Source organism: Moschus berezovskii, chromosome 27, assembly GCF_049115385.1.
Source record: "Moschus berezovskii isolate FMDL1 chromosome 27, NW_MosBer_1.0, whole genome shotgun sequence".
Lineage (NCBI taxonomy): Eukaryota > Metazoa > Chordata > Mammalia > Artiodactyla > Moschidae > Moschus > Moschus berezovskii.
This window is the reverse complement of record NC_142486.1, coordinates 41,520,361-41,589,896: the sequence shown is the minus strand read 5'-3', so window position 1 is coordinate 41,589,896 and position 69,536 is coordinate 41,520,361. Positions and strand designations below refer to the sequence as shown.

The 69,536-nt window shown below is 55.3% G+C and overlaps 1 protein-coding gene and 2 long non-coding RNA genes across 6 annotated transcripts; 2 read left to right on the top strand and 1 right to left on the bottom strand.

Annotated features, from left to right (window-relative positions):
• Nucleotides 1–15,779: 15,779 nt before the first annotated feature.
• Nucleotides 15,780–67,532, bottom strand: LMF1 (lipase maturation factor 1). Of its 4 annotated transcripts, none has more exons than XM_088833175.1 (11): nucleotides 67,340–67,532; nucleotides 61,225–61,534; nucleotides 57,578–57,588; nucleotides 40,426–40,574; nucleotides 30,453–30,518; nucleotides 27,973–28,140; nucleotides 17,975–18,158; nucleotides 17,377–17,533; nucleotides 17,047–17,230; nucleotides 16,310–16,422; nucleotides 15,780–16,004 (listed from the first exon to the last, which is right to left on the bottom strand). In XM_088833175.1, the coding sequence occupies exons 1-11, from the start codon at nucleotides 67,530–67,532 to the stop codon at nucleotides 15,830–15,832; spliced, it is 1,710 nt and encodes a 569-aa protein (XP_088689301.1). In that variant the 3' UTR covers nucleotides 15,780–15,829. The 4 variants fall into 4 exon arrangements, with proteins under 4 accessions (XP_088689301.1, XP_055265066.2, XP_055265064.2 ...); XM_055409091.2 differs by having other exon boundaries at nucleotides 17,377–17,530; XM_055409089.2 differs by lacking the exons at nucleotides 57,578–57,588; nucleotides 67,340–67,532 and having other exon boundaries at nucleotides 61,225–61,532.
• On the top strand, nucleotides 42,719–44,554 carry LOC148773711 (uncharacterized). The gene is made up of 3 exons (XR_016036630.1): nucleotides 42,719–43,110; nucleotides 44,067–44,177; nucleotides 44,284–44,554. It is a non-coding gene; the product is annotated as an uncharacterized LOC148773711 (long non-coding RNA).
• LOC129545213 (uncharacterized) lies at nucleotides 46,026–46,674 on the top strand. Its single transcript, XR_008683680.2, has 2 exons — nucleotides 46,026–46,150; nucleotides 46,408–46,674. It is a non-coding gene; the product is annotated as an uncharacterized LOC129545213 (long non-coding RNA).
• Nucleotides 67,533–69,536: the final 2,004 nt, after the last annotated feature.

Sequence of the window (69,536 nt, the reverse complement as noted above, 5' to 3'; positions counted from 1 at the left end):
TAGGTGGTTACTGTTTATTGTGAATAGATACTGAATTTTGTCTGATGTTTTTTCTGCCTCTATTGATAAGAGTTGTGTGGTTTCTCTTATTTGGTCTTTTAATTGATTTTTGAGTTTTGAAGCAGCTTTGCATTCCTCGGCGGAGCCCACTTGATTGGTGGCTTGTTTTCTATGTTGTGAGGGGTGATGGTCTCTGATTTTATTTGTCCTTATTTAATTTGGTTTGGATAAAGCTGACCTGGAAAGTGTTCCTTCCTTTTCTACTTTCTGGAAGAAATGGGGTAGGACTGTTGTTATTTCTTCCTTAAACGTTTGAAGAATCCGCCTGCAATGCAGGAGACCCAGGTTTGATTCCTGGGTGAAGAAGATCCCCTGGAGAAAGGAATGACAACCCACTCCAGTATTCTTGCCTGGAGAGTTCTATGGACAGAGGAGCCTGGTGGGCTACAGTCCATGGGGTCGCAGAGAGTTGGGCACAACTGACCAATTAAACCACCACCACTAGAATTCACCAGTAAAACCACTTGGGCCTGGGCATTTCTCTTTTGTAGTTATAACTACAGATTCAATGTCCTCACAGTTACAGGACTATTCAGTACCTGTTACATTTGAGTAGGTTTGGTTGTTTGTGGTTTGGGGGGATTTGGTTCATTTCATCTAAATTATCAAAGGAGAGCTGTTCCTGCGTCTGACTTGGGTGTGTCCAGTAAGGCCGGGGCCAAGTGTTTGCCCCCAGTGCTGACCAGAGAAGTCAGAGGAAGCCCGGGGAGGGAGTGCCCCCATCATACCTGCACTTGGGTCGGATGGTGGCTGTGCTGGTGTCCTGGGACTTCTAAGTCAGATCCCCACAACCAGGACAGCGGAAATCAGGTGACATCTCCCATGTGCCATCTTCTCTTGGGGTGAGGACCCTGGGCCCAGCCTTGTCTCATCTTAGCTCATTGCACCGGAAAGCCCCTATTCCAAGGTTATGTTCTGAGGTTCTGCGTAGATGTAAATTTTGGGAGACACTATTCAACTCAACATTCAAAACACTAAGATCTTGGCATCTGGTCCCATCACTTCATAGCAAATAGATGGAGAAAAAGTGGCAACAGTGACAGATTTTATTTTCTTGGGCTCCAAAATCACTGTGGATGGTGACTGCAGCTGTGAAATTAAAAGATGCTACTCCTTGGAAGGAAAGCTATGACAAAACTAGACAACGTATTAAAAAGCAGAGGCATCACTTTGCCGGCAAAGGTCCATGTAGTTGAAGGGGGTGACAGAGGATGAGATGGTTAGATGGCATCTCTGACTCAATGGAGATGGTGAAGGACAGGGAAGCCGGGCGTGCTGCAGTCCATGGGGTTGCAAAGTCGGGCATGACTTAGCAACTGAACAAACTCAACCTGCTACTGCCGACCTGTAGGCCCTCCCTGGTGGAGTTGATCCCCCTTGGGACTGAGGAGCAGGGAACCCCAGGCCTGGGGATGCCTGTCCTGAGACCCGCAGTGAGGGACACGTTGGGGTGGACCCGCGACGGTCTCTTGGGTGGACCTGTGCGCTAAAGCCCCGGGGCTGTGGTTGGCAAGGGGCATACTCGTGGTACTGAGTTGGAAGCAGCTGGGGGAGGACGGGACCGCTGGGTCTGGGTAGTTGTCTGGGGGTGTTGGCTGGGCCTGGTCCCCCAGGACAGCGCATGAGCTCTAAACGTGCCGTCCATTCCACTGGATGTGATGGTAAAAGGCCTCGGGGGCTGCGGTGCCCGGTGGAGATGGACAGACGGGATGGAGGGATGGCCTGGCTGGCCGCTTGCTGGGCGCCAGCCCCTGCAGCTGCACGCAGCCTCAATGGACTGAGGGGCTTTGATGGGGACACAGTTGGCCCCTGATAACTCGCTAATGGCGCTTCATATTTTTCGTCTAGAAGAATTGTGTGAGTGTGAAGACTGCAGGGAGATGGAGGCCACTTGATGAAGAGCCTTGAGCCCACCCCTTAAAGGAACAAGGCGCGTTTCTCCCAAGGCCCTGACAGCTGGCTCCTCCAGCTCCAGCCCAGCGTATTGAGATGCAAATACGTGCCTGGCGGGAGCGCAGCTGCTGGCTGGCACCGAGGCCCTCGCCCCAGGTGCAGCCCCTCCGAGCCAGCACCAGCCGGGGCTGCCACGCGGACGACCCTTCCAGGACAAAAGGAATCGTGGCCCCGCGCAGGAGGAGAGGCAGGTGAGAGGCATTCACTGGTTCTGCCAGCTCCGTGTCACCGCTTGCCTGACTTTCAGCCCCAAAGCGAGGTGTCCCTGAAGGTAGATGAGGGAGGCTTTGTGAACCTGCTCTGGTCCTCAGGGCTCAGGGGAGAGGGAGGAAGGGCTATCTGGGGCTTTTGAGTCTCGCAACAGGTTTACAAACTCAGGGAACAAAGCCCTTCGACACTGGGCAACCAACAAAGGGAAAATGTGTCGGTCAGAACACAAGAGAGGTGCTCAGGAACCCTACCCAGAGTCAAGCAGGCACACACGGTCTGGGAAAAGACAAAGACCCAGCTCCAGACCCTTACAATAAATGTAGCCTAAAGGGCCTGGCACTATGACGAAAACAGATTTTTCTGTAGGAAACATTTTAATTGTGGATTGGAACACGTGTGGAAGTTCACAAAACGGGAGCTCAGAAAATGTTCACAAACAGAACGTGGGTGTCACTGCCTCAGGAGGTGCCCCCCCAGTGTTATCTGTATTGGCCTGCGCACCCACGGGGGTTGAGTCGTACGTGAAATCATGCGGCAGAATTCGAGTGCAGGCAGCTGTCCCATCGTGTGGGTGCAGGGCCCGTGTCTGTTTCTGCACTCCTGAGAGGCGTCTGGGCCCTTAGGGATCCATCAGTGCTGCTGTGCCGTCTTGTGCACGCCTGTAGTGCACAGGGACGTCTGTCTGCACTTCTGTTGTGATGCCTCAGACATGGCACTGCTGGGTCCTGGTGTGTGCAGTGTCCGCTTTAGTGGATGCCACCAATCTCCAAGGGGGACCAATGTGGCTGCTGCTCTGTGGCTTCACCAACACCTGGCATTGAAAGTCTTATTTATTTTAGCCTGCTGTAGTGATGTTTCAGGGTTTCTTACTTGACTGAGGGATAAGTGGTGGCATGCTGGAGCTGGCTTGACCGCCACACGAGACTGACCATGCTCACTGCTTCCAGGCTCTGTGCTGGGTGATCTGGTGAGAGTATTTAATCATGGAAATTAAAAAATACTACAAATCAGGGCTTTATCCACAGAGTCAGTCATAATTTACATAAAACAAAATGCACCTATGTTAAGTGTACAGCTTGATGGTTTCTGAGAAACCTTGAAGTACCTACCCTGCAATTAAGACAGAACATTTCCAACTCTTGTAAATACTCCCTCGTTCCACTTCCCAGTCAGCCTCTCCCCAGCCTGCCCCCTGGGGTTAACCCCTGATCTGTTCTCTGTCCCTGTAGTTGAGATATTTTTCTCTTCCTATATCCCTGTATAAAGGGACGACAGAGGATGAGATGGTTGGATAGCATCACTGACTCGATGGACATGAGTTTGAGGAAGCTTTGTGAGTTGGTGATGGACAGGGAAGCCTGACGTGCTGCAGTCCATGGGGTCACAGTCGGACATGACTGAGCAACTGAACTGATAGCAACTGAACTGATACATGGAATTGTACAATATGTATTCCTTTGTGTATTCCAATGTGTATTAGCGCAGCATGTTTTCGAGGTTTGCTAAGTTTGTAGCAATAATTTGATCTGTTTATTGCTAAGAATTATTTGTTGTGTGTTTATAACACTATGGGTTCATCCACTTGCCTACTGATGGGCTCCTGGGCTGCTTCCCGCTCTGTGGTTATTATGAGTAAGTCTGCTAAGGACCTGCTTACAGGTCTCTGTTTTCATACCTAGGAGAGGAATGACTGGGTCATATGATAGTACATGTTTAATGTTTTTTCAAAATGCCAAACTGTTTTTCATGTGGTTGTACATTTTTGTATTGTTTCCTCTTCCTCTATTTTATGAAAGTTTGTGTAGGATGATATTTTTTTCATTAAATGCTGGATAGAACATACTAATCAGGCTGTCTTGGTCTGAAGTTTTGTGAGAAGATTTTAAATTAAGAATTCAATTTTTTAAATTGTTATGGAACCGTTAGGGTTTTCTCTTTGTGAATCAGTTTTAGTAATGTGTACTTTCATGGAATTCTTTTTCACTTCAACTGGCATGTAAAGTCTATTGGAATAAAATTCACAATATTCTCTTGTTATCCTTTCAGTGTCTTTAGGATCTACAGTGATGTCCCCCTTTCTCTTCTTGTAATTTGTGTTTTGTCTCCTTTTTGCTTGTTCATTGTGGCTAGAAGTTTATCCCTTTTACTGATACATTTTTTAACTTTTTTAAAAGCAAAGATACGAACTCATTTCTTTTCAAAAATGTTTATTATTTTTGACTGCACTGGTCTTTGTTGCTGTGCTGGACTTTCTCTAGTTGCAGTGGGGTTACTCTCTGATTGTGGCACGTGGGCTTCTCATTGCAGTGGCTTCTCTCGTTGTGGAACCCAGGCTTTAGGACACATGGGCTCTGTAGCTGTTGCACAAGGGCTTAGTTGTTCCATGTGGAATATTCCAGGACCAGGGATCGAACCTGTGTTCCCTACACTGGCAGGTGGATTTTAACCATTGGACCACCAGGGAAGTCTCCTTTTACTGATATTTTCAAAGAACCAGAGTGGGTTTCAGTGATTTTGTTCTCTAATGTTTGGTCCTGAAAGGGTTTTTGTTTTATGCAAAGGTCTCTGTTGGGAGTGCCCATGTCATCAGGACTAGGTGCCTCTTCCCTGCAGCCTGGGGTGCACTGTTCTGCCTTTTACCTTCTCCTCTTGTACTGAATTATATTTTGTGCATGTGAGTTCAGATACAAAATTTGATTTTTTTTCCTCCAGCATTTTTACATGGTTTGAGCCAAAGGGTTTTTGCAGTAGACCAACTCACTGTAGTGAGATTTTAAAGGGACAAGTTTTAGGTTAGAAAAAAGATATCTTAAGAGAGATAGTGGGCCTCAACCTGGAAGCTAGCACAATAAGACAGGAAAGAGGGACTTGCCTGGCAGTCCAGTGGTTAGGACTTTGCTCTGTTACTGCCAGGAGCCTGAGTCTGATCCCTCGTCTGTTGTTGTTGTTCAGTCGATCAGTCGTGTCTGACTTTTTGTGACCCCGTGGACTGCAGCACGCCAGGCTTCCCTGTCCTTCACCATCTCCCGGAGCTTGTTCAAAGCTTGTTCTGTTGAGTCGGTGATGCCAGCCAACCATCGAGTCCTCTGTCGTTTCCTTTCTTCCCGCCTTCAATCTTTCCCAGCATCAGGGTCTTTACTAATGAGTTGGCTCTTTGCATCGGGTGGCCAGAGTATTGGAGCTTCAGCATCAGTCCTTCCAATGAATATTGGAAGGGCTAATTTCCTTTAGGATTGACTGATTTGACCTCCTTGCAGTCCAAGGGATTCTCAAAAGTCTTCTCCATCACCACAGTGAAAAGCATCAATTCTTTAGTGCTCAGTCTTCGTTATGGTTCAACTCTCACATCCATACATGACTACTGGAAAAACCATAGTCAGGGCTGAACTAAAATCCCACACACCATGCAGCCAAAATAAGTAAATAAAAAAGGAAACAAAGAGCTTCAGGAGGGTAGAAAAGAAATCACACCATTCACTATTTGCATGCAAACTACAGACACAACTTAGAGACTCCACGTGTCTGGTTCCAGCAACCTGCAGGCAGCTTTCTGCAATAACGCAAGTCATGGGACTTTCTGCTTCCCAGCGCACACAAACGCTACCTGTACACCGTGCTGTTGTCTAGTAAGTGTGCAGCAGCCTTTGTTTAAAGAGCAGTGTGCGTACACGCCTTCCATTTAAAAACGCTAGCCATCATCTGAGCCTTCAGTGGCTTGCCTTGGTGTTGATGTGTGCTGACTGAGCAGGGTGGCAGTTCCTCAAAGGCAGACACTGATGCTTGGCGCACTGACTGGCTGTTCCTCTGTGAGTGATTTCTCTGCAGTGGCCAGGAGCACTGATAGCAGTGTGCCCATACTTGTTGTTCAGTTCCTCAGTCGTGTCTGACTCTTTGCTACCCCATGGTTGAACTTCTTTAAAAATTGGAGTCAGCCCTCCCAAACCCTGCTGCTGCTTTATCAACTAAGTTCATGTAATATTTTAAAGTCTTTGTTTCCATTTCAACAGTATTCACAGCATCTTCACTGGAGCTGATTCCGTCTCAAGAAACCACTTTCTTTGCTCATCCATGAGAAGCAACTCCTCATTCATTAAAAATTCTGTCATGAGATTGAAGCAACTCAGTGACACCTTGAGGCTCCACTGCTAGGTCTCTTGCTGTTTCTGCCACATCAGCAATTACTTCCTCCACTAAAGTCTTGAACCCCTCAAAGTCATCCATGGGGGTTGGAGTCAGCTTCTTCCAAACTCCTTTTAGTGTCGATGAGTCCTGAATCGCAAAAGTTCTTAATGGCATGTAGGATGGTGACTCCTTTTCAGAAGGTTTTCAGTGACTTTGCCCAGGTCCATCCAAGGAATCACTGTCTATGGCAGCCATAGCCTTAGGACATGTGTTTCTTAATTAATGACTTCAAAATAAAAAATTATCTTTGATCCTTGGGCTGCAAAGTGTATGTTGTGGTAGCAGGCATGAAAATACATTAATCTCATTGTTCATCTCCATCAGAGCTCTTGGGGGACCAGGTGCATTGTCAGTGAGCAGTAATACTAATATTTTGAAAGGAACTGGAATTTTTTTCCCTGAGCAGTAGGTATCAACAGTGGGCTTATAATGTTCAGTAAACCATGCTGTAAACAGATGTGCTGCCATCCAGATTTTGTGGCTCCATTTATGCAGTGCCGGAGGGTAGATTTCACATAATTCTTAAGGGTTCTAGGATTTTCAGATGGTCAGTGAGCATTGGCTTCAACTTAAACTCACCAGCTGCTCTAGCCTCTGACAAGAGAGTCAGCCTGTCCTTTGAGGCCAGGCCCTGACTGCTCTCCAGCTCTGAGAGTCCTAGGTGGCCTCTTCCAATAGAAGGCTGTCTTGTCTGCATTGAAAATCTGTTATTTGGTGTAGCCAGCGAGGCCTTCTGGATACCTTGCTGCAGCTCGTACATCAGCACTTGCTGCTTCACCTTGTACTTTTTTGTCATGGAGGCAGCTTCTTTCCTTCAGCCTCATGAACCTACCTCTGCCAGCCTCAGGCTTTCCTTCTGTGCCTTCCTCCCCTCTCTCAGCCTTCATAGAATTGAAGAGAGTTAGGGCTTTGCTCTGGATGAGGCTTTCGTTTAAGGGAATGTTGTGGCTGGTCAGATTTTCAATCTAGACTAAAACTTTCTCCACATCAGCAATAAGGCTGTTTGACTTTCTTATCATTCATGTGTTCACTGAAGGAGCACTTTAATTTCCCTCAAGAACTTTTCATTTGTCTTCACAACTTGGCTACTTGCTGCAAGAGGCCTAGCTTTTGGCCTATTTTGACTTTTGACATGTCTTCCTCACTAAATTTAATCATCTTTGTTGTTGTTCAGTCACTAAGTCATGTGCGACTCTTTGCAACCCCATGGACTGCAGCATGCCAAGCTTCCCTGTCCTTTACTATCTCCCTGAGTTTGCTCAAACTCATGTCCACTGAGTTGGTAATTTCACCCGTCTCATCCTCTGTTGTCCCCTTCTCCTCCTGCCCTCAGTCTTTCCCAGTGAGTTGGCTTTTTGCATCAGGTGGCCAAAATATTGGAAAAAAATTTAGCTTCGGCATCAGTTCTTCCAATGAATATTCAGGGTTGACTTCCTTTAGGATTTACTGGTTTGATCTCTTTGTGTCCAAAGGACTCTCAAGAATCTTCTTTAGCACCATAATTCAGAAGTGTCAATTCTTCAGCACTCTGCCTTCCTTATGGTCCAGTCATCTTTAGCTTTTGCTTTAAAGTGAGAGATGTGCAACTCTTCCTTTCACTTGAACACTTAGAGGCCATTGTAGGGTGATTGATTAATTGGCCTAATTTCAGTATTATTGTATCTCGGGGAACAGGGAGGCCTAAGGAGAGAAAGAGAGCTGGGAGGATGGCAGGTCGGAAACAGATGTTGATCCATGAGGTTCACAGTCTTATAAAGGTACAGGTTGTGGTCTCAAAACAATTAGCAGTAATGACATCAAAGATCACTGATCACACATCACCATAACAAATGCAATATTCAAACATTTAAATTATTATTGAGAATTAATTAAATTAATATTTAATTAATATTAAGTAAATATTACTACTAAAATGTGACATGGAGACCTGAAGTGACAAAATGCTGTTGAAAATGGTGCCGACAGACTTGATGCAGGGTTGTTTCAATTTGTAAAAAGCACCAATATCTGTGAAGTGCGATGAGATGAGTCTGCCTGTGTTAGAACAAGAAGCTTCAACTTGTTGTGAGGAATGTGCTAAAGATGTCAAGGCAGTTTAGAGCAGTGGGGGCTGAGACCACGAGGTCCCAGGATGTGTGACAAAGCTGTTATCATGTGGACCATGTGAACCCCTGGGCAAGTGTGACCCCGGAACAGTGAACCACACAGCCCGGAGGCAGCTGCTGCTCACCCGTCAGGTCAGTCCCAGTGGATGAGGTGTCAACACACATGCGGAGAGTGGGCAGAGGACCCCAGCTGTGCTCCACCCCAAGTCCTTGCTAGAAATCTGATCTGAGTCAGGAAGAGGGGGTCGGTGGCTTCAGCAGATGCAGGTTTAAGAATCACCAGCACCACGTAGCCACAACTGCCCTTCTGTTGCCTGCCTTTCCTTGGCCTAGCATTGTGCAGCCGTGACTGCCCTTATCATTGGCTTGTCTTTCCTCAGCTGATTGGTAGTCGCGTGCGTGACTGTCTTTCCAAGACCATCAGTGCCCAAGTGCGGTCACAGGCTGATTCTGGACACCCACTTTCCATCCCACCCGCCAGCCAGAGCCGCGTGTTTCAGCCGGGATGACTCCAGCCCTGTGCACACAGCAGTTCAGGGACGAAGCACTGCATCTGCCTCTCCCACCCCTATGTGCCATGCGCCCCACACACATGGCAGTGTGAGGTCTCAGCCCCTGGGGCAGGTCTCAGGACACTTAAAAGGTTATCTTTTTTGTTTCGTTTTATTTAAAGATGAATCGACATTAAGACGAATCATTTGCAGTGAACATTCGGTGACATTTAGTATATCAGTGTCACGCGGTATCACTTCTGTCTAGTTTCAGGGTAGTTCATTACTCAGAAAGAAGCCCTGAACCATTAGCAGTTGCCCCCCATTCTCTCCTCTGGCACCCACTGGTCAGCTTTCTATCCTTATATTTACCTGTTCCAGATATTTCTATAAAAGGAATCATATAACAGATGATCTTTTTGTCTGGTTTATTTTACTGGGCGTAGTGTTTTCATAGAAAAGCTGTGACCAACCTAGACAGCATATTAAAAAGCAGAAACATCATTTTGCCAACAAAGGCCCATCTGGTCAATGCTGTGGTTTTTCCAGTGGTTATGTATGGATGAGGGAGTTGGACTGTAAAGAAAGCTGAGTGCCAAATAATTGATGCTTTTGAACTGTGGAGTTGGAGAAGACTCTTGAGAGTCCCTTGGACTGCAAGGAGATCAAACCAGTCAATCCTAAAGGAAATCAGTCCTGAATATTCACTGGAAGGACTGATGCTGAAGCTGAAGCTTCAATACTTTGGCCACCTGATGCGAAGAACTGACTCATTGGAAAAGACCCTAATGCTGGAAAAGACTAAAGGCAGGACAAGAATGGGACGACAGAGGATGAGATGGTTGGATGGCATCAACAACTCGATGGACGTGAGTTTGAGTAAGCTCTGGGAGTTGGTGATGGACAGGGAGGCCTGGCGTGCTGCAGTCCATGGGGTCACAGAATTGGACATGACTGAGCGACTGACCTGAACTGAAAGTTTTATCCACATTGCAGTGTGTACTGGTACTTAGAAAAGAAATATTTATTTGGCTGCGTTGGGTTTTAGTTGCGGCACATGTGATCTTTAGTTGTCGCATGAGAACTCTTAGTTGCAGTATGTGGAATCTAGTTTCCCAGCCAGCGATTGAACCTGGGCCACCTGCATTGGGAGCATAGAATCTTATTAGTCACTAGGCCACTAGGGAAAGTCCCTGAGTTAATTTTTAAATACGGTGTGAGGTGAGGGCCTAACCTTGTTCTTTAGCATTTAGATCCATTTTTCCCAGCATCATTTGAAAAGACTATCCTCTTTCCGTTGAATGATCTTGTACCCTGTCAAAGACCGTTTGACCAAACATGTGAGGGATTCTCTAGGCTCTGCTTTCTATGCTGTTGATTTATGTGTCTATTTTTGTGCTATTACCAGTTTTGATTACTTTGTATTAAGTTTTAAAATCAGGAAGTGTGAGCCCTTAAACTTTCTTCTTTTTCAAGGTTGTTTTCATTATTTGGGGCCCTTGCAATTCCATATGGACTTGAGGACTGACCTTTATATTTCTATAAAACAGGCCATTGGAATTTTGATAGAGATTCATCAACTCAGTAGATACTTTATTAGTACTGTCATCTTAACAGAATTAAGTCATCAAATCCATGGACATATTTGCTTTTCACTTTTTTACTTTTCAGTATAGAAGTCGTTCACCTCATTGGTTATATTTATTCCTAGGTATTTGATTCTTCTGGATGCTACTGTTAAGTGTTATTGTTCCCTTAGTTTCTTTTTCAGATTGTTCATTGCAGGTATAGAAACATATCTGATTTTTGCATGTTGATCTCATACCCTGAATCTTTGCTGAATTAATTAGCTCCAGTAGTATTTTTGTGGATCACTGGACTTTTCTATATATAAGATTATATCATCTGTGAATATAGTTTCACTCCTTCCTTTCCAATTTCAAAGCTTTTTAATTATTTTTCTTGACTACTTGCTCTGGCTCTATCTCCAGTACAGTGTTGAACAGCAGTGGTGCCAATGGGCGTCCTTGTTTTGGTGTTGATCACAGAGGTAAAGTTTACAGTCTCTCACCATTGAGGATGACGTTAGCTGTGGGGTTTTCATGAATGTTTGTTATGTGTGGAAGTGCCCTTCTCTTCCTAGTTTTCTGAGTGGTTTTATCATGAGAGCAAATGACTTTCTTATGTCAATTTAAAGAATTTTTTTTTCTCTGCACCTATATTCTGTTACTGGAGAAGGAAATAGCAGTCCACTCCAGTATTCTTGCCTGGAGAATCCCATGGACAGAGGAGCCTGGCAGGCTGCAGTTCATGGGGTCACAAGAGTCGGACCTGACTTGGTGACTAAACCACCACCACCACCATGCTCTGTTAGTGTGGTGTATTACATTGGTTGATTTTCTTATGCTGAACCGCTCTGGCATTTCTGGGATAAATCCCACTCAGTCATGGCATAGAATTCTCTTAATATGCTGATAGACTTGTTTTGCTAGTATTTTGTTATAAATAATTCTGATAACAGAATTATCTCTGTTCATAAAGGATACTGGTATCTTTGTCTGCCTTTGTTACCAGGGTAATACCAGCCTCATGAGATGAGTTAGGAAATGTTCCCTCCTTTTCTGATTTTTTTGGGAAAGAGTTTGGGAAGGATTTATGTTAACTTTTCTTTGAATTCTTGGGAGAATTCTGTAACAAAGCAATCTGCTTCAGTCTTTTTCTCTGCTGGTAAGTTTTGATTACTGATTCAATCTTCTTACGTGCAATAGATCTCTTCAATTTCCTATTTCTTCTTGAGTCACTTTGAGCATTTTGTCTTTAGGAACTTGCCTCGTCTCGGTTACCTGATTTGTTGGCTACATTTGTTCATGCTGTTCTCTTGTGATCCTGTTTATGTCTGTGATGTAGATAGTAATGTCCCACTTAGCTTTTTTGATTTTAGATGTTTGTATCTTCTCTTTTTGTCAGTAAAAGCTACCGTTTTGTCAATTCTGTTGATTATCTTAGGAACTTTAAAGGTTAAGTTTTCTGACATGTGAGTTCCACCTTTGGAACTGAGTCCCTGAACACGAAGGTCCATGGTGTGCTCAGGCCGCAGGATATAGGGTGGGAGTAGATCTTGGGGACAGGTTGTCATGATGCTGAGCAAGGGAACCTCTCAGCAGAGGGACGCAAGTAGCCTTCTTGGAATTCAAGTGTCCTTCATACCAGAATCTGTTCACTTCTGAAAGGGGTGTTGACCCAGCGTGCTGGAGCTGTGGGGGGTGAGGGGCGCTGGGCGTGACAAATAGGCTGATAAAACTCCAGGTAAAAGGCTGCCTTCCCAGTCTACCCACGTGAGCATCCCGGTCCCTGCCTCTGCGGTTCGCTGTGTTAAGAGGAGACCACGGTCTAATTCACGAAGCCCTGCGAGTGCAGCCACCGTGTGACGGTCCTCAGCTGTGCTTAGAAATCGGGGGAACAGGAAGAAAGACAGCAAGCGTGCAGCCCGAGGAGAAGACGGAAGGCAGACCTGGAACAGGTGGAAGGAAGGAAGAGCACATGTGCGGGAGAGACAGAGAGCAGGCCGGCCGGCCTCAGAAGCTGGAGCAGCAGCCAAGGTCAGGCGCGAGGAGACTGAGAGCAGCCCCTGACGAACGTCGCGGGGGAGCAGGCCTCAGCCCCTGCGCGGCCTCGAGCGGGGCAGTCGAGACAGGTAGCCAGGCACTCAGGACCACTCAGGCCTCCACGTCTCCACGGGCCATTCTAAAAACCGACAGCCTCAGGAGATGGTCCTGCCCCTGTGGGGCCACAGGCCGGTTTTTGCTGACCCTGTCCCTCCAGAGCCAGCGGCCTAAAAGCGCGGAGCGTCAGGCCATCCCTGCGCGGACATGGAAGCCTGGAGAGAGGAGGGCTGGATCTGACTGAGAGTGGGCTTGGCATCAGCGTTTATCATCTCCGAGAGAGAAGACCTTCTGGAAAAGGGATGACACCTGGAGCCCCTTTGATGGAGGCAGGCTCTCACACACCCTGCTCATGGGGACAGGACCTGTGCCGAGCCTTTTGCTCCATCCTCGAGCAAGAGGGAAGCAGTGGGTCCTCCCTGAGACAGGCCCCCAGCTGAGCCCCCAGCCAGACTCAGTGGGTCACCTGAGCTTAACTGCTTGTTGGTGACCAGAGGCCCAAGTCCTGTCCTGGAGCAAGAGGGCCGAGTTCAGGGCCCTCAAGTTGGAGAGCTGGGGGAGGTGTGGGGCTGGGCCCGGGCATTGCGACCATCACCACATAGACCTCCATTCAGACTGTGGCAGCCATAGGGGCAGAGTGCTCTGCAGGGGAGAAGCCCCCAGATGGGGTGGGGGTCTCAGCGAGGGCCAGCCTGTCAGGCAGAGGTTTCCATGGGGCAGCAGCTCGAGAGACTGGGTGGGAAGAACTGATCTTAAATTTTCAGTCCCTTGAGGGTCAATGCTCGGGCCACACTCTGCTCACCTCTCTTGCGAGCAGGCCACCCCTTCCTGTGTTCTGAGAATACCTCTGCCCCTGCCTTGAGTGGACTCCTGGTTTTAGGTGAACCTAGGACCCTGTGCAGCGGCCTGTGCCTGACAGAAATTCAGTTCCCAGCCTGCATCTGAGATTCTTGTCGAGGAGGGTGGATCCTCACCCACCAGGACCCCCAGGACTCAGTCGCCTGTCCCGGAAGGGGTGAGCCAAGCCCTCACCTCGTGTCCCTGCCCCCCCGACCTCCCCACCAACAGCTGATTGTCCTGACACTGGACAGAGGCAGCCTTGGTTGGAGCAGACACGCATGTCTGGGCCTTTCTCTTGCATCAGGTTGACAGTGTATCCAGCACTGGGGGGCCAGCGTGAGCCCCCACCAACCCGTGTGTGACCAGGAGCAGCTGGGGTTGAGCAAAGGCAGGAGAGGTGGCCCTGAGTGTTGTGAGCACCGCGAGCTCCCAGTGCAAAGGCCCTGTGGCCCCTTGTGGCTGGTGGGCAAGCAGGATGAGAGGACGCAGGGGAGGGGCAAGGTGATGGGTGGAGACCCCAGGTTCAGGCTCAGTGAGGTAGGCCATGGGAGGGCTTTGCAGGAAGGTGGGGTCTGACTGTCCTCGACAGGAGGGTGTGGGTCTCAGGACAGGTTCTGAAGGTCAGGGTGGGGCCACTTCTGACCAGTGGGGATCCCTTGGGGAGCCTCTGGAGGCATGAGCAGGTCTGACGGGGCCCTTGATTTGTTAGTGGGCCATGCATCCACCCTGACTGCACCTGGGACGTCCCCTGGGGCTAGAGGATGCCACCGGGTTCCTGGGCCACCTTCCTGCTGTCACTCCTGTCCATGGCTCCATCCATGGCTCCACTCAGCCTGAAGGTCTGAGCATCACCATCTGTGTGTGTCCTAAGAGGTCCCAGGAGTCTTGGGACCAGCATGGCTGGACCGAGGCCAAGAGAAGAGCCCACACCAGGGGTGCCGAGTCCTGCGGCCTCCACAGCCTGATCCCTGGGTGGCGCTGAGGCCAGAGTGTGGTGGGCAGGGCTGGCAGGGCAGGGACCCACCACGGCTCCTGGCAAGGAGGCCACCTGTGGTTCTGGGGTTAGGGGCCCACCCTGAGCCAAGACACAGTGTCTCTTCAGGCTCCCTGCCCATCCTGGGCCCCACAGGGGCACCCCTGGTGTTTCCACCCACTGGCAGTATCCCCAGGACAGCCCCCTGGGAAGGGCCCAGGCACGGCGGGCCAGCGGTAGCTCTGTGCAGCCGTCGTGGGCAGACGTGCTGGCTCCAGGCTCCGTGTCTGAGGCCCCGTCTGTCCCATGGTAGACACAGGGCGCCTGTTTGCCTGCGAGCAAAACACGGCCTCTCTGTTGGCACCTGGGCCAGCCGGCCCCCAGGCAGGCGGGGGGGCTCTGCACAGACTCACACTTGTGCCCACTTCAGTCTGGCCTCCTGGCCTAGACCAGCTTGTTCTTGCGGGGACCCTCCGCATTGCGGCAGGCTCCATGGATGGCTGGGGGGGCAGGTGTCCACTCACCGCTGACGTCAGGCTGTGGAGGTTCTGGGCTGCAGCCCAGGAGGGTCGCCAAGCAACAAACTGTTAATCCAGTTCCACCTGAAGCGAGCAGGCCACAGAGCAGCTGCCCTGGGGACCCCGCACCCCAGCGCCCAGGCTGGGGCTGACCACTCTGCTGTGCCCCCATCCCGGGTCAGGGTCAGGAAGCAGGAGGCTCCAGCGTGAGATGGGGCATGTGGTCACAGGTAGGGGGGAGGACCTCAATCAGGGTTGGTGGGGGTAGCCCACCCAAGGAGGACCGAGGCCCTGTCCACATCCCTGGGCGTTGGTCACTGCAGGGGAGAATGGGTGAGGGGTGTGTGGGCTCTGAGAGGAGCCCCAGCTTCTCCCACACAGGTACCTCCTGCATGCAGTGGGGACCCACTTGGGAGCAGAAAGGAGAGGCAGGGTTTTCCCCCGGCCACACCAGCACACGATGTGCTGGGCTGAGGACCAGCCCGCTGGTGCCAAGGACCCAGAGTAGGTGCTGTGGGCACTGCTGGGGGCAGAGGCCATGTGGGCAGGTGGTCGTGGGGCTGACTGGAGCTGTGAGCAGCACTGGGACGCCAGTGTCTGGGGGTCTGGTGACCGGGAGCGCAGCCAGGGTGGGCCAGGGCAGGGCCCTCAGGACCCCGTGGTGAACAGCGACGTGGGGCCCACAGAGACAAGGAAGCATGGACCCCCACCTGGGCCCGCAGCCCCTCTGCTCCGGCCCTGCTTCCCTGCATGTCCTTGTGGAAGGAGACCCCTCACTCAGAGCAGCCAGCCGCCATCCTCCTGCTTTATTTCCTGCCACGAGCCCTGGCTGCCTCTACTCGGCTTCCGGGTACGGCCACTCCCGGGACGTGAAGTAGCCCCTCAGGTCCTGGCGGCTGAGTGGCGGGAAGTAGGGGCCGAGCCGCCTGCGGATCCACCACTTGCCCTCGGCCGCGTGCCTGCCCCCGGGGCTGCTGAACTTGTACCTGTAGTGCTCTCCTCGGACCCACCTGCAAGGCGAGGGCAGTGGGCAGCCTCGGCCCCTGGATGGCCCTGGGCAGAGCTGGGCTGTGCCCGGTCAGGAGCAGCCAGAGGCCCAGCGCATGATGGCAGGCAGAGGGGCTCAGGAGCAGAAAGGTCAAGCCTCAGGTCCTGCAGACTGAGCCCGCGGTCCTCAGTGGGTGCGTGGGGCCTCGGGACTGCTGTGTCCAGACCTGGTTCTGGGCCGGCCCCCCTGGCAGAGATCTGCATCTAGGGTAGAAGCCCCAAGGGGCAGCCGAGGCTGCAACGGGGGAGTCTGGCAGGGGCGTCTCACCTGGGCGGGTCCCGGCCCTCAAAGGGGTTGCGGGCCAGCAGGGACAGGGCCTGTGCGTCGTTGGCCAGGAGCTTGCCCGCCAAGTGGATGATCCACTCGTTGTGCTCGTAGGTCTGGGGGTGAGGAGAGGACGGGGCACTCAGGGTGCAGACAGCTGGGTGTCTGCAGCCACCACCCCTCCTCTGAGAGCCCCCACGTGTGTGCACCCCACCCCTCCCTCCTGACAGCCGCCAGCCTTCAGGCTGCCGGCCTGGGGGCCCTGACTCAGTGCGTTTGGCGGTCAGCTCTCCTGGGTGGGGGCTTTCCTGGGTGCCTGTACCCCGTGGTGTTGGTTCTTCCTGTTCTTGCCGCCTGCTTGCTCTCCTGGGTGCCTCCCCCCCGTCCTGTCCTCGGGGACCTGGGTGGAGTAGGGCCGGGCCTGGCTTTGTCATTGGCAGGACCAGGGGTCGCAGACACGTGGCTGAGCCTCCCGGGGGCTGTTGTCCTGGGTGGGGGGCATAATCCTGCCAGTTTGCTTGGGTCTGAGTGAAGGCTTCACAGATGCTGGCTGCCCCGCTGCTGGCCATGCCTGCCTTGTCTGCTCTGGGGAAAGCACTCTGAGAAGCTGGCAGGAAGGCCCGGCCCTGGGCACCCACAAAGCCTCGGGGGGACCCTGGCAGGTTCCCATGGACCATGCCCCAGCACGGACTCCCTGGCCTTATCCTGTGTCTGTGGGACCTCCCCTCTGAGGGCCTCACCTGGAAGGCTGCGAACCACATGAGCCAGTCCAGGCGGTGGTGGTACGGCGAGACAAGGCAGGGACGCCGCCTCGGGTCCCCGGGCTTGCACTTGAACTCGTAGTCCTCCCAGGCGGCATTGGGCGCACTGGCGTTGGCGCTGGCCGTGCCCTGCAGGATGACCTCCGTGCGTTCCCTGGTGATGCTGGCGGGGACGGGGAGGGCCCGAGTCAGGGCTGAGCCTCCCTACCCTGACCTCCGACCTGAGAAGGCCATGGTAAGGCTGGGGGTGCAGGTGGGGGCTGGCTGCATGTGCGAGTCTCCCCCGGGGTCTCAGTGGCCCTGAGGTACCTGCCAAAGGCCCCGTATGTGTTGACGATCCGGAGGGGGTTGAAGGAGCTGTTCATGACCTGCCGGGGGCTCAGCAAGTTGAGGACCACAGGGATGCTGAGCCAGGCCACCAGAACGCCCAGTGCTAGGTTGACCATGCCCCGTGCCACACAGCCTGCTGGGAGGGGGCATAGTGGGTGGGCTGCAGCCCCCAGGCCTGGCCTCTCTGTGGACCCTTGGGCCCACAGAGACCAAGAGAGGTACAGCTGGTCCCTTGGGGAGTCTGGGGAGGGCTCCCACCATGTGCAGCCCCCTTCTCCCTAAGCCTAGGATACCTTCCAGGCTGATGTGGAAACACAGCTGCCCCTCTCAGCCCTCCAAGCTGTCCCAAGACCTGGGCTGGAACAGTAGCATCTGAGGTCACTGTGCCAGGCACCAGGACACACCGTTCATACCAAGCAGACGAAAGTGACCCTGCCCAGGCATGGAGACACTGCTCTGTCTCCCAGGTCACTGGAGTGGGCACAGGGCTGGGTGCCATAGCCTCAGGGGTTGACTGGCACCGGACATGGAGACCACCTGGGCTCCCCAGCCATGCCCGCCTTCCAGTGTCACCCACCGCGTGTCCGCGGGGCCCTGGCCCCTTGGGCCTCCTCCTCCTGAATCTTCAGGACTTGGTCCTTGAGGCGGCCAGGCCCTGAGGGAAACAGGCCTCCCAGGGTGGCATCATCGAAGCAGGCGAGGCTGGGCACGATGGTCAGCCAGTTCAGGAAGCTCAGGTTCCCACTGATGATGAGGACCACCTGTGGGGAGATGGGCTCCAGCCGCTGCACCTCACGAGCCATGGTGACGCACGGGCTGGGGTCGTGCCCTTCCTGAAGCCTGTGCGATCCCAGGTGCCCGGCCCCCCTCCCAACCCAGGCCGCTCGCCTGGGCTCCCTCAGACTGGCCCAGAGATGCCCATGTCCCAAACGACCTCAGAAGTGAGCTCTGCCCTGTGCCTCTGGTGAAATCCCTCCTGCCGACCCTGAGTCTGGCCTTTGGCCCCGTGCGGAGGCTGCTGGGGTTCTCGGCTTCACAGCCGGGAAAGGACGAGTCTGTGTCTGTGGCAGCTGTCACCGTCACCGGTGAACAGCAGGTCCAGTGTGGCTTTCTCAGCAGCCAGCCCCGAGGCCCTGCAGTGCATCCCTCACTGGGGCAGGGTCTGGATGGGGCTCCTGCTGCTCCCCTGGACCAGGACTGGGGAGTGTGCTGGTACACGTGCCTGTGCCAGCCTGGTTTCCACCACAGAGTGACCCCGCATGAGGCCGGCCCTGGGCCCGGATCTCCCCCGGGACAGGTGGCCTGCGAGGTCGGCCTGCACCTGGATGCAGCTTAGCCGGACCCTGTCTTGTGAACCTCCCAGTGCTGTCTGCCGGATGGCTGCCCAAGAGTCTGGTCACTGCCCCTCATGAGAAGCCTCTGTGGGTCCAGCTGGATCAGGTGAGTGTCCCTGTGAGCCTGGATGACCAGGGTCCAGGAAGCCCACACGTACTCAGTCCCCTGGGCTTGGCACTGACCAGACAACTTGTCAGAACTAAGGTCCCCCAAGTGCGGGACAGAAGGGGCTTCCGCTCCCTGGTCTGTCCGCCAGTGTTGCCACCTGTGTCTGGGGGTTGCCTCCCAGACAGAAGCTCCACAGTGTCCCTTCTGGTAACTGCATGTCTGTCAGCTGTTCTAGAGACTAAAAGTGGCAAGTTCTACTTGATGCAGACTTGGCTGTCAAGGGTGCAGCCGGGAGTGGGCTGGTCTTCACTTGGGAGGAGAGGCTGCAGGGTCACGCCCGCCCATGTGCCTGGCAAGCGTCTCTGAGCACAGGGCCCCAGGCCAACTGCACACAGAGCTTCTGGGTCCCTACAGAAGTGACAGACACAGGGGAGGAGGCTCCAGGTGACTCAGCAGGGGTCTAGCTGGAGGCCAGGGAGGGTGAGGGGTGTACCCGGACACCCCAGCGCCTCGCTGAGTGCAGGTCCTGGCAGAGCCTGTCCCGGCAGCACGCAGACTGCCCGCTGCAGCCTTTTCATCACATGGTTTTCAAAGAGGTGACACTCTCCACTTAGGGAGCCCAAGTTACACTTCTAAAATCTTCACAACTTTGCTTTTTGCATCCCATCTAAGAAATCTTTTCTTCATTCAGAGATACAAAGATCTAAAAGTTTTCCAGGCCTGATCCATTTCAGATTAGCTTTTTGGGGAAGGTGTGAGATAAGGGTCACACTGGCTCTGCTCTGGTCCAGGCTCTGCCCCTGGGGGGGGTGGGGCTCAGACCCACAAGGAAGCAGGGGCTCTGGGACGACGGGGGTCTCAGGTGTGGGCGGTCCATGCGGAGGTGTCTACAGGGAGACACGGACTCAAACACCGCCTCAGAAAAGGGGAAATGACACCAGGAGCTGCAGGTCAGCAAAGTAGAAGGAAACGGGGATCAGCAGCACCAGCAAGTAAAGAGGCCCTCAGTGACTGCAGACCCACAGTGACCATGGTGCAGTCGCCATGGTGATGAGAGGACTAAGGAGGATTTCATCAAGTTCAGCTGTCCAACCAGATGGATACATTTCTGCAGAGCAGTCAGACCCGGACCAGCTGACAGCCCCCAAGTAGCAGAGTGGCCAAGTGCCCACCCAGGCCGCTTGTGTGCTTATCTGCTGCCCGTGGGGTCCTCTGCTTCACGGGTCCGGGCTGAGTGGGCTGTTGAGGAGGTGAGACCACAGGCCCAGGCTGGAGCTGTGCGGCCAGGTGAGGCTCAGCTGATACCCACTCCTTGATTTGTCATTAAAGCTGCGTCTCCATTCTGGTGACCAGGGAGAACATGTGGTCACAGACGCCAGCCTGACGCAGGTCTAGCGGGCAGCTGGGTTTTTGACCAGTCAGTTTCATGGACCATGCCGGGGTTTCTCAGGGTGTGATGTGAGATGTGGAGTCACAGCTCTCCCTGGATTACTTTGGGGTTTTTTTTGCTGTGCTGCACAGAGCGGGGGATCCTAGTCCCCCAACTAGGGATCGAACCCGTGCCCCTTGTAGTGGAAGTGTGGAGTCCGAACCACCCTGCATTACTCTGGAAAGCTAGTTTTCCTGGTTCTGAGCCTAAAAATAATTTCTATGTTTCACTCTCTAGGATGCTAACAAACCCTGGTGCCCAAAGTGGCCCCACCTGTGCCTGCCCTGGGCTGTTGCTCTCCCCCACAGCCATGCCCGGCCCCTTGAGGTCCATGGGCCTTGAGCTGGCAGGGCTGCTCGGGGCTGACGGGGCTTTGCCCTGGGGTTTGCTGAGACCGTGGGATCCTGAAGGTCTGGGCTGGGATGCCGGCAGGCCATCTACCACCATGGGGGCGGCAGGGGTCGTGTGCCTCGGGCCCAGCTCCCCCTGGGCAGACCTCGTCTGCAGACTAGCAAGTCCTTAGATGCTCCACTGGTTCCTCCTCTGTGTCAGGACAGGCTTAGGGGAGCTGTCCCTTTACACCTCCTGACAGCCCCTCCAGTGCATTGTGCTTGGGGGTGGGATGGTCAGCCAGGTGGGGCCCGTTCTCTCCGTGGCTCAGCTGTGCAGTACGGCCACCGGCATTGGAGATGGAGGGTGAGGACAGGCCGGTCCCTGGGGGCCTGCCATCCTGGTGCAGCTGTGGGGCCACGTGGGTGGCGACCCTCTGCTTACTGCTCAGTTCTCAGCTGAGATGGCCGCCAGAGCTGGGGAGAAGCCCCTGGCGCACCGCAGCCTCCATCGCCAAGACACCTCTGGGTCTGGCCCTGAGGGCCCCGCCCGCATCCCACAGTCCTTGAGAAGGTGCGGGGAGCAGCCGGCCCCATCCACCGTCACACTGCCCTCGGGCCTGCTGCCTGCTCGGGCCCTGCGGGCAGTGGACAGGCCATGTGCTCAGAGCTGCTGGGCTCTGGGAGAAGCCACCAGTCCCACCACTCCAGCCACACTCAAACTGCCCCCATCACGCTGCGGAGCAGGGCAGCTGGGGGCTTCCTGGAGCCACCTGCCCACGTTCACCCCAGGTGGCCCAAGGGCGGACCTCCCAGGTGTGGCTGGTGCAGCCCGCACCCTCACTGAGCCATAGCCTTGCTTTCCGGCCACGGGCTCCCGAGACCCCAGAGGCGTCCAGAGAAACCCAGGCAGGACGCTGCTAGCCTGAAGGCCCCTCACAGTGAGCGGCATCTGTTCCTCTGCACCCTCACATGTACACGCGCCACACTGAAGACCACGCCGGTGCGCCCAGCAGGAACGATGCTTAGTGAGGGTCGTGAGCTAGGAGACTGACGGGAGCACCGTCTGTGATGTGGTGCAGGCGCAGGAGGCCCTTTGAGGGAGATGATGCAGCAGAGCCAGCAGCTCCCAGACCGGCTCCCCGACCAGAGTGAACGGCACTCTCGGGCCTGGGGAGGCCTGGGATGAGGGTGCCTGACAGTTTACTGGAGCGAGACCTCAGTCCACACGTATCCTGGCCATTTCCCATTTCCGAGGATGAGTCAAAAGTAAAACAGTGTAAGCCTTTAGCCTGAAAAATGTTAAAAAATTAGAAGAAAAGGAAAGAAAAGTGAGGAAGGCAGCCCAGGGAGGCAGGACACCTGCCGACTGAGCTCAGAGCCCCTCAGTGGTCTCCACTCAGCTCCACGAACAAGAGGCAAGTGGGCAGCAGCAGGAACGTGAAGAAGGGTGATCAGGACGCAGGGTGTCACCTGAGAGCTGAGCCGAGCATGAGGCCTGGTGGTGTCAGGACCCGCCACCCCTACCGTGGACGAGAATCGAGAGTGAGGCCCACGGACACCAGAATCGCCCCTGCTCCCCACACACTTCCTCTGCCCTGCTGGGCTGAGTTTCCCAAGACCCCACCCCAAGAAGCAGGGCTGCACCTCGGGGCAGGTCTGCCTTATGCTCAAAGGCCACACAAATGACTGCATTTGGAAAAACGAAGCGTCTGAGATGCCGGAAGCTGGAGGGGCTGGCTCACGTGGGCACAGGCAGGGCAGGGGGCTCAGGAACCGAGGGCTGCGGTCCTGCCTGGGTTCCCTCGGCCACGGAACTTAGAGGATGGGGCCTCCTCCATGAGGCCAGGGAAAGTGCTTGAACCACCCAGGCTGTGTCCTCGCTGACCTTACACGGGTCTGGAAGACCCCTGACTCCTGGGAACTCCTGTGGAGAGACGTTGTGTGTCCAGGAGGCTCAGAAAGCGACTTGTAAGGGGTCAGCGGCTGTCAGGAGAGAGTCCGCAACACTGGCATCCAACACTGACCGAAAGGTGACAGACTGGAAGTGCTGAGTAGCCTGCCGGCACAGGCGGAGAAGAGACCTGCCTGGGGCAGAGTCAGAGCCCAGAGACGGGCTGAAGCCGGCGGCTGAGAATGTGAACACAGCTATTGTCAAAAGCTGAGGGGCTTAAGACAGTCCTAAGTAAGAGAAATACGAAAAATGCCAAAGAACTGGATGGTAACTTGAGAGTTTAAAAAGTAACATGTAAAACAATTCACTGGATAGGCTTTTGACAAAACTGACACTGTAAGAGGAGGAGTCGGTGAATCTGAGCCAGGACCACGGGAGCTCTGTGAAGTGCGGCACTGGGAGCAGCAGACCCGAGCGGGCCTGGGGGATGGAGCCAACCAGCCTGGCAGACGAGCGACCTAAACCCCGGGAGGGGAGGAGTGCAGGGGAGCACGAAGGGGCTTGCCGGTGATGAGACTACACACAGATCACCGAAGCCTCGGAAATCTCAAAACAGGATAAACTCGAAGAAAGCCACACCCAAGGCATGTTGAACCAACATGCTGAAAAACTGAAGAAGAAAAATCACAGAGGCTGCCGGAGGGGAGGAGTCATGGCCAGAGGGGTGTGGCTCAGGGCCCCCAGACTCCCCAGCAGAGACCCAGAGAGCTGAAGGGAAGTCACCTGCCAGCAGCCTCTGCTCCAGAAACGTTAGAAAACCACGGGACACAAAGGGAACGCGGGCGAGCAGGACGCGCACGCCGGCAGGCAGGGGCTGGACACGGCAGGCTGCGGGCTGCTTAATGAGGCAGTCACGCAGCGTGGTAGCGGCTGCTGGAGTGATGGCTGCAAAGCTTTAACAGTGAGTGTGAACGTGTGGTTGTGATGGGAAGACCCCACGTGCCCAGCAGGGTTCCCTGGGGGCCTTTCTTCCCCTCATTTATGTTCCAAGCCAGTTATTTTCCATTCAGAATGAGAGCTATCGGAGGGGCTCTGGGCGCCTCTGGACCCATGAGGGCCACAGCCCAGCATGGGCGCCAGGCTTCAGCTGGCGCGGCTCCTGCAGTGATGACGCTGCACACGCCTCCCCTGGCTTTGGTCTGGGGCCCCATCATCTTACTGGCTATAACCCAAGCCCTCCTGAGAGACAGACACCAGGTCACCCCTGGGGGACCACAGTGTCTCCCATCCGCTCATGGCAAACAAGGCTGGTCTGACTGTGGCCATTGGGGGGCCAAGGAAGCACCCCAGGAAGGAGTTGGGCAGTTCAGCACAGGTGGGGCTGGGACCCCTGGAGTTAGCTCAGGCCCTGTATTTTTTGAGGTGGGGCTTTTCCATCTTTGAAAAGGAGAATTGGAAACAGCCCCCCACCCCCACCCCGCCCTGCCAGTGTGAGCCCTGGAGAGAGACCATTGCCATGATGCCTGGGGCAGCCTTCTGAGGCCCAGGGCAGTGCATCCACTCGGCACCTTGGCTTTGGTGGCTGGGGCTTTGAGTTCTGTGTCCTGAGGAGGCTTTGCTGGTTGGCCTCAGCCTTCTGCCCAGTGACCTCGGTGTCCCGGCTGCAGACTCAGCTGCAGGAGTGGTATGGGCCAGCGCCAGGGCGGTCCTTTCTCCCGACAGCTGTAGGAGGGCCAGGGCCACAAGCTGCCCCCACAACGGCCAGCGTCTGGCTAGCCTGCCCTGGGCGCAGTCCTCCGGCCACTGGCTCAGGCTCCCCAACTTTGGAGCCCAGGAGATGAGGACGCTCCCTCCCTGGCACGGCCACCTGAGTGGCCGTGACCATCTGGATGTGGCAGGAGGGGCACTCGTTGGGGGCGAGGCAAGGCCCCGGGTGCTGGTCCACAGGCCACAACCAAGAACGCCCTGGCCCGGCAGGTTCCTGAGGCCCCGCAGTTCCAGCTGCGTGAGGAGTCGGCAGCCTAAGTTCGTGTGTGGCCCTAACGACCTCTGAACATTGCCTAGCTTTCCCACCCCAGTCCTGCCTCGGTGGGTCCCCTGGGCCCAGAGACACCCCTCATGTCTCCACTGTGTGCCCAGCTTGGGGGCCTGACCCAGAACATAAGGTTCACCAGAGTGTTTGGGGATGGAGGCCTGTTTCTAACACGGCAGTGGGAGCCGCAAGGACTCAGGAGGCTGTCGTGGCACCCCTGTCCAGCACACTTGGGGGCCTGACCCAGAGCATAAGTTTCACCAGAGTGTTTGGGGATGGAGGCCTGTTTCTAACATGGCAGTGGGAGCCGCAAGGACTCAGGAGGCTGTCGTGGCACAGCACACAGAGGCCATGACCCTGTGCCAGGGGCCAGTGGGAAGATGAGCTGTGAGGTGCGACCTTGGAGATGCCCCTCAATGAGGGGGAGGGTGCTCGTAGGTCACATTCTGTGGCCAGAAGCCCTGGGCAGCTACACTGTTACCCTGGCTGCGGAGAGGTCACTCAGGCTGGTGGGGGCAGCTCTCTGTGCCCGAAGCTGTAGTGATGTCCCCACAGTGACGTCCCCTGGGCTGTGGCTGATGTCATGGAGGTTAGAAAAAGCCGGACGTGGTGGGAGGTTGTGATGGGAGTCTGGGATGTGAGGTGTGTCTTTGCATGGACCAGGAGCCATGGGTCTGGTGAGGGCCTGGTTCATGTCGGGATAGGAGGTCCCGCTGGGCCCACAGCAAAAGCTGACCACTGGCCCTGCAGGGTGTCTCCTTGGCAGAGCGTGAGGGTCTGAGGTGGGGGTGGTGCGCCTCCCCAAGTAGACAACAGGCCGTCTCTGGAGAACTCACAGAACCTTCCGGAACAGCTGTGCAAACTGAGCGTGGGAGGAGGTGTGAGTGCTCACATCCTCAGCCCTCTCCCGGGGAACAAACGGAAACAAACAGAGCCAGGGACCCTCGGGGTCGCGGGCATGGAGACGAAAGCAGCGTGCAAACCCACAGCGCCCAGTGCCATGCCTGCAGAGGGCCATGTGCCCAGGAGGCGGCCTTGCAAAGCTGGAGGCCATTCGTCCTCTCTGCTCTGGAGAGCTGAGGCCTGGCCCTGGGAGGGCAACAGAGCAGGCCTCAGAGAAGGGCCACAGCCTGGGCCTGTCCTGGGCACCATGTGGGTGGGGGAAGGTGATGCTGGGACGTGCCTGGACCAAGGCTCCCAGGGCCTTGGGGGGCAGAAGGCGAGTGCATGGCTGGCCTTTGAGAGTGACGTCCAGGGCCACAAGTTGGCGTGATTTTCAAGGTCCAGCTCTGGCTCTTCTCTGCCCAGTGTGCCTGTGCCACCACCATCTACCACTGTCCAGCTGGGCAGCAGACCCAGAGCTGGGTGGAGACCCAGCCACGTGGCCTGGGAGCCACCTACCCCTGAGCCCCCCAAGTCTGCATGGCCTCCACGGTGGAGGTGCCAGAACCCTGGCCCAGGACACACGCAGCCAGGCCAGTCCAGTTAGAGGGTCCTCATCCTAAAATGCCATGAGACATCACGTGCACTGGGAACAAACAAAGGCACTTTGAGGCTGCTGGGTCAAATGTCAACATAAATACCTTCCTAATTCCTATTTTCAAGTAGCTGAACCCTTCCGCCTGCACCAGTAACCCAAACTTTCTTCAATTATTTTTTTGTGACATGGCCATTTGCTTTTCCTTACCACTTGCCAGAGCTGGGCTCAGATTTCTGCAGAGAAACTAGTCAGTGAAGCCTGAGGGATGCCAGGAGGGCCCCTGCCACGTTTACAGCCCTGAGAGGATTCCAGTGGTCCCAGGCTGGTGAAAGCAGCTGAAGCAGCAACTCAGTAACACCCCCACAGCCTCAAGAGCGATTCACGGTTACCCTGGTGACCACGCAGGCTGAGCAGACGCGGGTTCCCGCGGAGGCTGTGTGCCAGGCGGGTCCTCCGAGTTGCCTCGGGAGCAGGACCTATGTTCTCCATCGGCAGAGGAAAGGGGAGCCAGCACTTGGGCATCCTGTGCCAGTGGAGGACCGTCCAGCATGAGGCTGTGTCCATGCTGCCAGACCTCAAGGGTGCTTGAGCCTCTGCCTAAGCTGAAGTGTGCACGGCAGGGATATGGAGGCGTGCTCCTGGGGGTGTCCCTCCTCAGAGGCTGTTGGGAGTAAGGGTCACTGGCCAGCCAGGGTTTTGCCCTACAGCCAAGTCCGGAATAAGTTGTGGTGCATCCAGACAGTGAAAGACAGCAGCAAGAGATGAGCTCTCCACCCACAGAAAGACACAAGCAACCTCAGCTGCACATCACTAATAAAGATGCCAGTCTGTACGGGTATACTCTGTACTCTTAGTTCAGTTTTTCTGTAAATCTAAAATTGTTCTAAAAAGTTGGTTGATTAAAAGCAAAGTAGAGCTTAAAATACCGGCAGCCAAAGCCGGTGGGTAAGGGAGACCATGACGGCACATCGAAGCCACAGGACCATCGTGGCAGCAAGGACAGGGATGCAGCATGTGCGCGCCTGAAAGAAACAGTATACTTGCTAATTAGGAGAGGGAAAACAACGGAAGAGGCAAGCTGAAAAAGGGCCAAGAGAAAACAAAAGCTGTGGAAATAAATGCACCTGCTGAAGTGCAGGGACTTTTCATTGAAAGAGCATGAGGCTGGTTGGGAAAAGAATCTGCCCTGAGCATCATGAGTGACAATGCCCAAGGAAAGGACACAAACCCAGACCGCGAAATAGGAGACTCCCACAGCTTGTTCCTTGACCAGGACGTCTGAAAGCAGATAAAATGGACGAATTCCAAGGAAAATGTTTGCCATTAAAAAACCTACAGAAAACAGAGACCCTTCACGTTCGGCAGCCACGAAAGGTTGTCAGTGGCCACACCAGACCCCCGCTCCGCCCACCACCCCCCGCCTGGGCCGGGTTGGATGTCGGAGCAACAGTTCTGTCTTGTCTGAGAGCGAGAACCGGAGCAGAGCCAGACACGGCCAGTGTGGATGGAAAACCACCGACGAACCTCACTGACAGTGCAAAAAACCCAGACAAAATGGTACCAAGTGTACCCAGAAACGTGTTGGCGTGAACACAGCACGACTGAGTTTGATTCATTCTAGGAAGGTAACTGACTGTGGCTGCATTTTTGCTAACCTCACCCACTCATGACTGAAAACACCCCAAACAAAACCACAAAACTTCTAGTAAACAAGGGACACGAGAACTTGGTAGAAGCAGCCACAGTAAACAACCAACCAGGCCACAGGCTCCCTCCTGGCGTGGGTCCCCTCCTCCCGCCGGGACCACGGAGCCCGCGGCTGGGGCAGCTCAGCACGCGGGCCCCGTGCCGAGGAGCAGGAAGCTGGGGGCACAGTCTGCGGGGCGACGGGGGGCCTGCGGGTCCACCCCCACAGGCACGGCAGACGGGATGTGGGAGCTCAGGTTCTCCGTGGGCGCGGCTGCTCACCTGGAACAGGACCTGCAGGGCACCGTGGATGATGCGCATCCGCCGTCCAAGGAAGATGAAGAAGGGCACCACCAGCTCCAGGAAGTGGTTGCTGAGGGTCTCGAAGCGGTGGAACCACCACGGGGAGCGGTGCAGGAAGTAGGCCACGGGGTTGGGCACCGGTTGTGTCTGTGGGCAGGGGTGGTCCTGAGCTGCGCCTGGAGGCCCCCAGGGGACCCGCCCTCCGTACCCTACCCCGTGTGCCCACTGGCGGCCCTGGAGACCGAGGGGGCTCTGGGGCTGCCCTGGCCAGAGAGGCTCCCCTCCAGCAGCTCGGCCGAGTTGGTGCTCCTAGGTTTCCTGTACTTCTGACGCTGACCCCTCAGGGACCCCTGAGGGCCCTTGAACAGGCGCTCAGAGGCAGGGGGGGCATCTGTGGTCACAGTGCTGAGCCGCTTGGACGCTGGCGAGCCCCCTGCGAAGGGATGGGGTGCAGGGAGGCGGCGGGATGGCAGAAGCTCACACGTGGAGTTCCTCTCGGAGGACATGCAGGCTGGGGGCACGGGGTCCCGGCCCCACGTGTGTGTTCCTGGGAATAGCCTCCACATGTGTGCGGGGTGGGCGGGCGCGGCAGGTCCCCAAGGCCCGTGTGTTGACTCAGCCGTGGCGCCGGCGCCCGGGGCCCAGCTGATGGGCCCTTTCCTCCCTGCACATGCGGCCATCCGCAGAGGGGCCAGCTGTGCCAATGCTGTGTGGGGCTGCGGCGGCCACTGTGGACATCCAGCTATCAGTGAAGGGCACAATGCCGGGCGGACACCAGGCTTCTGCAGCCCCAGACCTGGTGGACCCACAGCCCCACTGACTCGGAGTGAGCCTCTGTGCAGAGCGGGTCCGACAAGGGCGCTGGGGCCTGCTGTGCACTCCCTCTCCGGGGCCTGCTGTGCACTCCTCCTCCGGGGCCCTGTGTCCTTTGCACACATGGCCCACACGTGCACGCATGCAGACAGCACGGCTGCCATCCGCCATCAGAGGGAAGTGAGTGAGTGAAAGTCAGTCAGTCATGTCCGACTGTTTGCAACCACATGGTCTATACAGTCCGTGGAATTCTCCAGGCCAGAATACTGGAGTGGGTAGCCTTTCCCTTCTCCAGGGGATCTTCCCAACCCAGGGATTGAACCCAGGTCTCCCGCATTGCAGAGGGAAGGGCTGGGCCAAAGATAAACGATGCTTGCGGTGGTGACTCCTCCTGGACATGGCTTAGAGCCCAGCAAAAGGAAGCACTCTCCTACAGCTGCCAACTGTGTGTGGCCTGTGCACCCCGGCCCTGGGTGTGGCTGCGGCCTGACTCTCTCCCTCCCCCCGTGGGTGTGATTCCTCACGGATTAGCTGTGGATGCTGAGGCACCTGGTGTGCAGTGGGCACACAGAGATGCCAGTCAGAGTGCGCTGGCCTGTGTGTCCTGGAGGGTGTGCTGTCCCGCTGGACACAGGGAGGTGGGGCTTCAAGTGCGATGCCCTGGGGAAGAGCCACCAACCCCCCCGGGAGAGTGTCTTCCTGCTAACTTCTCAATTGGACACGATTGAAACTTACAGAGTAGTAGTTGTTTAGATGCTCAGTCATGTCTGACTCTGTGACCCTGTGGACTGTGGCCTGCCAGGTTCCTCTGTCCATGGGACTTCCCAGGCAAGAATACTGGAGTGGGTTGCCATTTCCTCCTCCAGGGATCTTCCCGACCCAGGGATTAAACCTGCATCTCATGGATTGGCAGGCAGATTCTTTACCGCTGAGCCACCAGGGAAGCCCACAGAGAAGTTACAAGAACACTAAAGGAACCCGGATGCCCAGCTTTCCAGACGTCCCCCTTCTTCCAGCCCCTTCCTCCTAGGGTGGTTTTCTGTGCCTCCTAACACTGAGCTGTGACGACCTTGTGTGGGTCTCGTAGGAGGACAGTGGCCATGACACTCTTCTGCTTGTTGCCGATAATGTGCTGGTCGTGAGAGTGGCCGGGGCCTGGGACCCCCAGCTCCTGCCTCTCTAGCCCCCCGTCTGGGCGCTGGGACCTCCCACCCCTCGGAGGGAGCAGGCTGAAGCCACCCCGGGTAAGGAAGACATCTGCCTGACAGGTGGTGCCCAGACCGGGTGAGAACGACAGGGCTGGTGTGAGGAGCTCAGGCAAACAGGGCTGAGCTGATGCCACTGAGGAGAAGGTTGTTCTGAGGCCAGATGCCTTGGAGAAGGAAATGGCAACCCACTCCAGTGTTCTTGCCTGGAGAATCCCAGGGACGGGGGAGCCTGGTGGGCTTCCGTCTATGGGGTCACACAGAGTCGGACACGACTGAAGTGACTTAGCAGCAGCAGCAGCCCTCGGGTGAATCACAGAAAGGCCCCAGCGTGGGCCTGAGGGTGGTCAGCAGCAACAGGGAGTCGGAGGGCCTGTCCTGAGGGGATGGTGGGCTCAGCCTGCGCCCATGCCCCCACCCACCCCTGGCCACCCTGCTCACCTCGTAGTGGAAGTCCATGCAGGTGAGGTCCCGCCAGCACCGGTCCCCTCGGATCTTGATCAGGCCCTGCAAGGATGGAGAGGACTGTGAGCCACCCCTGGACAGACATGCAGGGGTGACGCAGAAGGAAAACTGCGAACAGTGTTCCCAGAGGTAACATTCAGAGTCTCAGTAGTAACAGCAAATGCAGGAAAAAGAAACTCTCCTTTTTACAACGTCAGTTCCTCCTGTGTTTCTTTAAAACCTAGCTTTTAGACGCTGAGCATCATCACAGTAATGCAACTGTGAGGTTTTAGAAAAGGCAAATTCATAAAGCATAAGAACACAGCCAGACTTAGAAATGCCACGATGGGGGAGGGACGATGTCCCACTGGGCCTTGGAGAGAGTATCCACCCGCCGCTGACACGACGGGAAACACAGCACATGGGAGACCCTGGCACTCAGGGCACAGCACGTGGGAGACCTCGGGCTCAGGGACTCCTGTGCTGCCCAGTCCACCGGGCAACCCGCTGCAGAGAGGGGCTCCTGTGGGTGGGCTTCCGGGCAGCCCCGCCGGTCTCCCTGCCAGGCAGTGGCCAGCATGCTGCTCTGCAGTGGCCAGGAGGGCAGTCAGCTCCCATGCCTGCCACACATCCGGTTCACCTGCCCTTGGGAATCACAGCTCCACCCAACCCCCACGTGGTCAGAAGCCATCTGTCCCCTGGCAGGAGTGAGGCTGTTGATTGATGCAGAGGTTCAGTCCGGATGTCTGTCTCAAGGGACAGCTGCCCTGGAAGGTGAGAACCGCGTCACAAAGCAGCCTGCATGGGAAGGACTCTGGGACAGTCGAGGGCTCTGAGCTGGGAGTGTAACAGTGAGTCGCCCAACCTGTGGCAGCCACACGGCCAACAAGGCGGGATGCCTGCCCGAGAGACAAGATGTGCCCCACTGCAGCCTGGCCAGGAGCATGGAGAGTGCAGGAGGGGCTGAGGGCACTGCCAGCTCCTGCCCTGGGCCCCTGTGGGAGGCAGGGGTGCTGTGGCACCCGTAACAGACCCGAGAAACAGTGGAGCCCTGCGGCAGCCACACCGGCAGCTTCCCCAGTGAGGCCAAGCGTCCATGTCCTGGCCGAGCTCGCAGGCCAGGTGTGAGTCCGCCGTGCGGCCCAGCAGCGAGTTCATACGTGTGTCCCGTGGAGGCCGCAATACCCAACTGTCCTGGGCACCATCCTCACTGGTGGCTGTCCAGCACCCCCCCTGGAGGCCTGGGTGCTCCGCAGTCAGGTGGAGCCATGCCTGAGGACCTGTTTGCCGTGTCTGCCGACTCTCGAGACAGGTCACTCTAGGGTTCGGGGTCGAGGCTCTGGAAATGGGGTTTGCTGAGATCACAGACGCACTGAGGAGACAGCTCCCAGCATGGACACCCCAGACTCGGCTACATCTGCATAGAAGCAGCACTACAGACACCAGCATCCTGTTGGCCGGATGCCCCGCTGGCTCCTAAGGACAACATGCCGGTTCACATGATGCTCCCCGTGAGTGCGGCTCTGCTCCCTACATCCCCCGGAACCTGAGAGTGGCACTCTTTGGAAATTCACGCCAGGCAGAGAAGAAAAAAAACAAAATAATTAAAATGTCATTCAAATTCTAAGCTGATATGAGACACTTAAAAATCTGAAACGTTCTTCTGGGAGCAGAGGATAATTATATTCCTCCCATCTATTGATTTCTCTCTACAATGCAGATGTCAGATTTTCCACGGATTTTTTTTCTTCCAGAGTAAGTGTCAAAGGAACAAAGCCTTCTTTGAGCCTTTTTCAGCCCAAAATTAATTCCAAAAAAATGGCACAGACAGGCCAGTAAGACACCAAGTGACCTGCAGCTGTCCGCACAGCCCCTGCTCTCCTTGGGGAAAGGACAAGTGCCAGGACCCTGGAACATTCTGGGGCAGCTTAGGGGGCCCAGGCCTCACCTCATGGACAGCAGGCAGGGGCAGTGCCCAGGGGACGCAGAGGGGCTTCTCTGAAGCTCACAGGTCCCAGAACTCACTTCTGAAAATCCCCCCGTTGGAAATGGGAAACAGAAGGCCTTTGGCCACAGAAAGAGCATCGCTTTCCTGATGCTAGTCAGTTCCCCCACACCTACCTGGGTGGGGGGCTGCCAGGCCTGGGGCGGAGGGGAGGGGTGGCAGCCGCGGGCCCTGAGCCAGCACCAGTTCCCTCAGCAGTGCCCCAGTGTTGCACATGCCCTGCACCCTGTTCTCCCCTCAGAGCCTCTGCTCCAGGAACCCCGCCGTTCATCTGTAAGCACAGGCGGCAGCCCTCTGCCTGCTCCTCCCACAAGTGGACACAGCCCATCTGCAGGTGCGGGAAGGGGGCCGGCTCTCCCTGGAGCAGGCCTGCTGGTCAGGGATGTGGTGGGCATGGGGGCTGGGGTGCCTCAGTTCTGATCCAATCTGGCAGTGCCCTGCATCTTCTCTGGCCGCAGAGCTGACCCATGGGACCCCATGTGCTCTGTGAGAGGTGGGGGAGCCCCGTGTCCCGACTCAGCACTCAGACCTCACCTGAGTGCACACACGCTTGCCTGGGGTCTCAGGACTGAACAGTCTACATCTGAAGGGGTCCCAGCCAACCCAGGGCCACCAAGGGCCCCTTCTCTCCAGGGCATGGCAATGTTTGCTTTCAAATTCCCAGGTGGAGTCAAACAGAAACCTGCCCTCTGAGCTCACCAAGGCAGCACGAAGGTGGGGGGCACTGCGTCGGCTCTGGGGGACCCTCTGGGCCGAACGTGAAAGGAGGGAGGGAAACTGTGGATAATGCTGGTGGGAGGTTCATCATGCCCCCTCCCCAAACTCCGAAAGCCTGTGAAAACCGCCCGGATAACCTCTGCCAGGGACAGACCTGCCAGAGCTGCGGAGCGAGTGCAGGGGACGGTCCAGGGCCCCCACCACTGCAGGTCCAGGCACCACCATCCTGCTGTGGCTGGTCAGAGATGAGGGATGGGGGGGAGCTGCTGTGAGGGGGCGCAGCTGGGCAGAGGTTAGAGTCCTTGGACAGTGCTCCTCAGGGTCCCAGGAGCCGGGGTGACAGATCGCAGGCTCTGCAAGGAAGTGGCCGCGATGCCTACTTGATTTGTTCTTGTGGGGAGAGGTGTGTTGCATCCCCCCGTGTTTCTTTTATTACATTAATAATATTTTACTGCAGAGATTGACTCTTGGAGAGGAGGTTCTTCCTACTGAGCATCTGCTCTTCTTTGCTGAAATGGTACTCAAAGCTCATTTTCTCCTTCTACACAGACACCCAGTGATTTCCTCAGTTTGCAAAATCGACTTTCCTTCCCCCTTGACCTGACTCGGTGCCTTGGCTCAGTGTCAGTTGGCAGCAGAGGGGGGTCTCTCTCCAGACTCTCTTTCTTCCACAGGCCTATGTTCCTAGTTCAGGGCAGCATCATACTTCAGCTTTAAACTAAACTTAAGAATCAGGAAGTGTGAGTCCTCCAACTTTGTTCTTTTTCAAGATTCTCTTTATGTGAATTTTAGAATCAACATGTCTTTCCCTCTGAATCACCCTGAATTTATATATACATCCAGGTGAAAAAGACATCTGGACAACATTGAGTCTTCTGCCCTGTGAGTGGGGGACACCTGTTTGCTTACGTAGGTCTTCTAGGTTCATATCAGCAATGTTCTGCAGTTTTAATGCGTGTCTTCTACATCCTTAATCAGATTTATTATGAGGCATTGGAGTTTTCAAGCAATGGCCCATAGTATTTTCAGAATTTTATTTTCAAATGACTTCTTTATAGTATATGATGGACCATTCATTTTTCACATTGACTGTATCCTGCAACCTTGCTAAATTAATGTATTCACTTGGGTAGCTGCTTTTTAAGATTCCCTGGGTTTTGTATAATCACATCTGTGAATGTTTCACTTCCTTTTTTGGAATCTTTATGCCTTTATTTCTTTTTCCTGTCTTATTGCACTAGGATTCCAACACAGTGTTGGACAGCGGCACCAGGAAGAGGCAGCAGGCCTGGATGCTCTCCCTCATCACGGCGCAGGGGCCCCGCCGGAGATGACCTTGCGTGGGCTCCTCGGTGTGCCCTGTGCTGAGACGGACAAACAGCTGAGCTTCACTCTGCTGCTGCAATGAACTGTGTTTCTGAGGTAAGCCACGCCTCTCTCACGGCTGGGCTCGATCTGCCGGTGTTTTGCTCGGAGTCCCCGTGTCTCTGCTCGTGAGGGATGCTGGTTGGTTTTCCTTCTGCACTGGCCTCCTTGGGTTCTGCTGGTCACGTGAAAGGACCTGCGGAGTGGCCCCGCCTCCGCTGTTCTCCAGGGTGTGTGTAGGACTGCTGTTACTTCCTCTTTAGGTGTTGGATGTCACTGCTGAAGCCATCTGCGCCTACGCATTCTTTCTGGAATGGCTTTTACCTTTTGTCACAAACCCAGTTCACTCACCGGACGGGAAGCCCTTCTGACTTCCTGTCTCCCTCTGGCTCAGTTTTGGTGAGCTACATTTGTCAAGGCATTTGTCCATTTCCTCTGTGTTGTCGAATTTACCGGCCCAAAACTTTCATGATAGTCCGGGTGACTTTATGGCTGAGTCTCAGACAAAACCGCCTTTATCTGAAGAAAATGTTTTCTCTCGGGCCTTCAATCACGGCTTGCCCTGCTGCATCCTGGCTTCAGAATGGTGGGTCCTGGGGGCGTCTCTTTCTCCAGTTTAGATGCAGCTTTTGTGTGTTAACCAGACAGGTATGGTCTGCACACAAAGAGCTGGGGATCCCAGGGTGTGCGTGCAGGTGTGAGGCTGGAGCTGTGGGTGGCACAGGTCGGCAGTAACCAGGCCCAGGCCGCCCTCTGCAACCTGTAGGCACGCGGGTTGCCCGGCACAGACAGGAAAGCGCATCCTCGTGCTGCCCCTGGGGGCCCGGAGGTTTGTCCTCCTGCCCTGATTCTCCGTGACCTCCTTTCACGCTGCGACCCCTCCATTTACTTCACATAAAAACCACCTGCATCAGGGACTTCCCTGCTGTCCAGTGGTTACGGCTCAGTGCTTTCACTTCTGGGCCCCGGTTCAGTCCTTGGTCAGGGAACTAAGATCCTGTAAGCTGTGTGGCATGGTCAAAAAAAAAAAAACAAAAACCCCAAAACAAAACAACAACAAAAAAACACAACCTGCTCTGGCCATGGCAAAGATGTAACTCTCAGTGGAAACTGCTGACTTTAGCGGTGATATTGCTTAGTGAGAATTTAGGGTCCTGAGTTCATAACTCTTTTCTTTTTTTTTCTTAACTCTTAAAATGTGAAGCAATAATAAAAACAACGTGGTGCCTGGGGAAAGGTAGTAGAAGATGTTGGGAGAACTGTAGAGAGAACACACAGGAAAAGAAAAGCCACGCTAACAACCTAGTCAGTGCAGGGCAGGTGACAGGCCCCGCCCCCAGCATCCACAAGCAGGGCGCCCCCTGGACGTCCAGCAGCAGACAGGTTCCTACAGCCCCTGCTCTGGCAACACTGCGTCTTCTGGCTGCCATCCTCATGGGGCCTGGACACCTCTGCGAGGCAGCCCCCGCCCCAAGGCAGGCTCCTATAGGAAGAGGGCCTGTGGCCCCCACCTGTGGTGACGCCCCTGCCCCCCGGCTGCTGTGGGGACAGTTTGGGGCCGTCACGTCACCTCCGCAGAAACGAGAAACAAGATGAGAACCCGCAGCGCACAGGCCAGGCCTGCAGTCTGCGCAGGAGACAGGCGGGAGGTGGCGGCGCCCAGTGGGGCTGCCAGTCGCTCCTTTCCAGGGCTTGAAGGACATGGTGTCACCTGCTGCTCCGACCAGGAAAGCCCGGCCCTGGGGTGTGCAGGGCTGTGCTCTCTGCAGGGCTGACGGGCGCCCAGTGTGAGGACGGCTATGTGCACACCCGCCTGTGCCCCCACCTGCCCAGACCCTGGTGAGTGCGCCCCCAGCCTGTGGCTCGCCATTTCTCAGTGGTATCTTTTGAAGAACTCAAAGATTTTAATTGTCCAGTTTACCCATGTTTGTCCTTTAACGGTTAGTGGTTTTGTGCTGTGAGCAGTCTTTGCCTCTCCCAGGACTGCGGATGTTCTACATTACCTGCGAGGGGTGTCTTGGTTTTACGTGTTTGTCCACCTCAAACCGCCTGTCGTGGGAGGTGTGGTGGGGGCAGGGGTTCGTGCACCCAATGGACACCCAGCACCTCTTGTGGAAGCTCCTTTCTGTTGTAGCTGACCTGACTTGGCTGCCTTGTCCAAACGTCAGCTGACTGTGGCGCTGTCTGCACGCGCTGACCCGCCCGTCGCTGCAGCCTCGCCTGATGTCACTGTGGCGCCGTCTGCATGTGCTGGCCCGCCTGTCGCTGCAGCCTTGCTGGCACCTCCCTGGCGCCTCGAGGACCACGGTCCCTGGAGCCTCCGGGACCCACAGCAGCATGAAGCCGACTGCTTTACTCCCACTCAAGACTCGTCCTGGGCATTTCTGTGCTCACCAAACAATCAGTTCACCAAGTTTGAAAAAGAAAACTCTTCTAGGATTACGTTGGGGCTGCATGAAATCTATCGACCAGTATGGGGACACCTGACTGCTGGTCACGAACAAGGAAGACCTCCTTGCCCAGGGCTCCTCTAAGCACCGTCTGGGGGTTTTCAGGGCCCAAGTGTCACACTTCTGTGAATACTGCTACGAGTTTTATGGTTGTTAGGGTTCTGTGACTTTGTTTTCTGACAGTTTTTGCTAGCAGGTGGAAACTGGCTGTATCCTGCAGCTTCACTCCCTAGTTCTGCAGCCCGTGTGATCGTCCATGTGTGGGATGAACACAGATGATTTCACTTCCTCCTTCCAGTCCTCAGGGCTTTCATCACTTTTTCTTTCTTTAAAGACAAGCTAAGATCTTCAGCACACTGCCGAGCAGCCGTGAGGAGAGTGGTCAGCACTGCCCTGTTCCCAAGCTTGTAGGAAAAACATTCAGTCTTTCACCATTTAGTCTGATGTCAGCTGTAGGCAGTCTGTATAGTTATCTTTTGTCAGGTTGAAGACATTTCCTTCTATTTCCAGTTTGCTAAGAACTTTTTTGTTAATTGTAAATAAGTGTTTAACACTGTCTAACACGTTTTCTACATCGAATGAGACAAATATGTCATCTGATCTCTTTCTTCCTTACATCTGGCAACGTGGTGAATTACCTTGGACTGTAAGGAGATCCAACCAGTCAATCCTAAAGGAAATCAGTCCTGAATATTCATTGGAAGGACTGATGTTGAAGCTGAAACTCCAATACTTTGGCCACCTGATGCGAAGAACTGACTCATTCGAAAAGACCCTGATGCTGGGCAAGACTGAAGGCAGGAGAAGGGGATGACAGAGGATGAGATGGTTGGATGGCATCCCCGACTTGACAGACATGAGTCTGAGTGAACTCCGGGAGTTGGTGATAGACAGGGAGGCCTGGCGTACTGCAGTCCACGGGGTGGCAAAGAGTCAAGACACGACTGAGCGACTGCACTGCACTGAATTCGTGTCCCACCAGGCATGCATCCTGGGAAACCCGTGAGGCCCTGACCCCTCCGTGCACTCTGGACCACCTGCTGACCCTTCCTTGAGAGTTTCTGTTGTGTTCGTGAGGAGCACTGCTCGGGAACCTCCCTGTCTGAAATATCACTGTCCACTGGCCTCAGGAGTGCGCCAGGAGGGGTTCCCTCGCGTGTCCTCTGAATGAGCGTGTGGGTTTGTATCGGTTCTCCCTTAAACGTTTGACTGAACTCGCCCGTGGAGAGGGCTGGGTCGGGGGAGGCGCTCTCTGTGTAATGGCTCGGTCTCGACGGCAGCTCAGCCGTGCTGGCCCGCTCGTGTCAGTGCTGCACGCCCGCCTCTGTGTCCTCTGAGTGCCCACTGCCCGCGCACGGAGCCGCTCATGCTGCTTCTCTTTAACACTGTACTTTGAAGAAAACCTTAGACTTCAGGAGGGCTGTGAAGATGGCACGGAGACCCTGCACACGTGTTCCTGCTGCTTCAGCCCTGCCCGGCTCTCAGCAGCCTCCCACGGACGCCCTGGCTGATGGCTCCTCAGGCTGTAATGCACGGTGTGATGTGGATCCTCGAGATGCTGGCAGAGACCGGGATCATCCGGGATGACCTGCCGGGCTGGTCCCGGGGGTGTAAGGCACCGGGTCTGCCCAGCTCCCACGGACAGACCCCTGCTGCTGCCCCTCCTTTGCATCAACCCAGCCCTGTCGCTCTGCTTTCCTACAAAGGATGGCAAATAATATCCAGTGTACAGATAAAATCAAGTAATTACAACTTTTAGTGCACCTGATAATCTTTTATCCAGCTGGTGCTCACTGTCAATCAAAACGCCATTAAAAGGTGCTTTACAACATGCTAATGATTCGCCGCCTCTGAGGTGTCGTGGGAGTTTGCTCAGCAGCGAGCTGTGCTCAGCGACCTGACGGCTCCGCCACCCCAGGCTCTGCACCCGCTTGGCTGGGCTCCACCCCGGCCCTTGGCTTCAGTGCCACACACGAGGCTGCCATCATAGGAGATCCTGACACAGGCCTTTGAAACACTGCGTACATTTTCATGCTTTTTAAAGCTATCTGAGAGAGAAGCCAGAGTCAAGCCCTAGGTGGGCAAGGAACTGCTAAGACAGAAGCTAAGAATGCCTGTGCGCTGTTAGGACAGCTCGTGTGTGGTTTCCTGTCTCATCAGAGGGAACCGTGGCCCACTCTCCAGTTAAGTGTGAGTGAGGGAAGCACTGCACTCACCCTGGAGTCTGGACACACAGTCACCGGCGCAGGATTTCCCAGTGCCTCGGCTGCTCCTACCTGATTGGGTCAGGAGCCGGCGCCACCCCTCTGACGCCCCCACAGAGCTCATCCCCGGCACCTGGTGTCGGGGGTGGGGCGGTGTGTGGAGCTGTGAGCATGGCGCCTCGTCCTGGGGGCACGCCGTCCTGCTGGAGGGCCAGTGCTGGCTGCAGCCGGCAGGAACAAGGGCGTTGGACACGGAGGGCGTTCGTGTGAGACGCTCTCGAGTAGCTGGATGAGGAGGGGCGCGGAGTCCCACCCAGTCTGTGGCGCTGCTGGCGCCTGGAGCGCTGCGGTTCTGAGGGCCGGCAGGGCCGGGGCAGAGACACCCCGCCTCACGGGCCCACTCCCCGCAGGCGCGTGGTCGCCCACAAGGAACAGCTTAGAGCAAGCAGACACCAGCCCGTCTGGACAGTGTGACTCTAGCGGAAAGAGCTGGGCAGGGGTGGGAGGCACCGAGCACAGAGCCGCGCAGCCTCTGCCTGGTGAGTCCCCCTCACTCCTATTTTAAGCTTCTGGAAGCTCGCTACTGCTGCTGCTGCTGCTAAGTCACTTCAGTCGTGTCCGACTCTGTGCGACCCCATAGACAGCAGCCCACCAGGCTCCGCCGTCCCTGGGATTCTCCAGGCAAGAACACTGGAGTGGGTTGCCATTTCCTTCTCCAATGCATGAAAGTGAAAAGTGAAAGTGAAGTCGCTCAGTCGTGTCCGACTCTTTGCGACCCCATGGACTGCAGCCTACCAGGCTCCTCCATCCATGGGATTTTCCAGGCAAGAGTACTGGAGTGGGTTGCCATTGCCTTCTCCACTGGAAGCTCGCAGGTGAGGCTAAAATTGAGACGTGCTCTTCTGCCGGCTGCATGGCGGGCAGGGGCCTGGCCCGAGGGCCGCGAGGAGCATGCGGCAGGAAGCGGGATGCTGAGCACCTGGCCTTTGGGAGCGACACTGGCCACACGGGCAGGTCGGGAGGAGAGATGGGAGGCCTCCCTGGGGTGGGGTCGGACACTCCGCATACCCTAGGAGGGCTGGGGGCAGGGGTGACGGGGGCCTCCCCGAGTGTCGTTTGTCCCCTGGGCCTCTGGGGAGTCATGGGCTCAGAAACAGGCCCGTGGACTTCAAGGAAGTGGCAGGAGGGCACGTCCCCCGCGGGTGTTAACAGATGAAGGTTGTACTCACCGCTCCGAGCATGATTCTGAAAATCAGCCACCGGAAGCCCCACACGACAACCTGGGAAGTGGGGGTGCCCCTGGGCAGCACAGACAACGTCCAAAGAGGGCACAGGAAGATCCCCAGGAAGCCCGTCTCCAGGAGCTGGGACTCCCATCCTGAGGAACAAAGAGCACGTGAGCAGCAGCTTCCCAGAGCATGCGCGGCAGAGCCCAGGCGGGACGGCCCTCCCCAGGGAGGCCATGGTGCGAGGGGCGGCGCTGAACGTGAGGTGCTGACCTCAGGGCAGACCGCGATCCTGGCTGCCGTGGTGAGGGGGGAGCCGGCTGGAGGTGGGGGATGCAGGTCCAGGCCCCGCGTGGCTCAGCCCGGCCCCACCGGGTGGGGGCACGGTCGCTCTTCCCGCCGGGAACCCGTGTGAGGGACGCGGGTGTGGGCAGCACACCCGAGTGCTCAGTGTTTGTGAACATCTTCCTCAAAAGGCAGACAAACCTGAATGAATTCTGAGCCCCAGCCTTCAGGGCTGGGCGTCTGCGCTGCTCGCTCTGAGACACACTGAGAGTTCAGAGGAGAAACGCACAGATACGGTGACACCACCGAGAAAATCACCAGCCAGGGCAGGTGGAGCTGGTGGGTTTTCCCTGCACAACTGTTTGAAGCTCGGCAGCTTGAAATTTTTCCTTGTAAAATATGGAGGTAGAAATCTCATTGACTCTCATTCGCTTTGTGGATCTCTGAAATTCAATTCTCCTCTTGGAAAGAAGCAAGCGAGTTTGCTGCAAAGCAGCACCTGGAAGCAGCGGTGCGGGCGTTGGGGGGCGGCCCCGCCCGCATCAGCCGAGCCTTCTGGGCTACAGGCTCTGGGGACAGCAGTGTGCACGCCACACCATCTGGAGGTGAGTCTAGAAGCAGAAGCCTGGATGGTGCCAGGGAGGCGTGCCCTTAGGAGGGAGCTGAGCAAGGTGGGTCCCAGAGCCCCAAGAGGGCTCTGTGATCAGGAGAGGAAAGCGGAGCCCAGGGTGACCGGCCAAGAGGAGAGGGACCCGCTGGCCCCCCGGGTGCTGCAGCCAGGACAGCAGGAAGGGCCTTCCTTGTGTAAATCCTCGAGGGTCTGCACACTGGAGTCACCCACTTCGTGTCCAGGTCTTGTCCTCCTTGTGGACACGGATGACCTGTGCTTCTCGACGCACTTCAAACCCCCTTCCTGTCTCAATAGGAAGAAGCGGACTCTTCCTTTCTCGACAGCTTCTCTGGTGTTGCCCTGAGAGGTTGTGATCGTTGTCTGGACTCCTTTTCAGTGCCGTGGGGGCATTTTATAACCTGTGGTTTACGGCAGCAGAACGTGGAGCGGCAGTAACGTAGCTCTGGGCGGACTTCACTCTAAGGGCCCTCATAGGCTGCTCAGCCCCACCCCGCTCTGCTTGGCCCCATGAGCAGGCAGACCCCAGAGAGGGCAAGGTCAGAGCAGTGCGTGCCCACTCGTGAGGGGCCCGCCTCCTGCCTCCCTGGAGGACCCCTGCAGCTTGCAGGGCCCACGTGGGTGGGTGGAGGGGGTCCCCAGAGCCCGGCCTGCCTTCCCTGTCACCTCACTCTGCACAGACACGACACACAGAATTTTAATGTGCTGCTTGAGTGACACCCATCAAAGCAACACGCGAATGGCGGCGCCCAGAGAGCTGCTAAGTGCTGGGAAGCAGGTGACGGGCCTGCTGCCCCCCCGGGACGCACGTGTCACCTGCCCTCCCGCCTGCTCCCCGCTCCCGGAACCTGCCTCACCCTGTGGGGCGTGGGCACCCCATCTCGCCCTCCAGGCCGAGGCCTGCTGCTGTCAGCGCTCGCTGGCACCCACCTGCTCTGCTTCCTCCGCAGGGTCAGCAGCTGCAGCGCACACAAGGAGCCCCATTGTTCTCCACGGCCCGGGGACAGCCCTCCTCCAGACACGCACCCTTTCCCCTCGCCGAGCGCAGGCCTGTCGCGGGGCGGAAGGTTCCATCTGCAGCAGGGGACCTCCCGCCAGGGGCTTTGGGGTGGTGGTGAGCAAGTGGCCAGGAACCTCCCTGACCACACTGCCCACAGCTCACACTCCCACCACTGTGGCTCTGGACTGGCTTCCTGGACGCAGCCCAGGCTGGCCCAGCATATGTGGGAGGTGCCCTTGCGAGCTTGAGGGTTGGCACCCCACCCTGCATGCGGGAAAGGAGAGTGTGGGTGGCTCTGTGGTCCCCCTTTCCTGAGGAGCCGCTTACCCACCGTCTCAGGGGACAGCCCAACAGGGACACACAGTGTCGTCCCGCCCCGTCCTGACCGGGGCTCAGGCTGGCCGCTGACAGTGGTCTCCAGCTCTGAGTGCAGACACACTCCCCACCCTGCCGGCTGCAGGCACCTGTGGGCCGGATTGGTTGTGGGTGGGCAGACTGGATCTCCAAGCGCCCCTCTCCTGGCCTGTGCCTGCCAGGGCTGCCTTTGGCCAAAGGAGGCCCATGGTATGCTGAACGCGGCCCTCAGCCTCCCGGCCAACCTCACTCCCCACACCTGGGGCACCTGCTCCCCGAAGAGCTGCTCCTGGATATGGTGCTGGCGTTCAGCCCTGTCCTCCAGGCCTGTGAAGAGTGGAGACGCGCTTATGTTGAGGACCAAGGATCAGAAAATCCGCCCCCGGGTGGCCTGCGTCGCAGAGCACATGGCTACCACGGGGTGGGTATCGCGCTGCAGGACAGACCCAGGTGGGGCCAGGCTGCTCCTGAGGGAGATGCTTGCTGACCGTTGGGGGCTCAGAGGGGGCTCCCAGGTGCTGTGGTCAGTCACCCAGGGTCACGGGCAGCACACACAGGGAGGAAAGGTGACCTAAAGCAGGTTTCAGCGGCCATGGCCACCCCAGGGCTCTGAGAGCACCTGAAGCCTCACAGCCGCCTCAGAACTGTGACAGTTCCTTAGGAGAGGAGTTAAGTGTGGCAAGCAAGGATCCTTCACAGATGACAGCACCCTCTGTGGGGTGAGCAGGAAGCCCATTAGCCTCATGGTCAGGGGCGGGAGACGGCGAAGGTGCCTCCCCGGGGCACGGGGCTGCAGGTCTCCAGGCAGAGCAGCCGTCCGCCGCCGCTGATGCCAAGGGCCATTTCACACCTGGGACATGTCCTGGGGACGCTCCTCTGTCCCAAGGCCACACCTCCTTCGACGGGGTGAAGGGGGGGGCTGGGGTCGCAGGTCAGCCGGGAGAGACAAGAGGGGCCGGGGCAGCAGGCGGGCCCCCCTGAGGAGCACAGTTCCGGAGCAGAGGGCAGCCTTGTGCGGTGTCCGGCCGGGGGGCGGGGGGCGGGCCGCCACTGGCCCGACACTGCGCCTCCACCCACCCTTCACCCAGACGGACCCCTGCCAACACCGCCGTCTGTTCAGCACTCCCTGCCCAACGTGGGGCTAACAGGCCTCCCTTCTCGGTTGAGACAAAATATAAAATGAGACCAGGTGAAAAGCACAAGGGAGGCCACACAGAACCTGAGGGAAGCCTCTCCTGCTGGTGTTTATAAACAGCCGCCGGATGTCATGAGGACACGTGTGTCTGTCTGTTCGCACCTGGATGGGGCACCAGGCGGCCGCGAGCCTGACCAGTGAGGGCAGGAGCCCCTTATGTCTACCTCACACCCCTCCCACAGACCCTGCGTTGCATGGGACCTTGCCTAGGTCCGCCAACCCCTCTAGGTATTGGAACCACCTGCAAAGATGCCCCGTCCTCGGGGAGCCTGGGCCACCCTCCGGCCCCAGAGGTACCAATGCTGCCCGCCCAGACGTGCGGCCACTGCTGCTCACCCCCCCTCCCCCCACTGCCCCGAGCTGGGCCTGGCCTCCAGTCCATTGCCTCCCCACCCCCAGGACCCCATCTGCCCAGGAATCCTCCAGAGCCGGTGTGAGCTGGGTCTGCTGGGACAGGAGCCTCCTGGTCACTTCTCACATCTGTGAAGATTTCAGCCAGAGCTTGGATGGTGAATTTGAAAGAGCTGGTTAAAGGCTTCACGCTTTAAATAAAGTAATTTTAAATCGCATGCTCCCAGCCAGGAAGCGCCTAGCAAGCTGCCAGTCTGCGTCTCACGGACGTCCTCGGGCACTGCGGGGAACAGGAAGTGACCCGTGCAACCTGCGCGGTGACCCTCCCACTGCACTTGGTCACGGTGCTGGTTAGTACTCGTTGCTGTGGCAACCAGACTTCAGAGCCCCAGGTGTCCCCTGCTGCTCCAGTCCATGCAGGTGTCACCAGCCAGCCCAAAACAAGATCCACAGTAATGACCTTGGCTGGCTTTGCGGGCTTGGGGTAAACACAGGAATGCTTCCTGTCACCGGAAATGAGACTTGGCAATAGACTTCTCAGGATTAATATATTCCAAACATTTAACATATATCAGGCTGGAGGGCACGGTGCCTTACTGTGTCTTTGTCTTTTGTTTCCTGTGCAAGAAAATTAGCTGGAGCTCGTCTCAGAGAGCCGTGTCAGACTCCTCGTGAGAGGCAGTCGGTGCTACGCCGGGGCCACCGGACACGAGGGCGAGTTCTGACCCGCCTCCGGCCTGGGCAGGTGCTGGCCAGCCAGGGCCGACACCCTGAAACGTGGCTGGAGGAGGTCGGGGCGGATCTGCTGTGTCCGCTTCACGGGACAGCTGCAAGTCACCATCCTGGGGCTGTGGTGCTGAGCCTGAACAAAGTATTCAGGTGTAACTCTAAACACAAAACTTCTTTCAGAACAAAGCAAGAGATGTGTTTTTCAGAGCGATGGCTTCCGTGAGGAGGGGGACGCGAGCTGACGGATGCCTCTGACCATGTTCCCACTCGGGCAGTGCAGGTGCCGCCAGAGGCGGGAGTGAGGTGTGAGCAGAGCCCGCCCCGAGTGTGCGACGCCGCAGCCCCCCACACAGAGCGCAGCCGCAGGTAGGCTCGCGGGAAGGAGGGCAAGACCCGGGGCATGCCGCGTTCTCTGTGCAGCAGGGGCTCTGCTCCAGTTCAGGGTTCAGGTGAGACAGAGCGCCCAGGGCCGCCAGCTCCCCAACCAGAGCAGCTGCTGCCGCCCACACACCCCAACCTTTTCCAGCGGAGGCCGCCATGGGCATTACAACAGCACGGCTGATTCTGGCACACTGAGAAGGGAGAGAGGAAGAGAGCTATCCATTTACTGAAGATGAGCCAAACATTCACGGTGTTGGCTGTCCCGAATGCAGGTCCTGAAGCAAGTGGCAGAGTGGTGGGGGCAGGAGGGAACGCACGACAGTGTTTATGGTGAAAGCCTGACCCTTACCTCACTGTCCTGTGTAATGGACCACGGAGAGACCCACTCCTTCCATTCTGGATGGTGCTTTTCACCAAGTTAAGGCCTGAGATGCATGGTTGTATCAATAATAGACCACCACTCAAGCCTCCGGACAAAGCCACACACGTTCACTCGGAGCACAGGAAGGAGGGGCCCAGCCACCAAGGGTCTGGGAAGCCCGCAGCTGGAGGGCTGCCTGCAGGGGCCCAGCTTCTGTGCTTCCATCCCAGGGTTCCGCTGCTGCTCTTGAAGATCAAACAGCTCTTCCTCTGATGAAAGGAGATTCCTCACCATCAAAAAGGACAGAACCCGAGACACAGCACAGACGGCATAGGCAGAAGGGCACTGAGCTTACCGGGCGCGATACAGCGCCAAGTGCCTAGCGGGGTCCCAATGACCTCTGCCCCCAGCCCCAGCCTCGGGCACGGAGGAGGAGGCAGCCAGGTGAGGAGCTCTCTGCGCCCGTGGCTGGGCGTCTGGAAGTTCAGACCTTGAGATCGTCCCAGCCCCATCCTGCCTGCTCGACACCACCCCAGAGGGCCTTCTTGTAAGGACTGTCCCCAGGGAAGATGGCCCGCCTGTGGGATCCAGGCATCCCTGGGCAGCACCTCTTACCAGGCAGCGGTCCCAGGAGCAGGCCAATCTTGGGACCGGCTGAAGACAGGTCCTACTTGGTGGCTGAACACCCTGCTACCCTCCAGCCCTGAAGACCTGCACCCTCCCAAATCCCAGGATGCTGGGCCCCACCCCGAACCCAGGTGGGGCCTGAACCTTGCCTGTACCCCACTTTCGCCTCCTCGCTGAATCTCTGAGACTCGTCCCAGGGCGTGAAGCCCCTCCTGTGAGGTGGAGACACTCCTCCAGCCTGGACCAACAGGGCTTTTAGAAGCTCTTGTGGCCAACCCTGGCCCAGCTCATGTCCACTCACCTTTGATTTCACTTATTAAAACTAACATATTCATCCTTCAGTTCAGTTCAGTTCAGTTCAGTCGCTCAGTCATGTCTGACTCTTCGCGACCCCATGAATCACAGCACGCCAGGCCTCCCTGTCCATCACCAACTCCCGGAGTTCACTCAAACTCATGTCCATCAAGTTGGTGATGCCATCCATCCATCTCATTCTCTGTCGTCCCCGTCTCCTCCCGCCCCCAATCCCTCCCAGCATCCTTAACAGAAAGCAAAAATGTTTAGTGAAGATAACTTGGAACCAGAGAGAAGCAGGAAGTGACCTGCTCACCCAGAGGTAAATCTGGTTAACTCCTTGGTCACGGATTTCAAAACAGTTTCCAGAGGCAAGATGGAATAGAGGACACACTGCTTAACATGGCATAAACATGGCCTTGCACGCTGAACAGCACTGTAGTGAATGAAACTTACTGTGGAGTAACCAGAGCAGAGGCGGCGTGTATGTAACCAGCTCCCCACCTGAGCCTCTGACTCCCCCACAGTGGGGCACCCTCCCCTGCCTTCTGGTCCTGCTGCAGGAACCCGGGGTGCAGGCCACCAGAGGCACACAACATGCTCCAAAGGGGCGGCCACCAGCCTGCCCAGTCCTAAGAAAACAGCAGACAAGCCCAATTTAGTCTCCAGTCCAGCCGCAGTGTCCAGGGGTGGCTCAGTAAGATGTCCATGGAGGGGCTGGGCGGAGGGCTCCGGGGACTCTGAACAGACTGGGAAGCCATGTCAGATGTTTTTGAGGCTGTGTTGACACTTTTCATCAGGATGAGCTGCCTGGAGAGGGTGGACTTGGTTGGGGTCTCTGCCTCAACCGCCCCCCAACATTGCGTGGCTGGGGCTGTGGCCCATCCCACTGCCGACTGGGCCGCTGCTTGGGGGCTCTGCCTGCAGGGGTTCCTCCCAGCGCTCCACCCGGATCCACCCCAAGACCCGGCCTTTGTGAGAGCCCAAGGAGGCCCCCAAGCTCCAGAGACATCACGGCAAGCACAGCTGCTCCACGGGCATTCAGGACACGAGGACTCAGGGTTCTCTACATGACACGCAAGCATACCACCAGCCCGGCTTCTGAGACAGATGCCTGGAGCCCCACTGAGGCTCCTGTCAAGGGGGCTTCCCACTGCTGTCCGTGACTGCTCAGAGGACCTGAGCCCCAACCCCTGCAGGCTTGGAACTGAGACGTGCTCCAGCAGGAACCAGGCTGACGCGCTGTGGGGAAGGTTTTGGCACCCACCGAAGAACTGAGTTGACTCACTGGAAAAGACTCTGATGCTGGGAAGGATTGGGGGCGGGAGGAGAAGGGGATGACAGAGAATGAGATGGCTGGATGGTATCACCAACTCTGTGGACATTAGTTTGAGTGAACTCCGGGAGTTGGTGATGGACAGGGAGGCCTGGCGTGCTGTGATTCACGGGGTTGCAAAGGGTTGGTCACGACTGAGTGACTGAACTGAACTGAACTGAAAGAACTATGTCAGGGGTGGTGGGGATGCAGGCCAGGGGGGCTGGAGGAGCCCCTGGGGAGAGCAGTTCCTGCTGAGGCCCACGTGGGTCCATGGACACCACGCAGGTCTCACCCCTGAATCTGGTCTGTCTTCTGAATGCTCAAAAGACAGGCATTGAGGCTGAAGCCAAATGGAAAACAGTGTCAAGCGGACATGAACCGGAGATGAGCCAGCATCCCATCATGAGTGCAGAATCTTCAGTTAAGGAGACGGCCCCTCCCTGGTAAGCGGAGGACATGGCCACCAGGCCCGCTGGACTCTGGGAGCTGCTCGCGGGAGGAAACTGTGCTGGTTTCCGTCTCTGTGCAGCAGGCCCACCCAGACAAGAGCTGCTATTGTGACAGCAACAAAGCATGGCTTCCTCGTTTAAAATTGCTGTTTTAAAATATCAAAGCTTTCACAAAAGGAACTGGCACACAGCTGCTACCCCAGGCCGACCTAACAACGTCTCTCCCTGTTACTGTGCTGGCGGAGGACAGGCTTGCCGACCCTGTGTTCCTCCCGCGCCTGACGACGGGGCGTGGGGGCCAGGATGCTCCCGGGACACACTCCGGACTTGGGCCGCGGTGGGCTCACTGAGACCAGGGCCTTCGCTGGCTCCTCAGAGCCTTTCAGGCTCAGGACACAGGCGTGTTCCTGGCACAGGAGCAGTGCTGGGGCGATGAGGCGATGTTGGCCTCGCCTCAGACAGGTGACGATCAATGCTGAGGAAACAAGGACAGGACTATCTCGTCAGCTGCTTTTAGCTGTTCTGTGCAAATGTGATCAAGAAAGGGGCTTCTTAAAAACGACCCTGAGGAGGCACTCCAGGACGCCCCCAGGAGGAAGGCAGTGAGGACGTGCTGCGCCTCTGGCCTCACCCCAGCACAGCGAGGCACTTGCCCCTGGACCACAAGGGCCCTGGGATGGACAGGGTGGCGAGTCATCGGTGGTACCTGCTGGGACAGAGTGCCCACCTGCCCACCTGCCCACTCCAAGGCCTTGGAAGTCCGCGCTCCAGGTGGTAACAGTGCGCAAGCAGAAGCCTCTGTGGACTGAGGGGCACTGACAGGTTCTCACGTGTCCCGTCAGTAAGAAATAAACAGTGCCTGGAGGGGCTGAGCCGCTGTGCTGGCGAGTGTGGAAAAGCTGCTGAGTGAAGCGTGATCAGAGATGAAAAATAAAGCAAAGGAAGAGGCAGCCAGGGAGTGCCCTGGCCATCTAGTGGTTAGGATTCTGGACTTTTACTGCCCGAGTTCAATCCCCGGTTGGGGAAATGAGATCCCACAAGCTGTGTGGATCTCGCCAAAAAAAATTAGAGAAAATTTTTATACTTCACTATCAGCTCAGCACTCAACAATATTTACATAGTTGCAGTGTAAAGACCAAATATTAACTTAATGACACTTGTGACGGCTGACCTGAGACAGAGGAAGAGCGTTAGGGAGGTGGGAGAAGAGCAGCGGGAAGTGCACAGATGATGTCCAAAGGTGACAGCAGAAGCACACAATGGAAACACAACCGGATAAACCCGACGGAAACCCGACCGGATAAACCGATGGAAACCCGACAGAAACACGACCGGATAAACCAACGGAAACCCGACAGAAACATGACCAGATAAACCCGATGGAAACCCGACAGAAACACGACCAGATAAACCCGACGGAAACACGACAGAAACACGACTGGATAAACCCGACGGAAACCCTACGGAAACACGACCAGATAAACCCGATGGAAACACGACCGGATAAACCCCACGGAAACCCGACCGGTTAAACCCGACGGAAACACGACTGGACAAACCTGACAGAAACCCGACAGGCTGAACTGCTTGGGGAGATGGAGTCATCCCAAGAACAGGACGGGGTGAGTGCAGGAGAACTATGGTGAGCTGTTTGTATTATAGGTTGTGTAATATGTCTTGAATTTCTAATCCACTCACACACCTAACTTAAAAAATAATGAAAAGAACGATCTTCAGGCCATACTCTCTGGTTGCAGTGTAATAAAATCAGAAACTGACCAACCAGAGATAACCTACAAAGCCTGAAGCGTTTGGAATTTCTGACCCTCTTTAAACAGCACCTGGGCTAAAGAGGCAGCAACACCTGAAGGTTATAAAACTGCGTGTCTGCCCCTTGCCAGGGACACCGGGCCTCAGCCCACAGGGGCCCGGGACCAGTCACAGGGGGGTGACCACCCGTCTCCACGCTTTCATTTCAGGTAAGAAGAATGGACAAATAATGAGTTAATCAACTCAAGATCTTAGAAAATACTAAATTCCTTCCTCCCAGGAGGAAGAGACCTATAGAAAGTAAAATTTAATGAGCCAGAACACATTTTTAAAAACCTGATAAATAAAACCAGTTCTTTGAAAGGAGCCACATGGCCACTGTGCAGTGGGAGGCCGAGTTTGGAGGCAGGCGCAGGGTGGCTGGTCAGTAAGCAGACCAGGGCTGCTAGACCAGCCGCGGGCCTCTAGGAACCGGGTGCCGATGAGCCTGCCTCGGCAGCCTGGGCACTGGCACCCAGGAGCCTTGCGTCCACCGCGATGCTCATCATCAGCTATACTGTGAACTGAAAAGGAAACAGTGGCCTAGCATCTATGCGACTGAATAAAAGCACGAGGCAATTTAGAAGATTCCAGACAAAAGCCCTCAAATTCAGGGTTTCTTAAGTATTTTAGAATTCTTATTCTGTTTTAGAAACAAACGGGTAACGAGATGTAATGGGAGAAATTCAAAACCAAAGCCTCAATAATCATGTAAACAAGAAAAAAGTCTTCAAAATATAGTTTCTTCTCGGTTCCACTAAGTGATGGTCACCAGATTCTGCCAAGTGAGAAAAGAGAAAGGCGGGACCCGACACGGCCGTGCAGGGATGCCAACGAGCCGTGTCCACGCTTGTGCACAGAGCAGAGCGGGCTCCAGGTGAGGACGGAGGTCAGGCAGATGCTGAACATGGGGTAGCGCCTTTGGTTCCCCTACCCCAGCCCCTCCCCTGGGCAGTGGGTCTCCTGCACTGTGCTCCCCGTGGCCGGGAGGGGACAGAGAGGAGAGAGCAAGGCCCAGAGCAGCCTGAGGAGGCTCAGGCCAGAGGGGCAGGCGGGCGCTGGGACCCCAGTGAGGAGGGCCCCTTCCCGGCCACGCATGGTGAGGACGCCTCCTGCCTCCCTCTGGGAACCACCACCTCCTCTTGGTCCATGGCAGCCCCAAGTCACCTGACCCAGGCTCTCAGTCCTTTCCAAGGACACGACCAGACACAAGGCCAGAACCACACAGCCCAGCAGCACCCACATCTCTGGGAGGTCGGAGGGCTGGGATGGGGGAGGCAGGGCTCCCTGGAAGGGCGAGCTCATGGCAGGGTGTCCTCGGCTACCTCTGATCACGGGAATTTAATCACAAGAAACTGCTTTCTGAGACACGGGGCTGATGTGAAGGCCAGGCAAAGCTCGAGCTGGCTGGCAAGGGTCTGGAAACGCTTTGTGGCCTTGCTGTGGCCGCGGCAGCTCTGAACTCAAGGCTGGCTAATCGCTTCCTGCAGGCAGGCTCCACTCCAGCACTGACGGGTTTTAATAAAAACTTCCAATTGGGTCAGTAAAGCCCTCATTAAGCTGTTTTTAAAGCATGAATTTAAGAGAGGTAAGGGTCACAGGGAGCCTTTAATTTGCAACGGCTGGCGGGAGGTGCCGCTGTGACAGGGAACGGGGGTCAAGCAATCAGGCCACATAAACGTGTGGCTGCCCTGAGCAGCCTGGAGGCAGACCTAACACATGGGAGCGAGGGTGGGCACTGCTCTGCACCAGAGACCCGGCAGCAGGTGACCCAACACGGCCGGTCCGCAGCCCAGGCTCCCCGCCAGACCCCTGCCCGCCCCCCCAAGGCCTCCTGCACAGCCCACTCATGTTTATTTTAAACACTGTGATTCACCACTTGAGGCGCCGCCTGAAGGCTCCGCTGTGCTCTCAGCTCACGTGCACAACACGTGGCACAACTCACGTGGGTCACCCCCATCGGCTCTGTCGTGGGAAACACACTGGCTTAAACCTTTGTTCTCCAGTAAAGCCTGTTCTCTTATGCTGTGACCTACTACAAGTTGATAAAATATGCCTTTGTAAACAAAGATGAAAACATTTTATCTTTCTCTCCTACTTGATCCTGCCAGGATTCGCTTTCCAGCTGGCTCTCCTGTGGCCTTCATGGTTTATTGCAACTGGATTTTAACTAGTTACACGAATCATTGTTTTGTTTCCAAATTTATGCTCCATGTCTCCCGGCTGCACAGTGACTCTGTCAGTGGTGCTGGTGGCATTACTTGGATCCTATTGTCTCTTATTGTACCCACTGTGCAGCCTGGCCACCAACAAAACTGATGATGGCTAAACATCTTGGGGAAAGAGATCACATTTAGGACTCATGTAAAATAATTGTGATAGTGTGATTCCCAGGCATGGGAAGAAGCAACAAGGGAAAACATTTCCTGGATCATAGTGGTTTAAGTAATAAGATGGAGGATCTAGAGAATCTTTAATTATCAACAGGGCCTAATCCGGAAATTAGGCATATCAACAGGAACTTTCACCTGACTCAGGATGAACCTCCCAGCACCATGGGACAAAACTTGGTCATGTAACGTCTCCCAAATATTGGTCGAATTTCAGATCAAGAGGAGGAAACTGAGAAATGGGAGTATTTCCTGCCAGATCAGTAAACAAAGGCTGTCACAGTCCTCACCGATTGCACCCCTCCAACATGAGCTGGTGAGCCCCGAGGACACTTAGGATGCGGAAACTTGGGACCCTGGCGCCAAGAGCTGAGGTGCCCATCAAGGAATGATTCAGTGAGTGCAGACTCGTGCATCTTCCCAAACACTGAGAAGTGCTGAACTCGGCATATCTGGTTTTAATTTACAATAATCTTTTGACATTCAGACTTAGTTCAGTCACTTAATTGTGTCCGACTCTTTGCGACCCCATGAATGGCAGCACGCCAGCCTCCCTGTCCATCACCAACTCCTGGAGCTTACTCAAACCCATGTCCATCGAGTCGGTGATGCCATCCAACCATCTCATCCTCTGTCGTTCCCTTCTCCTCCCACCTTCAATCTTTCCCAGCATGAGGATCTTTTCTAAGGAATCAGTTCTTCGCATCAGCTGCCCAAAATCAGGACTGATTTCCTTTAGGATGGACTGGTTTGATCTCTTGCAGTCCAAGGGACTCTCAAGAGTCTTCTCCAACACCACAGTTCAAAAGCATCAATTCTTTGGCGCTCAGTTTTCTTTATGGTCCAACTCTCACGTCCATACATGACCACTGGAAAAACCATAGCTCTGACTAGATGGACCTTTGTTGGCAAAGTAATGTCTCTGCTTTTTAATATGCTGTCTAGGTTGGTCATAGCTTTTCTTCCAGGGAGCAAGCGTCTTTTAATTTTACAGCTGTAGTCACCATCTGCAGTGATTTTGACACCCCCCAAAATAAAGTCAGCCACTGTTTCCACATCTATTTGCCATGAAATGATGGGACTGGATGCCATGATCTTTATTTTTTGAATGCTGAGTTTTAGGCCAACTTTTTCACTCTCCTCTTTCACTTTCATCAAAAGGCTCTTTAGTTCCTCTTCGCTTTCTGCCATAAGGGTGGTGTCATCTGTGCATCTGAGGTTATTGATATTTCAACTGGCAATCTTGATTCCAGCTTGTACTTCATCGAGCCCAGCATTTCGCATGATGTACTCTGCATATAAGTTAAATAAGCAGGGTAACAATATACAGCCTTGATGTATACAGCCCAATTTGGAACCAGTCTGTTGTTTCATGTCCGGTTCTAACTGTTGCTTCTTGACCTGCATACAGATTTCTCAGGAGGCAGGTAAGGTGGTCTGGTATTCCCATCTCTTGAAGGATTTTCCACTGTTTGTGGTGATCCACACAGTCAAAGGCTTTGGTGCAATCAATAAAGCAGATGTTTTTCTGGAACTCTCTTGCTTTTCCTATGATCCAATGGATGTTGGCAATTTGATCTCTGGTTCCTCTGCCTTTTCTAAATCCAGCTTAAACATCTGGAAGTTCTCGGTTCATGTACTGTTGAAGCCTGGGTTGGAGAATTTTGCACGTTACTTTGCTAGCGAGTAAGAGTGCAATTGTGCAGTAGTTTCAACATTCCTTGGCATTGCCCTTCTTTGGGACTGGAATGAAAACTGACCTTTTCCAGTCCTGTGGCCACTGCTGAGTTTTCCAAATTTACTGGCATATTAAGTGCAGCACGTTCACAGCATCATCTTTCAGGATTTGAAATAGCTCAACCGGAATTCCATCACTTCCATTAGCTTTGTTTGTAGTGATGCTTTCTAAGGCCCACTTGACTTTGCATTTCAGGATGTCTGGCTCTAGGTGGGTGATCACACCATCGTGATTATCTGGGTCGTGAAGATCTTTTTTGTACAGTTCTTCTGTGTATTCTTGCCACCTCTTCTTAATATCTACTGCTTCTGTTAGGTCCATACCATTTCTGTCCTTTATCGAGCCCATCTTTGCACAAATATTCCCTTGGTTTCTCTAATTTTTTGAAGAGATCTCTAGTCTTTCCTATTCTGTTGTTTTCCTCTATTTCTTTGCATTGATTGCTGAGGAAGGCTTTCTTAGCTCTCCTTGCTATCTTTGGAACTCTGCATTCAGATGCTTATATCTTTCCTTTTCTCCTTTGCCTTTCGCTTCTCTCTCTTCTCCACTATACTACCAGCCCTTTGTTGCAAAGCTTCTGCATAACCTGGCCAGTGCCTCGGCCCCCTTGGAGGAGTTCTCTCAGGGTCACTAGCGATGCTGCCTCCTGGGCCTAAGTCCTAAAAACTCCCGCCTGATATAACATAACTCCCCACTTTCAGGCTGTGACTGTCTTTTAGGTCCGCATGTTCAGGTTCGTTAGTGTTTTCCTCAGGTGTGTCCTCTCAGCAGCAGGCCCATTTCTGTGGGCTGTGCATCTCCAGTGATTTTTCATGGTGTCAAACACCGTGTGCAGAGAAACAGCAGCTACTGAAGTAAAAATAATCACCCAGAAACGCGACCCCTCCGTGGGCTGTGGGGTGGGGTGTGGTCTGCAGTGCCACCCTGAGGACTGCAGGCTGCCCGGTGTCTCGGCACGGCTGCTACGCTGCCAGTTAGCTCACACTTGACTTCCTGCTGCCTGTAAACTTCAGTCCTGTCCCTGCCTCTCCGTCCTGCCCTTGTGGAGCCCCTGGATGGGCACTGAGTACTGTGCTCTGGCTGCAGGTACACTTTCCTAGGGATGCAACACTGTCAACTTCTCACAGCTGCCTGCAGTTCACACCAAGCCACTCCACGGAGGAGGAGGGTCCTGCCCCCAACCCTGCCTGTCACAGGCGTCCTCCTTGCAAGACGCGTGGCTCCTTTCCCTTCAAACCTTCCTGTACTTTTATTTTTTAAATCTGTTTATCTGGCTGCATCGGAGCTTAGCTGCGGCACTCAGGACCTTTGGTGCAGCACAGGGACTCTAGCTGCAGTCAGTTCAGTTCAGTTGCTCAGTGCTGTCTGACTCTTTGTGACCCCATGGACTGCAGCACGCCAGGCCTCCCTGTTCATCACTAACTCCTGGAGTTTGCTCAGACTTATGTCCGTTGAGTCAGTGATGGCATCCAACCATCTCATCCTCCGTCGTCCCCTTCTCCCGCCTTCAGTCTCCCCAGCATCAGGGTCTTTCCCAGTGAGTCAGCTACATCAAGTGGCCAAAAAAAGAATTGGAGCTTCAGGTTCAGCATCAGTCCTTCCAGTTGCATGGGCTTCATTGCCCCGAGGCATGTGGGATCTTAGTTTCCCAACCAGGAATCAAACCCATGTCCCATGCATTGAGAAGCAGATTCTTAACCCCTGGACCACAAGCAAAGCCCCTGTCCTGTGTTTTAGAGTAGGAGAGGAGGAAATGCAGGGTTCGTGCCCTGGGTGTGGATGGTTCCCCTCCTGCCACCCCTGCCCCTGGACTGCGCCTCCACAAATAGTGCCCCCCGGCCCCCTGCACCTGTCCCCGGAGGTGCAAGGCCCTTTGGGGCTCCCTGTTCCCCCCCTCCAAAGGCTGGGCTCTGCTTCTTGGTCCAGGACCCTGGCCTGGTGGCTCCTCCTCCTCCATTCATTCCTAACCCCGCCCCCTGTATCCATCCCTACCCGTGACCTTTTATTCCAGACATTGTATTTTTTTTCCCCTGCGGCCCTGGTCCTTCATCCCCGTGTGCTCGGGATCCTGTGGGTAAGGGTGTGATGCCCCTGGGAGAGCGCACTGTGTTGGCAGCCCCTAGTGGTCCACACTGGCTGGGCAGCCTCATGTCCCCTGTACACGTGTGTGCAGGCCTGGGGTCAGCAGGACTGGCCCGAGTGCACAGAGAATCTGCAGCTGCTTCTCCAGCTCCCCCCACCCCCAGGTCCTCCTGGATCCTCAGAGTCAAGGAAGACAGGCTTCCCTTAGAGGACCGTATGCCCATGCCAGCCTTCACAAGGTGCTCACACTCACGGAGACCCCACCCAAGTCTCCACCCGACACCCCTGCCTCCATCCTCACCCGGCGCCTCTGTCCAGCGCCGGCCCCACCCCACAGCCAATCTTCCCTTGGGAGCGTGCTGGACAGAACCCCAAGGGAGCCCACACAGAACCAAAGATGGATGCCATGCACTGTTTTGTCCCAGTAATGGCTGCGAGACAGTCCAGGAAACCCATCTGCAGTCCCCGCTCGAGGTCACAAGCTCGAGGCCACCTGTTGTGCTCATCGCAGGTGGCCCTGCTCTGCTGATGAGGGAGTGACCTTTGAGGAGTGAAGCTGGACACTGATCTCCCACAGAGGCCAGCCAGAGACCATGACGGGGGTGGCCCTGGATGTCACAGGAGAGGCCAGCGCGGGAGGTCACCGCCCCCACCCCAGCGCGGGAAGTCACTGCCTCCCACCCAGTGCAGGCCTCAGGGCCACAGGGAGCCCCTGCTTCTGCTCCCAAGCTCAGAGGCTTGGGGTCCAGATTGGCTGCACACCCCGAGCCCTGCATTTCTGCCAGCTCGGGAGCCCTTGGGGTGGCGCTACCCGCAGAGCATGGCGGGACCTGCAGTCTTCCAGCAGAAACCCAGGAAGACGCACGCCTGTGGAGCCCCAGGAATCCTGCACCTTCTGGGGTGTCCCCGTGCATGCTGGGGAGTGGGGGCCGGCTTGCAGGGCACCAGTCACCAGCAGGAACACCAGTGCCGACATCCTGGACACCCGCTGGGTGCCCACAGCCAGCACGGGAGGTGTGACGGGCAGAGGCGCCAGGCGGCATCTGGCCTCATCTGGTGGAGACCGTGGGTGAGGATGCAGGCCCGAGGCAGCCGGTGTAACCGTGGGAGAGGAGACCCACCAGTGCGAGTAGCCGACACCCAGATTATGTGACCGCCACTTACCAAAGGAGTACCTGAAAGACAGGAGGAGAAGAGCTGTCACCAAGCAGCCTCTAATTAAGGCACCGCTGTACCTGCTGAAGAAAGACTGACCCAGTGTCTCCAAACACAATGGGCACAAGTTACAGAGGTCAGAGGTCATGTTACTGAGCCACAAGGAAGAAGGGCCCTCAGCTAGCAGAGCGGAGCGCAAGCTAGGGGAAGAGCGGCCTTCAGAGGTCTGGGTAGAAGTGAACCTGAGGAAAATCTGCACTCAAGTGTCTGAGTGGAGGGCTCAGTGAGGCGCACCTGCCCTGGGTGTCCGAGTGCAGGCGAGCTGAGGGGAGACCTGCCCTTGTTTACTGAACCTGGGGCACACCTTTGGCCCCCAGGTAACCGTCACTGACAAGAGTTTCTTACTGGCCCCAACACAGTCGCGCTGCAGGGCTATGCCCACAGCAGGGGATGAGTAAGTATGTTTGGAAAAGTACATGTAACGCTCTTCACCCCTGAACAACCTGGCGCCAGGCGGGCTGTTACTTCTGCAGTGGAGTGGTTTTTCTTAGAGGTTTGGTGAGAAGCCTGTGGAGATGTGGGCTCATTCAATTCTGATCTCCGTTCAAAGGTCACCTGTACTTGGTTTCACTGCAGTGATTTCCTTCAAGCACCGTGAAAATGTCCTAACCCAGAATCGTTCATTTCAAATGACACCCCGTTACGCTGAGCACAGATTATTAGAAAAGCAGCCCTAAGGGGAGGACGTGTCAGACATGCCTTCCCTGAGAGAGTTGGGGGCCCTGGGGAGCACACACGTGTGTGAACCCCAGGTCACGGGAAGGAGCCACACAATGTAACACGAGTGGACCCAGGACACTCCTCACACCATGAATCCTCTCCCGGGTCAACACAACGCCAGCATGTGGACCCCGGGATAAAGGGCGCGACTGCCCGGCTCAGCGAGTGCCCGTGAGTGAGAGGACCAGGCACTGGCCTTGGCTGCACCACAGACAAGCCACAAGCCTGCTCTGTGGTGGCAGCTGGACGTGGAGGCTGCAGGTGTCCCCGTCGTGTGCAGCACAGACAGGACGTGGAGAGTGGTGGCAAGGGGGAGTGGGGCACAGGCTGAGGGGACGCTTCAGGGGCAGATGGCGGCTGTTCTTGCACAAGTTAAACGGTTACACTTTGTGGTATGTAAACAGAGATGCTTTAAGATAAACATTTGTTCGAAGAAGTATTGACACGTGAAAGGACAGGGAGTCCGAGCTTTGCAAGCCCCCAGTGAGGGGAGGGCGGGTCCGAGGTGCCCCCGAGCGCCTGTTTCCTACACCAGACACCTTCCGCCCGGAGAAGGTAGGACACAGACCCCATCAGCCCAGTAACCAGGCACGTGGTGAGGCCAGGGGCCCTTCCTCACGGAGTTGGGGTGCTCATCCATCCAACCCGAGAGAGGCTGGCTTCCCACAGGGAACACTGTTTGGAGGAGGAAGACAGGAAACAGCTTGAGCTCTCTGCTGAGCAGGAGCCTGAGTTTCCACAGTAAACCCTTTACAACAGCCAGTCACACATGCCTGATGCAAGAAGTAAATTCTCCCAATAAGTGATCTTGGTGAGCAGAGGAGAGGAAGGGGCTGACTGTCTGAACCTCAAGGAGTGGATGCTGCCGGTGTCCCTCAGAACCAGCTGGAGGAACCTGGGAGCTGACAGGGCAGCTGGCCGGCCTGGCCCCCACTCACAGCCTGGCCACGAGAGCAGCGTCCCTCTGTGGACTCGACAGGCCTCTGCTGAGGGCATTAGGAAATGCCTTCTCGTATCTGCGCCTATTCTGAATTTTAAATCTCAAGGCTGCCTGATACAAGATTTTTAAATATAGGTAGTTACATCTAATTATGTGAAAAGCTAAAAGGTATTCATTAGTCTTTTACAGCTTTTACTGTATTTTTAACAGCTGGAACTTATGTTAGAAGAGGTAGCCGTTCACAGAACTAGTTTGGGGGATGGGCTATTGTTCTGGTTTTTAAAGAAACTCAGGTGCACCCTGTTCTGAGAGATTCTGATTTTGCTCCCAAATGGTTTGTGTTAGCGCCTCACCTCCAACTGTCTGTCAGAGACAACACTGCCACCGCCACCGAAGGTAGCCCACAGTGCACTGACCACTCATCTCCACGGGAAGGAAGGCAAAGAACCGAGGTGGGAGGAGCCCCACCCCGCTTCTGTGTACGCAGCCCTTGGCCTCAAGTCACCCAAAGGCCTTTGTACCAGGTGACTGAAACACTGAACTGGGTTCCCGGCAGTGTTTCACTTTGCAGGAGGGCATCAGGGATATTTTATCTGCTCTCCCCTGGCTGGTGGCGGGGGGGCGAGGGGGGAAAGTGTTCAATCTGCATAACTCTCCCACTTCCTGCCTGTGGCGGGAAGCAGGTGGATGGGAATTTCTAACAAAACGGGTTCTTTCAGGCTGAGCCTGTGAGCGCCCCTGGAGACAGCTGAACAGAAGCAGCGCTGGACGGGAAGGCCAGAGGAGCTAAAGCAGCAACCTGGTCACACAGTCAGTGGGTGACGGCTCCTCCTCCCCAAGCTGAGGAACACAGGAGCCACCATGGCACAGAAGGCCATGTCCAGCACCATCGGCAGGAGCAGAGAAGGCCCGCGTCACATCTGATGACCATGGGCAGTGGGGAGCCACCATTCCTGCAAAGCCTGGGCTGTCCCCATGGGGACAGGGACCCGTGCACAGCCACATGGTGGGGATGGCACTGCACTGCTGCCCAGACCTCGAAGAACCATAGTATCAAATCCACTTCTCCACATCAAATCCGTCTACACCGGGGTTATGGGCAGGAGAGCCTGGGAGTCTTGGCGTCTCAGGCCAAGATAAAGTTTTCCTCCTCAGCGGCCACGATGCAGGGGTCCCTCCGCACCTCTGCGGCCCTCGGGCACCAGCTCCCGGCCCTTTGAAGTCGATCCTCTGTCCCTTCTGCCAGAGGCGAGTGCCAAGGCGGCTTCCTCTGCAGGAAAGGACCCCCGGAGTGCCCAACCTTGCTCCAAGTTTCCAGAGATAATCCTTTCTTCCTTGTGGGGGCCGGGAAGGTAGGGAGGGGGGAGGGTGGCCACACGACGTCTTAAGTACAACAAAGAAGCCCTTCAGGATTCCTGCCACGGCCAAGCACAGATAACAGAACCAGAAACCCAGCCTCTGGGGGAGCTGACACTAACCGAGGAGCCTGGGGCCAAAGGAACAACTCGGGCTTCCCGTGCGTCTGAGCAGGACAGCGCCAGGCTGGTCAGTCCCTGTGAGTCACTCACGTTTTACGCAGCAGTAGTCCCTGAGCTCTGGCTCTGTATCTCTTCAGTGTTCCTGATCCCCAGGACACTCAACTCCCCTCATCGCACAGTCCCCCAGCACAGGAGGTGGGCAACGTGGTCTTAGGTGTGGCCGTGACACTCCCAACAGAATCAGTTACTCCCGAAGCAGGAGGCTCCTGGGTTTGGGCTGAATGTGACCAGCAGTGCCCCCACAGCCTAAGAAAACAGGTGGTCTTTTCTGAACTCATCTAAGAAGACAGTTTGCTCACTTGCTCCTGCTGCCAGGAGGCCTTGCTAGGCTCAGCATAATGCCTCTGGGGCCCCAAGTCACCGTGCCTGCCTCCCAGATGCTCCGTCCGCCCTCTTACCAGATCTGTCCCACGTTGACCAGGGACATGTAGAGGACCCAGAGTGCAGCCATGAGGACCATATTGGCGCAGCCGGAGACCAGGATGAAAGAGGAGATGCCCAGCCCGAGGAGAGCCAGGGTGTCCAGGTTGGCATCCATGTGAGACCAGTCCAGCAGCCAGAGGACGGTGGGGGCATAGCTCAGGGCGTCCCAGCTGACACGCCCTCCGAAGTGCCGCTGCACACTCTGCAAGTACGCCCTGCAGGGCAGCAGTCCCCTGTCTCCAATCAGCTGCTTGTTCTGATGGAAGGCCACCAAGAATGCCACAACTGGAAGGAAGAGAAGACGGAGCGGTGTGAGCAGGAGCACAGCCGTCTGCGGACACTTCCCGGGCGCGCGGGGCTCAGCCACGGGAGGAGACTGGGCAGGGTCTGAGCAGCGGTTTGGAATCCCAGGTCTCTGGGGAGAAAGTAGAAGATCCGACCTGGAAAAGCCAGAGGGCACAGGCATATGCACACAGACCTGCGTGTGTCCTGCTCACACACGATGCGTATGAGCACATACAGCACTCGCACCCACGTGAAACATGTGACTGGCTGCACAAAGCAGTCAGGTAACTTCCCAGAATGAACTTTGCTTAAAGCAAATTTACAATAAAGCACTTATGTCAGAAACGTAGAAAGGCCTCAAATCTAAACTTCTACTTTAAGAAATCAGAAAAAAGAGCAGATTACAAATAAAACAAGCATCAGAAAAGACATTTTTAAAAAGAGGTGACATCAGTGAAATTGAGTACAGGAAAAAGAAAATCAAACCAGAAGTTGATTCTTCAATAAGATGAATATAACTGATAAAAGTCTAGTCAGGATAACCAAGAAAAGGAGAGAAGACACCAATATCAGGGATGAAAAAAGGGACACTGCTAGAGATTTCAAAGACATAAAAAGATAATACAGGAATACTACAAATCTAAGATCATAAATTTGACAACTTAGATGAAAGAGACCAATTACCTGAAATACATAAACTACCAAAACTCACAAAAGAAGAAATAAAAATAATACATCACAACCAACCAATTTCATCTCAGAAATGCAAGGCTGGTTCCACTCTCAAAGAACAACCAATGTAATCACTATACTAACAAACTAAATAAGAAAACCATATGATAGTATCAATAGACACACAAAGAAACTACATGAAAGAATTCATTCATTCATGATAAAAATTTTTTTTAGCTAACTAGGAATAGAAGGGTACTTCATCAATCTGTAAATGGTGGCTACAAAAAACCTACAGCCAAGTTCACACTTAGAGATTAATGGTAATACTCTTCCCTGAAGCCTTGAAACAAAGCGAGACTGTCTCTTCTCTCATCACTCCTAGTAACACTGCATAGGAAACTCTGGTCAGGGCAATGAGGCGAGTATGAAAAATAACCGTTATATAGGTTAGAAAGGAAGGAATGAAACTACTTCTATTAGTAGACTGCCACTGTAGAAAATTCCCAAAAATCAACCAAAATTGAAAAAAAAAAAAAGCCCTCATAGCACTAATAAGTGAGTTTATAAAAATCACAGAATACAAGATTGACAAAAGTCAACTGTATTACTATATACCGACAATGAACTATTGTAATCTGAATTTTTAAAAAATTACAACAGCCACCAAACACACGGTCTAGACTAAAAACACTGACAAAATATACACAGAATCTGTATATGGAAAACTACAAAACATAATGAAATCTAAGGAGATCAAAATAAATACAAAGATTCATTGCATTCATGAATTGGAAGAGTCAGCATTATTAAAAAGCCATTTCTCCCCAGTTCAATCTATAGATTCAAGGCAATCTCAATCAAAACATCCAGTAAACTTCTCTGTAGACACCGACAAGCTGATTCTAAAATGTGTATGTAAAAGCAAAGGAACTAGAATAGCCAAAATAATTCTGATAATGAACAAAGTTCGAGGCCTTATTTTACTCAACTTCAAGACTTACTACAGAGCTACGGTCATCAAGACAGTGTGGTATTAGCCAAAGTATAGACACATAAACCAACAGAAGAGAGTACAGAACCCAGAAGTTGACCTACCCAAAGACAGTCAACTGACTTTTGACAAGGATGCAAAGACAGTTTAATGGAGAAAGACAGTCTTTCCAATAGGTGGTGCTGGAATAACTGGCCATCATATGCAAAAAAAAAGAACCTTGATATATAACTCACATCTTATACAAAAATTTATTCAAAAAGGACCAGAGACCTAAGTGGAAAACATAATAGTACAGAACTTCCAAAAGAAAATATAGAAGAAAATGGATGTGACTTGGGTTTGGCAATAAGTTTTTAGATAAGAACAATCAAACCATGATCCATGAAAGAAAAAAACCAGTAAACTCTACCAAATGAGAAACTTTTGCTCTGTAAAAGATATTTTTAAAAGAATGAAAAGACAAGTCGCAGATTGGGAAATGTATCTGTAGCTCACATATCTGATGAAAAACTTGCATCCAGAATACTCAAAGTTCCATTAAAACTCAACAAGAAAACAGACAACCCAGGTTTTTGAATGGCAAAAGATCTGAGCAGACGCTGAAAGTCATCTGCTTCACACAGAGGATCCACAGATGGCAAATAAACACATGAAAAGATGCTCAATATCATCTGTTGTTGGGGAAATGCCAATTAAAACCACAAGGCAATATCATCACACACCTATCATAACAGCCAAAATCCGAGAAACTGAAAATACCAAATGCTCCAGAGGATTCAGAACAAGGGGAACTCTCATTCCCTGCTGGTGGGACACACATGGTACGGTCACTCTAGAGGACAGTTTGGCAGTTTCTCATAAAGTTAAACACAGATTTACCATAGAACCCAGCAATTATACTCCTAGGTATTCACCCAAGTGAACTGAAAACTTAGATTTACACAAAAGCCTACATGTTCATAAGTGCTAAAACTAGAAACAACATAGATGTCCCTCAGTGTTGGAACAGGTAAACAAACTGTGGTGCGATCATAAAACGGGTTGACATCCAGAGGGAACATCAATGGAACGTTGATTCACTCGACAGCATGGAAGGACCTCCAGGCCGTGTTGCTGAGTAAAGGAAGCAGACCCAAAGGTTCCTGGGAAAGGTGGACCCCAGGGCCAAACATGGTCAGAGCGCGTCAGGCGGTGGTGTGGGGAGCAGTCGGTGACGGGCCTGGGGGACTCTGAAGGGATGGCACTGTTCTGTCCAGTCCTGGGGTGATGGACAACTATGCATCTGTCAAAACCCATAAAACTGTACATCACAAAATAGGAAGCTTATCTAAACTATCTAAACAACCTAGCCAGGACCCCAGGGGATACCAGGCTAGAGTGCAGACCAGGACATGTGAGTGCAACTCTGCTGCTAACGTACAACATGGCCACGTGGCGTGGAAGGCAGGAGGGAGGGCTGGCCTAATTCACTTTGGAAATTGTTCTGAGTAAAAACTATGAAATGTAAGGTCAAAGACAAAGGGCTCCGTAGAGAAACACCGGAGTCTAAGTGGGTAGGCTCAGACGTGAGACTCCTGCTCTCATTCTGGATGAACTCCTCTGGCCCCGCCCAGGCTGTAGACTCCAGGTCCGTGTCTGTGCAGACACCCCCAATGAGCCCCACATGCACCCTGTGGGGACCACCAACCCACTGTGACCCCCTAGATCAGGCCAAAGCCTGAAGCTAAATGAGGATCCAGTGGAGAAGCTGAGCTCCTCCCCGGCCCCAGGAGGGTTCTCCCCAGACCCACAGCCTGTCCAGTCACCGGAGGACCCCAGACAAGCCCAGCCTGAGGGGCATCCACCAAACACAGGGCCAGGCCTGCTCAGAACGTCAATGTCACGAAGAGCAGGGAAGCCCAGAGATGCCGCAGCCCCGAGGGGACAGAGGAGCTGTGACGGCATCGCGGTGCAGGGACCCGACGGGAAGGGGCACTGGGGGGAGGCTGGGTCGAGGCTGTGGTTTGGTCACCCGTGTTTCCAGTGCGAGTGTGACAGACGCCACGAGGACAAGCAGACGCCTCGAGAAGCCGCCAGGGGCTCGGGGTCCAGGGACCCGCTCGGTGGTGACAGCTTTTCTGTAAACGTGAGGCTTCCCCACACCTGAGGTGTGGATGCCGTCCTGGCTTGTGAGGAGTCTAGCCTCTGTGTGGGCGTGTGTGGTGGTCGGGGACAGCTCCGCGGGTCCCAGCCTAGTTCTTATGCCCAGGCTGCAGCAGCTGGACAAGGAGAACAGCGAGCTGAGGTCCTGCACGCCCTGCCTGAAGGCCAACATCGAGCGCCTGGAGGAGGTGAGCTGCCCGCTGGCTCCACAAGGGCTGCCCGTGGACCACCGGGACCTGAGACAGGGCTGCCAAGAGCGGGGAGCCGCCAGGTTGGCGACGGGCCTGTGGGGGCAACGGCTGGCCACGGGGTGTACCTGCCAGCAGGAGCAGACCGGTGACCCGGGAGGCAGGACAGGCGGGGCCTGGCCCTCCCTTTGCTAGAAGGTGTGAGGCGCTGGCCGGTTCCTGGGGCTTAGATTAGGGGCCGCGCGGGTGGGCAGTCTCTGACCTGAGTGTCACACCCAGGGGTAGGGTGCCGAGTGTGGGGGGTAGGACACAGTTGGAAAAGCATCTTGTGGTGGCACAGAGCAATGACAGAGACTGAAAATAGTCAAGGGAAGTTTATGGAGCAGGAGCTGCTCCCAGAAGACAAAGGTCAGCGGTGTTAAACACCAACCCCATTGCAGGAGCTCCCAGGGAGATGCACAGACAGGCAGGATAACGGCACTGAGAACCCCGTCAGGTGTGCAGAGGGTGAAGAAGCTTAAAGCCCATCACTCAGCCTCCTGGTGGGTTACACTCAACATCAGGTGGAAGGTGTGGATCCCAGGGCCTTGTGGGAAGTTCCTGGGACTTAAGAGATGCTGGGGTTGCTGACAGTCCCCAGGAGACCTGCAGCCTCCAGAAGAGACCAACCCAGGGTGCTGCCTACTTGCCAGCCATCTCAACCAGGGAACCTCGTCGCCGAAGATGGTAAACTGGTTCCTTAGGATGGCTGACAAACTCCAACCCTACTCCACAAAGTGAGAAAAGGTAGGTGGAGAAAAATTCACGTGCCAAATCAACTCACTCTGTGCTCAGTGCCAGGCTTAAACTATCTGCCTGACCCAGCGGTTCAGAACGGTTTCCTTCTGAACTGAGGGTCCTCGCGGAAATCAAAGCCAGCCGGGTTCCCTGGAGGCAGAGCTGGTTCTATAAGTTGCGGTCTCTGCGCGAGGAGCCAGCGGGCTTTTCCCACTGTTAACGGCGCCGATTTAAAAGTCTATTAAAGCCTCGGAGATTAACATTGTCTTGACTTCATCTTTCCCTAAGTGACAGCTCAAACGTTTAGAATGCCTGTTTAATCCCGTGGAGGATAGAGCAGAGCAGCAAGTACAGTAACTTAGAGCACTCGAGAACAGACGAGAGTCGTGGCTGAGCTCCCGCCGCCCTCGGACCGGGGCCCCGGGTGCCCACTCCCGGTTGGCAGAAGGTCGTCGGGCAGAGAGAGGCACGGGCGCCCCCTTCGAAGGCGTGTGCGGAAGCGACTCGGAAGTGACGCGGGGACGCCGGGTGCAGAGAGCCCTCCGGACCCGCTGGGACCGGGCTGCCCACGGGCCCAGGCCACTCTGCCGGTGGCCGCCCCAGCCCCGCCGGCCCCGCGCTGCCACGTTCGTTGGCGAAGCTCAGTTTGGCGTCGGGCGCCACTGCTGGTCTCGGGGGCTTGCGCCCCTCCGCGCGTGGGGGCCGGGGCGGGGCGCGCTCACACGCTGGGGGTCTCCGGGCGCCCAGCCGTACTCTGGGGGGCGGCCCGGTGGGCGAGGCCGGCGCGGGGCGCGCGGCTCTCCACGGGCTCACGCCTGGCTCGGGCCGCGCCCCGCAGGTGAGCCCGCACTTGCTGCCCTGGCACCCAAGCTGCGGGGCCGCAGTCACCGCCCCGCCGGCTCTGGTCAGCGCGGGGTCGGCGGGGGCGCCCCGGGGCTCGGCCGCGAACACGCCTCGGGGGCGCCCTGGGTGTGGCGGACCGGGCGCGCGCGGAGGGGCCACACTAGGGGCCTGGCCCCGCGGACTCACAATAAACGAAAGCGAGGGCCCTCAGGAGCACGATCCTGGTCAGCCAGAAAGTGCCCGCGCGGAGGCGGGCCGGGCGGCCCTTGAGGTCGCGCTCCCGCCCAGGCGGAGCCTCGGGCTCCGGGCCCCCAGCCCCGGCCTTGCGTCTCCTCAGCGACTCCCCGGGCGCCGCCATCACTGGACCAGCACGGCGCATGCGCGGGGGCGCCGCGCGCCGAGCCCCGCCCCGCTTCTAGGCCCCGCCCACACCTGAGGCCCGGCCCCGCGGCCGGGGACGAGCACCTGGCCCTTTGCCGCGCGCTCGCCCAAGCCCCGCAGCGAGAGCGCGTGGGAGCCTGGAGGGCTGCGCCCCCGCGCCCGTTCATTCTCCGCCTCTGCCACCGTTTCAAGGGCCTCCTGGGCACTCCCCTGCCTAGGCGCCTGCCCTCCGGCACCCTCACGGTAGAGAGGGCGGAAAGGCACTTCAGAAGCAGAAATGCAACGTGAAAGAGGTGATTGGAAAGCACGAATCTGACCGCAGGCCTGGTCCGCGTCCACAGTGGCTGAGATGTGGACCACGGAGGCCGCCGGTGGGTCCTGCGCTCCCTCCGCGGGCCCTGGCTGTGTGCGAACGACTGGAGCAGCCGCTTCGCCCTAGGGCTCCAGGGGTGTGTACCGGTACCGCACAGGCGTCTCCTGCCCAGCGCCCCATCTCTGCTGTCTGAGGAGGGCGCTGGGGGGACGCTGACACAACTAGTGAGGGACAGTGTGGGCTGCGGCTGGCCCTAAATCTCAGACCCTCCAGCTTCCTTGCCCTCCCCCTGGCCCCAAGCCCACAGCGTCTCTGCACTGGACAGCAAAGCCCCCTTAGACAGTCAGCGCTCCGACTGGCCCTCCAGCCACAGGGAACAGTGGTGGGCTGAGGATTCAGAGGAGGGAAGAACTTACTGACCAATGAATGACCCAAGCATCACCCCAGTGAGGACACCAGCAGTGCTACCTTCTGAGGACACAGGAGAGGTGCCTCTGAGCAGGTGGAGTCGCAGGCATTCCTCAGAGCAAAGAGGAGGTGTGCGAAAGGGCAGGCACAGAGCCTTTGGGGTTACCGGGTAAACTGTGGAGCACCTGAAAGGAAATGATTGAGACAAGTGTGGGTTTTTCTTGTTCATTTGTTAGAGCTCTTTATGTATTAAAGATCCTCTTCAGGGCTTCCCTGGTAGCCGAGATGGTAAAGAATCTGCCTGCAATGCAGGAGGCCTTGGTTTGATCCCTGGGTTGGAAAGATGCTCTGGAGAAGAGAATGGCAACCCATTCCAGTATTCTTGCCTGGAGAATTCCATGGACAGAGGAACCTGGCAGGCTACAGTCCATGGGGTCACAAAGAGTCGAACACAACTGAGTGACTAACACACACACACATATATAAAGTATAACACACATACACATATTGCTTGAGATTTTATTTTAGACAATCTTTCCATTCTAAAGTGGAAGTAGAACAGTGTCCTCAATTTATAAACAGATCAAAGTCCATGAGGTATAGCTCTCATTGTAACTAATTATTCCCTGAGCATATGCAGCAGTTTTGTGTTGCTTACTGAGAATTCAAAGGAAAATATGAAACAGGTCTTGATCTTGAAAGAATTCACAGTCCAGCCGGGGAGGGACAACCACCTATTCATACCATGTGAAATGCCTCCAACACGTGCCCAGACGAGCGTGTGGTAAGTTTTGTCAAGAAGATCCTCTTCTTCTATGTATGTTAGAAATACTCATTCTGGGTTTTTTATGTCTTGTGCCTAGTGTTTGTTATGTTACCAATAGTTATATGGTCAGATGACCAGTTTTTCTGGCTTAATTCTATCTTCACCACCCGTCATGTGGACTCCATGAGGAGAGGGGCTGCCTCTGAACAGAGGCTCTCCAAGATAGGCCTGATCAGCAACTTTTGGACCCCCCGCCCCAGCCTCCACTGTTGGTGTTGATAGCATTTTGAGTGACTGAACTGAACTCTGGGCTATCCACCTGCAATGCAGGAAATTCGGGTTCAATCCCTGGGTTCAGAAGATGTCCTGGAGAAGGAGATGGCTACCCACCCCAGTGTTCTTGCCTGGAGAATTCCACAGACAGGGGAGCTATAGCCCATGGAGTCGCAAAGAGTTGGACACGACTGAGTGACTGAGCATCTGCACACACGTGTTTCTTACAGTGTGTGTTTCTT

Bases quoted from the DNA above. Each gene is read 5' to 3' on its own strand.
- LMF1 (XM_088833175.1), bottom strand. From the start codon at position 67,532: ATGCGCCGTGCTGGTCCAGTGATGGCGGCGCCCGGGGAGTCGCTGAGG. The intron at 18,159-27,972 runs GTGAGCAGCCGC...ATCTCCCCACAG, and splicing joins CCCTGCAGGTCCTGTTCCAG to GTGGTCCTCATCATCAGTGG. The intron at 17,534-17,974 runs GTGGGTGACACT...GCCCCCTCCCAG, and splicing joins CAGGGCCCCGCGGACACGCG to CAGGCTGTGTGGCACGGGGC.